The following is a 72089-nucleotide window of genomic DNA, read 5'->3' on the forward strand; positions in this document are numbered from 1 at the left end:
CCCGGAACAGTTGGATGCTTTTTTGAGCATCAGTACCCTGAAAATTTGAAACAATAATTATTAAAATAAAAATTTCCAATTACATGTTAACCCAGTTTGAAACAATAACCATATCAAATCAATATTAATTAACATATTAAGGTATCACAGAGGGTTAGTGAAATTAGTTAAGTATTTTGATAGTTCACCATATCTAATTCGAAACAAATTAAATTATGATATTAAATAATATAAGCCATATGACAAGCAACTTGTAACAAGAAATTGAAATGAAATATACATCTTGACTTTTCTGGAGCCAATAATACATGCCTCAGGTGCAGTTTTCTTAGATGCGACAGTCTGCATTATCCATTCCATATTTCTGGCAATTTCTTCCCTCGCTTCCTCTGGATCATCACTGCGTTGGCCAAAGAATTCATACACCAACTGAAACAGTATGTTAGAATGTATTTAATGATTAAGAGGCACAAAGACAAGCAACAGGGCTTGCCTGCTTGTTCAATATAAGATTAACACTAGCACAACAATGACCATAAATCAACTAATGTGATAACACTGTACAAGTACTTTTGTATACCTGTAACGTCCGTATATAATAAATAGGGTTTAAGGACACATGAAGATTTCCAAGGAAGCACTTTAGGGAAACTTAATTTGAAACAAACATTTGCTGTTTAATAAGCTCAAATGATTTATACTTACAAAGCATCCTTCCTCAAAACAAGGGAACTTTTCTAAAATGGGCTCAATCTTCCCGGTCTTCAAGGTGGTTTGCCACTCTTTGCGGAATTGTCTTGTCTGTTTTAGTAGGGTTCGCAGCTGAGTAATTGATTGCTTTCCTTCCCATTCCTTCTTTATTTCATCAAGATAGGATGCAAAATCTTTCTCTGATGTCACACCTGATGATTTATTAGCCATCTTGAACAACTTCTGAGGTTGTGCATCTTCAGAATCCTTAGGTGCAGGTCTCGTTTGCATTGTTTTGAAATCTATTGGTGCGCATCGCTGACTCAATTTGGACACAAAAAAAGCTCTGAAAAGACACAATAGGAGAGTTTGTTTTTAACCTTCGATTAGAAAGAAGGAGTGTGTTTCTTGGTTATAGCAAACAGATAATATTGACTTTACCTTTTTATGAATTCACAAATTGGGGGGTATTGAGTCTCATGCATTTATTTAAGAAAAGAACATTCAGACGAGTGTTTTTAAATCACAAGATCTTACTGAAATCTAACAGAAGAGTGCCTAATTCCAAATCATATGCAGTTCAACCAAAAACATTATCTGAAAATAATTACACTGTGATAAAACAAAAAGAATCACAGAATATCAAGTTCTGTAATACAAGAGCCATAAATAATGAAATTAGTAAAAGTCGAATACTTGGGATATGCGAACTATCAGTATGTATGCACCTTGACACTACATCACTGAATAAGAGATAAAAAACTGAAACCAACTCAAACTTACCCAAGGTGTCTTGCCATGTGCATAGGCAAATGAAGGATATTTTGCCACCATCCTCCTGCCGATTGATTGATAGTATGGTGAAGATGACATCGATGGATAAACAGTTGTGTGAAACGTTTCACTCGCTTCAATACAGAGTTAAAAATCTGGCTGCTCCTTTCACCTGCTTGAAGGGCTGCAATCGTAGTAGGTGCAAGATCAGGAAGGGGGATCCTGTCTGGTGTTGGCAGCGCAGACAGTAGACTGCGGCTTGAGAGATCTGCTGAAACAAAATGAAAGTATCATGTTAGTTAATGTGGAAGTAAGTGGGAACCTGAAGACCACATTTAGGTTAGGTCAGAACCATAATGGAAATGTAATGATGTTCGAATGTATTTATTTCTCTCATCTTATTGTTTGTAGATCATAATTCCAGAAAGTCAGACAGGTAAATTTCTCGGTTCCTGTCAAGAATATTGAATTACATTTTCCCAGTGAACAATATACCCGATTTAAATCTACAACGATACATAAAATATTAGAGTTGAAATAATCACCTGAAGTTCCAATGACCTGCAAATGTTCATGTCAGAAATAAGTGCACGTAAAGAATGTGGCAATAAAACAACAACTGGATGTGCTGAAAAAAGACTTAGAAAAATACTTAGTGACTTGATAACTTTAGCAAGACAGAAAAAAATTGTTAGTTTTAGCATCGATTCAGATGTTTTAGATAAACGTACACCACCCACTTGACTATGTGGTTGCCCAGTCTAGGTTATGAATCACTGTCTACACATGATGTTAGACTGCCACCATCAATACAACATGTAAACATTAATATGTGAACATTATCTTTGCAATATCATCAATGTAGGTACTATATGTTGGCATAGCGCTTACCTGGGGAGAATAATGACAACGTCAGCTTGTTCTGTCTTCTGAAAATGGCGAGGATCGTGCAGTGGAATGTGTAAACCCCGTAGATGACGGCACTTTTGGAAGATGACGGCACTGTTGCCGTAGAGTTACCTCCCTTGGTTCATTTGTCACAATGTCATGTTACACACAAACTTAATGTCCTGTCTGAATAAGTGATACCTATTTTTCATGGAAATAATGATATTAAATGAAATTAATATATCCCGTGTGTGGGTTACTACTTTTCCCTACCTTTTTAGCGAACTGGCACGCCACATTCTAAAAATAGCTTATTGCGCCATCAAAGCGTTTACGTCTTTAGGCTACGATCGCGCGAGTTGACAGACGATATTCGCATTGAAATCACTGCGTTTTGAAAATGCTGACATCCATTTGAAGATATCTAAAGAATGTCTAGTTATTATGTAATATGAGGCCGGTAGAGGTGCAGCGATTGCCTCGATCACCATTCATTGGCGCCAAAATGTATCGAGGCACGCTTGCGTTGACAGATTAACACTAATGTTAATAAAGAAGAGAGATATATTAACACTGGTGTAAATAAATGAACACTGATGTTAATAATATTACGTAAGTCGTACTTGTATGCAAATAATATTACGTGTATGTGTAAAACAAGGAGTACGACATCTTATTTCATTTAGCCCAATGTTATTTCAATTAGATTAGTTAGAGGGGCAATAACTTTAGACCAACTTTCCAGCTGTACAGCAAATTTAACCAAAATGTCTGAGGTAAGATTAGTTGAAACAGATTATTTTTTAATATTTCGAACACATTACCATATCTAATATGATACACATTTTCATTAACAACAAGATCTATCGTACTCATCGCTGTGCACTGACATTGTTTGAAGACGTACATAGGCTACCACACATTAACGCCTGTGTTATATGATTAACATCAAGGCGTTGGCAAATCAACACCTGAGGTTTCCGTATAAACGGAGATGTTAAATATTTAACATATTAACGCGTTAATGCCTAACACTATTTTTTACAGTGTATGGTATACTACAGGGCTAACAAAAAAACACGATTGGTACAGTCAAAGCAAGGTGTCCTACCTGACACAAGCTGCCATCTTGAGAGTATTCAGGGGCTGCCAAGAGTTGTGTCGGGGTGTTGTGTCAGCAGCTGCAGTGTCCCCTTGGTCAGGGTCTGCAGCATGGTTCAACACAATGAGCATGATGCGCACAACTAATTCTGAACCTATAATGATGACAGGTAAACCCCAATGGAGTTGTACAAACAGTGATGCTCTGATACCATGGAAACCCAAAACAATGATGCCATTTACCTGTATTTGGAAGTTTAGACATGAAGGTGTGATGTAAACGGGCATTTGACATTGCAAGATTGCATGATGATTTATGTACAAAACAGTTACCATGGTGATAATGCAAGAGTGACTACTATGAAGAGAATTACTTATTATAAAGATACATATTTACAAAACCGGAGGGGTTGAGGGGGGAATCCAGAGTGTGATGGGGGTCCGAGGATGTGCGACAGCTGTTGAGTTGTCCTGTTGAGCAGCAATGGAATAGAGACAAACAACCTGGTCAATGAAACGGGTACACTGTGATGGCAAGTCAGACACACAAATTGATTTGTAAATAATCATAGTGACACTGCATAGTACTAAGCATTAACATTCTGTAACAGAACTAGTTACCATGAACTATGCAGCATTTACTACTGAATAAACAGGCAAATTGTCAAAGGTGTGGAGGAAATATCTGATGAATGAGATGAATATGCACAAACTATACAATATGAAAAAGACAAACCTTAAGAAGTGCATCGAAAAGTGGTACATTCCAAATGTGTGTGCTACAGAGTCCACAGGTAGGCGACTCTCTGAGCAGCTGACAGTAAGGTCAAATGTGTGTGCCACAAAGTCCACAGGTAGGCGACTCTCTGAGCAGCTGACAGTAAGGTCAAATGTGTCTGCCACAAAGTCCACAGGTAGGCGACTCTCTGAGCAATTGACAGTAAGGTCAAATGTGCCATAATCTGTAATGAAACAGGGGGCAGATACAGCTGTTTGAGAAAGGGGGTTGCGCAGTTCAGAGCAGGGTGGGAATGCACGCACTGTTGCACCACCCCACCCCCTACAAAAAAATAAACACAAACAATAAAACCAACCCCACAAAAAATTAGAAATGAAATGAAATTCTTATACTTATACATACACTGCACTCAAGCCTTACAAAATGAGATTGTGATTGCATAATTCTGATTTCTTCAAGCAAAGAATTCTATAGTATAGACCATTCTTAGCCAATATGCATGACCTCGATGTCAAATCGAAAGCGAGGCTTAAATAGGTTGACCCAACCTTAAAAATGGCGACCTCAAAAAGGAAAGATTACTGCTGTGTGCCTTTGCGTTGGAGTGATGCCCGTAAGGATTTTACGGTATCTTTTCACCATATTCCCAAGAATAAGATCAGAAGAAGGCAGTGTTTGACGAAAATACGGAGAGATCCTGGAAAATTATTCATAGTAAGTACAAAATAATTACGGCACATGGCATAGTCTAGATCTGCCGTGTAATGTAATGTACAAACTGTTCACTATGCAAGGTTTTAATATTAGGGGCACATGTACAATGTGAATGTCACACACACACACACACACACACACACACACACACACACACACACACACACACACACACACACACACACACACACACACACACACACACACACACACACACACACATTGACATGTTCAAAATCAGTGATCACCCCCCTAGTTCATATGTACACAATTGGCCCCTCCCCCGCCTCCCAAAACAAACTGGGAGACACCCCAACCCCCACACCTAAAATCATCACCCCCCTAGTCATAAATTATGAACGGTCCGTTATATTAAAAACATTTAAGCATATGGACATACGGAGACACTTGTCATGATGGCAAGGGAATTTTATTTGCAAATATTCTGTATCAGTGAAATTAGATTGGCTGCAAATCAAAGTAACATTTCAAGTACATGCACATGCATATGCATATGAGTGATTGAAATAAATAGTTTCTAAATGATGATGTGGCGATTCGTTGTTCCTCTGCTATTGTAACATGTAGTTACGCGCACATCGCCATCACCAGTAGGTACAACTGGAAATAAGTGCGTGAATAAATACCCTAGCTATATCTATAAAACAGAGTCGATAGGACAAAACATTTTAAACAGAAAAAGTACCAAACAAATAATTTCATCACATGAGTAATACAATTTTGTTTGGTCCAGATCCACTCGAGGAGAGCTATCTTGATCTACATATTACTTATAATCTCGATTATCCAGCTCAAGAATTAACAACACTACTCCCATGTGGAAGTGGATGATTTGAACCCAGGTCAGGAAATACGTTGAGTCTTTTGCTCATATGTTGATAAAGTAAACGTAATTGACTTCCCTTGGTAATATTTCCACTATTGTGACTTTAGAGTAGCTTCCCTTCATAAATGCCGCGCATCATGGTAAACGTTAACCTAGATATCTAGGTCATATGACTTTTCGTGATGTGTCGTGAAGTACTGTAATTATTCACCCTTCAATCCGTGGGTATGCTACAGAAACATTTTTGTAGCCCCTTTCCCATTTCTCAGCGATTTCTCTGAACTACTGGACAGTTTCGTAATGTACCGTTCAAGAGAAATTTGAAACCAGGAAGTATACATTGAGATTTGTCGCCATTATGCGATTGTGTCCTTGCCCATTTTCAGCCTCGTTTTGGTACAGATATGAATATTCATGGGGCCTCATTAAGAATGGTCTATAAGTTCAATAGTTCTGAATATAATTCATTATAGCTTGTTCCCCTTGTAGCCCCACATATTGTGCACCAAAACTGTAATTTTTCAAGTATAGAAATTATCCCATATTCAACTACAATAATCAAATAATGGCAGAATAAAGGATTTATACAAAACGAAAAGTGTTTTACCTGATAATCTGTATTTGTAACTCCTTGAACATTTTAGCATAAGTCAAACTTTATCAAGCACAGAATTTATCTGTGCGGTCCAATTTGCATCTTTTTGAAACCAGAGGCCTAAATGTTTGTGCTTGAAATAATAAATATTTTTGCATAAATAATATCTAATAATCACTAATATGGCTAATTGAGCATTTCCTGAAATCCCCCAAGAGAGAATTCAAATAATACCATATCAATGTATCTCACTTTAACACAAATGTCACTAATGTCACCCAATGTGAGCATTTCCTCAAATACTCCAAAACATTGAAATAATACCATATCAATGTACATATATCTCACTTTAACACAACTTTCCCTAATCTCACTAATTGAACATTTTGTTCAAACAAACTATGGCTCATCTGGACGAAGTGTTATCAAAACACTAACCCTAGTCAGCCAAATGCCACTCTGGCTATGTGAGAGACCTGTTTTGACAGAATCTGGCTAAGTGAGAGGACACCGGGCTGTCACCATGGGAACACACAACCGAGGGAGTTGGTGTAACACATTTGTACAACAATATTGCAACTTGATAGTTAAGAGATGGGACGGAGTCGTGAAGTGAACAATGTTCTGAAAGAAAAGATACAAATATGATTTATTTCAAGTGCGCCTATTTGTTGAGGGATTGATTCTAACGGCAGAAAACGTTGCTCCTGTGACACGAGTTAACAGGGATACGCATAATCCAAACGAATCGCATTGTTTGAGGATGAAATACGGTAGTTAAAGTCAAACAACAACAACAACAACAAGACGGGGGAGTGGTCAGCGAGCGAAGCTAGACAATTTGTGCACATGCAATATTATACAAGGGGAATGCAGTCCGCTCCCATGGGCACCACGACACCAGCACACGCGCCTGCGATCGGCCAAGACGGATGACACTGTGCACAAAGGCCTGCAAAGACCAAGGGAGAGCTTGTTTGCTTCCCATCTGTCAGTGTCAGCGTGAGACAGAATGCGAGTGATCTACGAACGGTAAGCAAGGAATATGGGCTTACACAAAGATATGAATGAAGTTACCTTGAGGTGCACTTGCATAGGTGTGTGTTGCCAGCGATGTTGTTGCCAGCTGGAAAGCGCGTGTGCCGCCATGTCCAGCCGATGGATGTAAACTAGATTTTTGTTGTTGTTTTTTTCACATGTTTTTATTGGCTCCTTTTAATTCAGTTGAAAAGTGTACATATATTTGCATAGTGTTTCTATACACTACATTGATTCAGTCAAAAAAAGCTTCAAAGTGAGACTAGAAGTTGTTGGTAATGGTTGATGATTCTATATGTTCGTACAAAACGAACAGACATCATCATGAACAATTTTCATCTACAGCAACTGACGTCTGGTGTAAATTTTCAAAACATAACATCTTTAGTACATTTTATAAATTTTAGTGAATATAGATTATTCAACAAGTGATGATTCGCTCCTTTGTTGCTTAACAGATAGCATGGTGGTTAAAGCGTTTGCTCATCACGCTGAACACCCGGGTTCGAATCCCTACATGGGTACACTGTGTGAAGCCCATCTCTGGTGCTCCGCTCCGCTCCCCTCCCCTCCCCTCCCCCACTCACTCACTCACTCACTCACTTACTGACTCACTCTGTATAAAGGCTGGTGTGGAACTTATGCAGTGTGGGTGATAAGACATCGCTTCATTTGGCCTTGGTGTACGTAACCAGACCTGTGCACTAAATATACAGACAATTTTATCGGACGTGAATGCAACACTGAAACACCTTCATTTCTACTTTGTAATAATGGTAGGTGAATAAAACTCATATCATATACGACTGGAAGGTTGTGGCCCTTTGCGCCTGGATAATGTTGTACAGTGTTGGACATCATACACACAGTTTCATTGCTACTGAAGCTCTCATAACAATGATGCATGTGAAAATAGAGGTGATGTCTTGCTCGGGTGTCCAGGGTGGGACCGGTGGAGATACACACCCTTACTACACTACCCAGAGTGGCAGGGGTGCATTTACATCATTTGTACACGGTGCAGTTCGCCTTAAAGTAATCAGGTAGCCACAGCTAGTGAATAGTGCCGGCACATTAACAGAAGTAGGATGCAGCAACATTAACAAACGCTGTTCAAAGTCTTACAACATTGTATCAATGGAGGGGAGGAATCAATCTCATATCGTACCGGTAGGAAGGCAGTGTGGCCGCTTGCTTCGGTATAATGTTGCACAATGTTGAATAACGTCGGACATGGTATCATAGCCACAACGGCCACACTTACACATATATTACTTCATGAAAAGTACGAACGATGTCTCTTACTGTCTTGAAACCCGACGAAATCTTGTTTCTCTGTGTGTGTGTGTGTGTGTGTGTGTGTGTGTGTGTGTGTGTGTGTGTGTGTGTGTGTGTGTGTGTGTGTGTGTGTGTGTGTGTGTGTGTGTGTTTGTTTGTTTGTTTGTTCCGTGTGTGCTGTCAACTGATTAACCAACTGTTGTGAAAGTGGACATGCCACTTAAATGTGCATGCCATACCAAGGCGGGACTATTTGGTGTTACAGACGAAGTATCCACACTAACATAACCTCCAAGCATGAACACAAAAAGTTATAATAATTTGAACAGAAAAAACAGATGCCAAGTAACAGCAAAGAGCACAATGAAGAGTGATTTCATGTAATTATAACTACCATTCCTTCTCAAAACAAAACCGCAGCAAACACGGGTCATTGAGACACTGAGCTGACCTCCCTCCCTCCCTCCCCTACCGACCGACCGATCGATCAATCAACCGATCAATCAATCAATCAATCAATCAATCAACCGATCAAACAATAATCAATCCAACACCGATCTAGAAGAGGTTTACTGGTGTTGTACATGGCCAAGATATGCAGTGAGGGGATAAAGCCACCGGGTGTTTCATATTGCTTTGGGTTTGACATCTTCTCTACATTTGGCCCAGGTGAACGTCACGAAACGTTTGTCGTCTCTGCCCTAAAGTGGCAGGCAAGCATAACCTTCCTATTACCCACTATACATGTTCAGACACATTTCATCGGATGTGAATGCAACACTGAAACACCTTATTTCCTACACTGTAGTAATGGTAGGAGAATAAAACCCATATCATATAGGCTTGGAAGGCTCACTGGCCCTTTGCCTCTGGATAATGTTGTACAGTGTTGGACCTGATAAACATAGTGTCATAGCTCCTGAATCAACAATAAAAATAGTGTTGGCCCGGTATCGCAAACATTATTGATTAACATGCATGCGTGCGTGCGTGCATGCGTGCGTGCAACTATGAAGGGTCCCTGAGGAAACATTAAAGAGAAGTGCTACAGCTATTCCACACTGCCTCTCCTTTCGACGATAAAACATTAATGAAACACTGTTGAAATTCTTTCAAACATTGTATGAACGGAGGGGTTGAATAAAGCTCCTATCTCACGGGTGGTAAGTCACAATGGCCGCTAGAGTCCGGATAATGTTGGACAACGTCGGACATGCTATGTACACTGTGTCACTATAACAAACAGCTACACAGGTACGAATGCTTTATTACTGTATATGAAGATGATTGGAAGTTATAAGCTGTGGCTGTACTTGTTGTTGGTCGGTAAGGCTCTCTCTCACTTGGTTGACATGTCATCGTGTCCCATTTACATACATTCATGCTCATGATGTTGATCGCTGCAATGTCTGGTGCTGGCTCCTATTTTGACAGACCGCCGCAATACAGCAAGAATATTGCTGAGTGTGGCGTTAAACAACAACAACCAAACCAAACCATCAACCACAGGTGTTTTACGGACTCTTTAAGTGATGGAAGCGGCAGACAAATCACTGAAAAGTGGCCGTTCGCTTGAATCATTTACCAGAGGCAAATACTGAATTAACTGGTGTGCAGCAACCAGGAGCTACTGTTAGCTACTGTAGGGGATGCAGCCACATTAGAAAACGCTGTTCAAAGTTCTACAGTTTCTACATTGTATTAATGGAGGGGTGGAATGAAGTTCATATCTCACGGGCAGGATGGCAGTATAGCTGCTTGGCTCCGGACAATGTTGCACAATGTTGGCCAACAGACAAACATACACGAATATTGTATTAATGGAGGGGTGGAATGAAGCTCATATATCACGGGCAGGATGGCAGTATAGCTGCTTGGCTCGGGACAATGTTGCACAATGATGGCCAACAGACAAACACACACGAATATTGTATTACATTTACATTAATATTATTACATTGATCGACAGCCGACAAAATTTGTTAGTTGCATGGATGGATGGATGGATGGATGGATGGTGGTTTTTATACACGTGTGCTGTGCTGTGCTGTGCTGTGCTGTGCTCTGTTCTGCTCTGCTGTGCTCTGCTGTGCTCTGCTCTGCTCTGCTCTGCTCTGTCTTACTGATTTACAAACAAACTGTTGTGAAAGTGGACATGCCACTTAAATGTGCATGTGATGGTGAGTAAAAGATGTTGTGAAAAAATATTTATTGTATGACGCTGAGGTGTAGGTACTTATATGTCGGGTTTCATGAACCACAACTGCACAACAGATTACCACAACTGCACAATAGATGGCGTGGCGTGGCGTGGCGTGGCGTGGCGTGGCGTGGCTGGGTGGCTCCTGTGCATGGATTCTTTGCTCGTGCTATCGACCACTGGTTTGCTTGACCTTGACTCTCTATGGAGTATCGACAAGCTTACATCATCTGATTATCAACACCTTTGGAGAGCAGTTGACGAATATCATCTACCCGAGGAATTCCTAATCTATTTTTTTCCTGTTTACATGTTTTGGGTACATGTTTAACATTTGTCGTTGAGCATGTAGGAGGCTGACGTGTATACACCATCATTCAACAACAGCAGTTAATATTGCTGCTTGTAAGAATTTCCTAACATCGTGTGGCTGTGCTGTGCTGTGCTGTGCTGTGCTGTGCTGTGCTGTGCTGTGCATATTTGTACTTTGGTGGGCTCGTTTAACGGATAAGGTGTGGTGAGCAGGTTCAACCAGTCAACATCTAATGGGGCTCCGCAGTTTGGAGAACGGCTTTTCCAGATATTTTCTGGCGCTTCAGTCACTTTGCTTGGCTGGTAGATCGCAAAACTGACTGAAGCGCCAGAAAATATCTGAAATAGAGCCGTTCTCGAAACTACGGCGCCAAAGTTTGAGACGGTGGCCTAGGTCATGTTCCAAATTGTGAGGGCAAACAAACAAGTGGTTTTCACAGTAAAGGAGATCATGGTACTGAAGGGACGGTGGGGTAGCATGGTGGCTAAAATAAATAAAACATATGACATTAATTGATCTAAATAAGCTCCAGTCCTTTGTCCATGGCTATGAAAACGTGCAAAAGCTGTCAGCTGTCTGATCTGTGTGCACAGACCTGCTAGAGAGTAATGAGCTGTGCATTCTACATTCAAGTTTATATTCCACAAAGTTATTCCCTACTAAATATGTAGGGTTTGGGGGATAATTTTTTAATGCATCATCAGTACAAATGAAAGCATGTAGGTTGTCATATTTCAAAACATATGCCATTATATTTACTTACCAAGTCATTGAGCTTTTCTACTTTTCCTATTTCTTCTGGCACTGAGACAAGCTTGCTGTTATTGGCAAGTAAAACCTCCAGGGTATGAAGATGACATGATGTCGGTGGCAAGACAGACAACTGGTTCCAACATGAAATAGAAAATTGATGAAAATCGGTGAATGGAAACATAAAAAGAAACCCATTCCATCTCACAACATCTCATTTGTTCCTATATTGCAGGAAAAACATATCTGGAATATAATCTTATAAACAAGTGTCACAATACCTTGCTCTATGTTCTCACAAGTTTCCTGTGTGTAATTACGGTTGGTGGCAACCTACCCTGGCCCTGATATAACTAACCCTAAGGATCGGAAAGGGGATCCAAGGGCTAAGGATACAGTTAGGGGTTACCTGCCCTGATATAACTAACCCTAAGGATCGGAAAGGGGTGTTGGATCGGAAAGGGGATCCAAGGGCTAAGGATACAGTTGGGGGTGACCTGCCCTGATATACCTTACCCTAAGGATCGGAAAGGGGTGTTGGATCGGAAAGGGGATACAGTTGAGGGATAACCTACCCCATGCCTTTGTATGGCATTAATGAGTAATACATATAAAAGGTGAAATTATGGATGTCAATTGCTTACTATGAGAAACACTACATATATTCTTACTGATTCATCGGGTGAATGATTACTATGAAGAAAAAACCCAAACAAAACCATGCCAACACCTCATCATGAAAGAGAGATAACCATTACAGAAGCTGACCAAGGCATGTAGTCATGAACTCCCCAGGTTTCCTCCAGCTCGTCAACCACACCCTCTCTGACACCACCACCACCTACCTCACCATCCAGAAATACCCCACTGCCAAACTAGGAACTCAACACAAGAATACCTAGACTTACAACTAGTCTCTGAAATGAACATAACAGAAAAAAGGCTCATAGTGAAAAAAATCAAAATATAATGAAAAGGCGCCCAGAGACGTTCTTCATTTTCAGAGACTAAACAAATCTGCAGAGAGATAATTTACAATGGTTGTTATCACCCACTACTGCTGAAATGTTTGTGACAGGAATATTTATTGCCCCCACCACCTCCCAGTCCTACTGTCAGTGGTGTGGGCAGTTTTTGGGTAATGAGTGTCGCCAAATCTATTTTGAGAGCAAGCAGGGGTACCAGCTAAGAGGAGCATCTCCTGATTTCCTATGGCTGGACAACTGGATCTCACAAAAATTTCAAAATTACTTATATTCTCCAAAATCCAAAGGTTCTGTCTGCACTATATGTGGAAGTTTAATTCATGTTGCATCGAACAGGTGGAAATGTCTTTTTCATTGGAAGTACTAAGACAGAGCCATGTCTTCTGATCGAAAAATGTTCACAGGGAATGTTCTACACATACTGTGTATAGAAAATGCTTAGGTGAGGTCACTCGTGTGGACAATTCTTTGTGCCTTGAAAAGAAATCTGTAATTAATGTATACTATTACTACCAATCCTGTGGAACTGAAGTGAAAAAGATGTACTGTAGGATTCAAACAGTATTTCCTTAGACCTTAGAGACCTTAGATGTTGGTATGCAGTACATACTAATAAACAATGGTTTTCATCTTCAATATATCATTCTTTGCACACAAGACATAATCTATCAACTTAAGTTTCTTTAACACATCTGTCAGTTTCAATTCGTGAAGAACATCTGAATTGAGCAAACGCCGCCCTGAATTTTAAAATTGTGAGTTCTTTGATATACAATCCTAAGGCAAATTATGATTTAAACGAAATATAGATGGAATATATAGTGCTGCTATCGAAGGCTGCATGCCCATCTTGCTCATAAGATAAGTCTGTATACAAACACCGACATAACATTTTAAACACTAACTACACATTGTTCCTCTCAAAGATAGCAAAATCCATGCATGTAGATAATATGTTTGATTTTAGCTGCCCAGTTAGTTTTAACCTAGATACAATCTAGAACTAATAACTTATAACATTTTTTCACAAATCTCGTATCAGGCATATTGCATATTTTACACCAATAAGCAACGGCCCTTTATACATAAAACTATACACTGGATAACATCCACATTCTCCCAAGAATCGTTTACGTGCAAACATTTGTAAAATTTCAACTTCTTTAAAATTATGTAAGCCCCATATTTCCGATCCATAGAGGAGGATAGGGCTAATTTTAGAGTACAAAATATTAAAAAATAGATCAGATGGCAATTGATTAAGTATATGTAAAGATTTAAGTACACTATACAAAATGTGTTTTCACTAAAGTCATGGATAAAGTCACAAATGCCTACATAGTTGAGGTACACTGCTTTGAGCCTAATGATTTATATTTCTCTGTTTGTTTCTTCATCATGGTAATCAAGGGTGACACAACAATGACAGTAGCATGGCTTGTATTTTCTACTGACTTGTATAAATAGGGAGAATTACGAATGTCAGTGATTTTCCACTCCTGGTGGGAGAACAAAATAACACATCTTCACCACTAAAGTACAATGGCCAAATGCTATGTATATTTGCTTTCATCCTCATCAAAGTTCCAATTCATTTTTATCCTGAGATGGAAAACATTTCGAAATCATCCCCTCTCCCCAGTGTAAAGTGAAACAGTAAAAGAAAATACTCAGATTTTGTAAGTCATCAGGTCTCTAGTGTAATCACACATGTTGTTTGTCTGGAGTGAGAGGGCAGGGCAGAAGCAGGCGGCCTTGGCTCAGTGTGGTGTCTTGGGGAGTGGTGGGGGAGGCTCCCATGAGTTAATATTAATCCCCAGTGACAGCTAGATATCAACTGATAATTAAAGCCCTGTGCTGGCTTGTGAATTTAGCAGATTCGTACCGACCTTGAAGCTGTGGAAATCTACACTTGCCACATTTTCTAGACTTGCGCGGGATTTCTTGGATATATTTGCTTCAGGGTCTGTATAACAGACTAAAGAAGACCCTGAAAGATCTTCACCAGCGAAGAGGAATGATGGCACCTTCATCCAGCAACCTACGCTAAGATGCGGCCACAATCAAGATACACAAGCACCCACCCAAAACCAGAATACTTGTATGCTGCAGAGGATATATTTTCAATAAAACCACTCAGTTCCTTTCCCGCCTGTTAGCCCTTCAAGCAAAGATGGAAAGTCCCACATCAGCGAATCCTCCACATTGGATAACCTACTGAAAGAAGCAAATCTCACAGGTACCATGGTCATCGACCTGTTCACCAACATATTGCTGAATATTGCTGAGTGCGGCGTAAAACTAAACTCACTCACTCACTCACTCACTCACTCACATATTGCTACTAGAAGATTGTGCAACAAGCTATAAACCCGAACAGACTACCTAGACACCACACACACTACAGAAAGCATCATCAACATTGAGTCCAGCTGCTTTCACACCTCCTACAATAACTTCAATATGACCTGCACACAAATACATGCACTGTCTACGGGTTCCCCTATATCCACTCATCACTGAGATCAGCCCTCTCCCTCGCCCTCTCACAGCGCCATTAAAACCCCTCTGTTGGAACCTAAAGGCAGAGGACACCTTCACCACTACCACTACCACCACTACCACCACCCCACCCCACCCCACCTCCTCCAATACTGTACACCATCGGGCACAGTGAGATGAGGTATAAAATGACCTACCCTGCACAATCTTCCCTCTCAGGGGCTGGGAAGAGTTGTGTCCGGAGGTTGTGTAAGTGGCGGCACTGTCATCTCTGTCAGGGTCTACAACAACATCCAACACAATGAGCACAACTAACTAGCAGCCAAATAAACACATACCATGGTAACCAAAACCACTGATTAGGTTTTCTGGGAAATTTAGATATGAAGATGTACTGTCAATGAAAGTGATATTTTTCCCATGATGTTCACATAATTACAGAACTGTTACCAAGGTTACAATGTTCTGGCAACACAGAGTGACTGATACAAAGTACATAACTGGCTGTTAAGTTAAGCATTTATTAAAAATAGATGTCGAATGACGACACAGTGAACTTTGTCATGGTGGTAAGGAGCCAGTGGGGAGCCAGTGGAGAGCCAAGGGTACCAGGTTGTGTGGCATCCATTCAGCAGCGCTATGGAACAAAGACGAGTAACTTGATTAGTGAACAGAGCAATGAATAATGATCACAAACTGCAGAGTGTTTTTTCATTGACATAGTTGGCACATGGAACCCATAACAGGCAGTAGCGGCAATAACAGACAATAAATGGAAAGAATGCCATACACTTAACCATTACCAATATTCCGTATTTTAAGAAAAAAATTGTGTTGTACACTTCAGCATTAATTTGCTCACTAACATACATTTTACATCAATACATGAACAACATGTGAAATGTTTAGGTTAGGCAGGTTATTTTATATAATATATATATATATATACCTACAAATTATATGGGCCCTGATAAACACGAGAAAAGTAGACATTTGTCGTTGCTTTGTCGCATCAACTACTTCGGGAATATTAGCCGGAGCAATTAAGCAGTAGACTCCTGAAAAAAAACGAAGCAAACACGAAACTCAAAACAATGAAGCGCTCGTAAAATAACTTGGGCACTCATCATCTGAAAAGTAAGAAATACGTTGTTGGAATCTGAGACCACACATCCGTATATGGTTTCTGTTGGAATTCTTGGGTTACACTGTGAATGGCGCGAATGTTGCTTCAATTATTATACACAGCAGAATACAACAAAGTCCCCTGCCTTCCTGCTTCATCGCCATGAAAAACTTTGGCAGAGAGGCACGAAAACAGGTGACACTGTCTTCCGTGAAAGCGTGACTGCAAACGGCTGTCCGAAACATGACAATGCCATGTACATGCTTCGTCCCTGTTTGAGCGAATGTCAGTGAACTCCGCGCCAGAAATATAAAATGTCGAGTGAAAGACATTGATATACTTACCTCCACACTCATGTCACACTGACCAGGGATGGCGTTGCAGACTGACTACAAGCCCTGGGTTTTGAGATTGGTGTGAATGTCTATATAAACCTGAAGGCTGCTTCTCAATTTATATCAGACATGGCTTGTTTTCCCAGAATTACCGCATTTGAGGTGGTTTTTTTCTTCTTCCCAGTTTTACTTTTTCCTAACCCTATATTAACATCAACATTCAAATTCAGATGATATGCTAGTGTTTGAAATCAATTGAAAAATATCGCCAAAGATCAACTTAAATGTGAAAATATTTTCCATAGCAGGATTGGAACCGTATTCTTCAGAGTCATAAGCGGACGCTCTACCTCACAGCCACCGGACCGTCAAAGAAATAGGGGTTGAATTATCTATTTATAGTTAGGCGTACTGTCATTGAATTGATTTTACTAGCGCTTCAGTTACTGTTATGTAGCTTCATTACATGATCATCTAACTATCCATCATTGACGGTTTATATGTATAATAAAGCACGACTCCGAGGTTATGGTTGGGAAAGTAAGCCCTCGACCATCGGGTGGAGAGAAGTAAGACCTCGAGCGCTACACGCTCTCGGTTTACTTCTCCCCATCCGCCGGTCTCGGGTCTTACTTTCCCAAGCATAACCTCGGAGTCGTGCTTTATCCTACACGGAAAGCACCCTTTCTATAAATAGACATTTGGCAATTCCGTGTTTTTGAAAGAACTAATGGTGCCTACACGTAAACACAGTCGAATTGAGTTTTACCTTGTAGTTGTACTTATTTCGTTGGTTGGTTGGTATTGTAAATACACGTGATAGATGGCGTGGGTCTGCAAGAACAGCTGGCTAGGGATGGAGCGTATTTGAGAGGTGTGAATCGGGATGACTGGAGGTGATAGTACAACCTGACCATATATGAGAGATGAAAGAAGGCCATGCAGTGTCCCCGGAAATTAGGGTTGGGGTTTGCTTGCTTGCTTTTGTAACCTTTGGTAGCTTTGGGTAGCTTTGGAAGCCATTGTAGCCTTTGACTTGCCTTTATTTGGTGTGTGTATGTGCTGGTTGCGAAAGACCAAAGAATATGGTCCCGGCGCAAGATTCCGGCCTCTTGAGAATGGCGACGAATGCGATTGGTCGATGGTGGTGATGATGGTTGTACAACGGGGTGCGAAAGCGCCTTTAAGAAAACCAGAGTTGGCATGGAATTCTACCTCTTCTGGCGCCGGTGTAGATGGTTCCGATCGGGGATGCCGATTTGGTGCTCCGTCCAAGAATTTTGGCCACGACTTCGGGCTATGGAATTTTTCGAGCCTAACATGGTGCAGGAAAGCGCAGTCGCCCGATGGAATCGGTGGTAAACGCGACTGCTTCCGGGTCAGGTTCTGAAATTATGCATGCGACCCTAGAATTATTGTTGTAAATGAGACAATACTATTCCTTCATTCAATTTAAACAATATTTTTCATATTAAGAACTAGCTATGTGTCCAGTTCCAATTGTTTCCTCTGTTCGAGAAGCAAGACACCTGAAGCCCATGCTCTAAACGATGTAAAAACTGTTTGGGGACAGCTGGTTCTCCTATGCTGGAAATGAAGGGAACGCACAATGTAACTGAGCCCCTGGATGAGGTAATGCGTTCTTTTAATCAACCACAATAAAGAACCATTCATAAGAGTTCATTAAACTTTAAATATACGAAGGATATTGACTCAATGTAATTAAGAAGTGCCAAGGTGTGTATTAGTCAAATTAGACAAACTTTTATAATGTGAATCTTGTTTTTTATTTTGTTGTGAATGGGACCTACGTGGAAGTGATAAAAAACAATGACAACCGCAACCGAGTAGGCATGGCATAGGTGTAATGCACTCAGGTAGCAATGCCCAGGACTAGGATAACCTTACAGCAATAATAAGGGTCAAACAGAACTAGTCGAAAGCAAAACTAATCAACCATATACATTGGGACAAAAAAATGGCGTTGTTTCTTATGTACCCAGTAGTTGAAAAGATATGCTGCCGGTTGAAAGAGAACAGCATACGGCGTTCGAATCGCTCGTCGAAATAAATGTGTTTTGAATGTGTGTGTTTTTTTAAACACGTTGCCACTCTGGATTTGCTGGCAGCATTAATGACACAGTCATCGTACGAAAGAACCCTAAGAACCTAACCTAACCTAACCTAACCTAACCTAACCTAACCTAACCTAACCTAACCTAACCTAACCTAACCTAACCTAACCTAACCTAACCTAACCTAACCTAACCTAACCTAACCTAACCCTAACCTAACCCTAACCCTAACCCCCACCCCCTCACCATAACTGAACCTGAACCTAACCTTAACACTCAACTTCCCCCTTTTCCCCTCCCTCCCCCTTTTCGGTTCCCAATTGTGCAGATTGATGCTCATGCTGTTGATCACTAGATTGTCTGGTACACACTCGATTATTTACAGACCAGCGCCATATAGCTGGTATATTGCTGAGTGCGGCGTAAAAACTAAACCCACTCGCTCACTCACTTCACTCACGTGACCCAAGGAGATTGCAATCCGTATCCATCACTCAGTTTGATACAGGTGAGGTGAGGTGAGGTGAGGTGAAATTGGGTTTTACGTCGTGCTTGAGAATATTTCGCTCATATGACGACGTGCATGCGTGTGTATGTGTATGTGTATGTGTATGTGCGGCTGCTTGTACTAGCCCACACTTAAGCCGGTTTTAGAGTGCTAGCCCACTGAGATACCATGCCGCAGTGAAGCATGAATACCCCACTCAGACACATTATACTGACTCCGAACCAACCAGTCCTTGTTGTACCCAGTAATGCCGAGCGCCAGGCTGGGACCAACAAGTACCATATTTTAACGTCTTTTGCTATGACGTGGTCGGGGATCGAACCCGCGACCTTCCGCTCTCCGGGCGGACGCTCTAACCACTACACCACGGAGGCGGTCCAGTTTGATACAGAGTGTTACAGAATGTTACAGAGTGTTACACACAGTCATGACATAGCAGAACTTAAAGGTCACATAAACCCTAGGGGGTACAAATACATAAATCACTAACTGGCATCGTTATAAATGAAACCCCGTCATTAAAACTACTCATTTCGACATTTAATTTACTTAAATCGACCTTTTTGACAACAGTGCACAATTCTCACCCGCGAACGAAATTTCAACCAATCAGAGCGGCGTGCCTCTGTGACGTCATATGAGGAATAGCTTTGAGGGCCGATGCAGAATTCATCTACATTTTAGGGGTTAAATTATCTTGTTTACAGGCTTGTATAAACCTGAAATCGTGACAATTGTTGTGGAAAATAAAAGCTATATGTTCTCACAATCTACTGTCATTTAATTTTGTCTCCTGCTTTGCCTAGTTTCTGAGTTACAACTTGTTTTCATAGACGATTCTGTCAAAATCGATTGGTGTCTTTAGGCCCTATTTGTATAATGACTGATCCATAATCGATCCCATTTCTGTGTTTTTTTACAGGGTTATTTAATCATGTCATGTAAAAATCTGTTTGTATTCTCAAAACAGTGTCGGCCCATAAGTTTTCACATGCAATACAGCAATTAATACTCCCTTGTTGTAAGCCGTGTTAGGTGGTATAAACCTACACATGTTATTTGTCATCATTCACTTGATGGTCAGTTAATGAATTTATAACAGGTATAATTAGTGGTAACACACTTAGATTACCCGACAAAGGTTCCCATTTGGCACTTCTTGTGTCTGGAGTAAATATTCAACATTATAAACATCGATCAAAGGATTAACCGATAACACGTTGATTGGTTAATTACTTTTATCTTACACAGCGGAATTGTCAAAAGGTAGTGTTTATGTATGTAGATTTACTAATCTATACTGAATACACTCTGTCGTGTCGGTGTCTACGTAAAGACAACGTCCTTCTTTCAAAGGATTAACCGGCAATACATTGATTGATTGCCCATTATTGGCTAACTAAATTACTGTCTTTAAAGAAAGGCGGACATTATGCAATTAGTTGCCAGGTGTGCTATCTTGGGTGACCAATGAGACTATACACCAATACCTGAAAAGATTTATCACTTTTTCGTATATTAAACTGTTAAAAGACACATCATTTGGAACAGTTTGGTGGATATTGATGGATACATTCCTCGAACAAGGTAATGGCCTGATATTGTTCCTATAACTTTAATCTGTTTTAATTTTAATATTTGCATTTTGATTTTATTCATTTGTCGTAACATTCAACAGAATCATTGTTTTCGCCGTGAAGTGTAATGAGTCAGACAACATGCACTAGGGTTCGTGTGCGAATTATGATTCACATTGGCAAACTATAAAATGTCTAGCTATTACAGTTCTGTTATAAATTCACTATAAGTATCAGCAGATCGTCTGCTTTTTATTTAGTTTCAAAATGCATACAAGTATGATAATAAACTAATTAGGATTATAAGACCAAATATAAAGACGCACATTGACTGGTATCTACATACTGGTGAGTGGACATTAACCATGGGAATGTAGCAAGAAAATTATCGCGCAGTATTGTGACTTCGACCCCCACCTCGCTTCCGTGGAAGAAATCGTTATGTTATAAGTTGTGTCATGCAAAATCCGTTTGGTTATGATTCCAATACATATTTAACTACGAGTAGAAAGTAGTCTTGATTATCTAACTTGATGAAAACAAACTATAATCTCATTGATTCTAACAGATTTTTTTATTTTTAAAAATGGCGGCGCCCTGTCGGGAACATCCGCCAGTCTGAGGATAAATGGTATTTAGGTTTGTTTTCACCGAGTTACAAAATCAAAACTACTTTCTACTGGCAGTAAAATATGTATTTTATTGATGGCCAATAGGATTTTGCATGACATAGCGTATAACATAACAATTTCTCTCTGGCAGCGAGGTGGGTGTCAATATAATACTACTTACAATATTATTGTTACTTCGACCACAACCTCACTTCCGAGGAAGAAATCGTTATGTTACAAGTTGTGTCATAGAAAATCTTTATGGTCATCAATCATATGCATATTTTACAACAACTAGTAAGTAGTTTTGATACTTCAGTGAAGCAATCTGAACACAAGTAAGATATCGTTTCAGGCTTCCACAACGCTCGTTTCGCACTCACAAACATAACCGATTTAGCACGAACTGCGGGGTCCTGTGGAAATCTGTGCATGGGGACACCATCGCCCGACCCCTGTGCGCACCCCCTTCTCCCACCCCCTCCTTCTGGATCCGCCTATGTATATACCATGAAATCTGCATGAGATACTGGGTTGTTGTTGTTGTTGCGGTTGTTGTTGTTGTTGTTGTTGTTGTTGTTGTTGTTTAACGCTCACGCACAGCAGTATCCCAGCACCTCGACTCGTGTGACATTGTCAAGTAGATCGTTAATACAGCTTCCCGTAGATGTAGACCACAGGGATATATCAAACAGTTACCCGACATGTAAATCTTTTGAAGAAAAGAATATCCCGGTGTCGGGTACCATGACAGTTGTTCTTTCACAACGGCCCTTTGAGACAATGTGTTACTACTACTCTTCAACAAGCGAGACGCTCTATAGCTACAGTCACTAAGCTTCACATGCACCATGTCCGTAGAGATTCAGGGACACAGAGACACAATCTATGCTGGTAGGAAGTTGGCAACAAAATTAATATCGGGTTGACATTGGAGACCTCGGGGATAGTGTGATAGTGGGGCTGGACTGGTTCACAATTGTCCTGTGAAGCCCATTTGTGGTGTACCCCGCCGTGATGTTGCTAGAATATTGCTAAAAGCGGCGTACAACCCAACTCACTCACTCACTCACTCACTCACTCACTCACTCACTCACTCACTCACTCACTCACTCACTCACTCACTCACTCACTCACTCACTCACTCACTCACTCACTCACTCACTCACTCACAATTTTCTACCCGTGGGATCGATGGTATTGCTCCATGACAGGTGGTTGGGTTGCCTCACAAACTGACTGAAGCGCCATATAAATCTGTGGAAAATAGCCGTATATGGCATCTTGAAGCCCTCTCGTTTGGTTAAAGTGACTGAAGCGCCAGGTAAATGTCTGAAAAACTGCCGTTAACGGGACCAAATTGGAGTGTGCTTCAGGTGTTATACCCAGAATGAGGTGTGACAAAGGAATACTTTCCATTGCTCCTTCCGCCCACCGTAATACCCCACCCACACTTGAACAACACAAAAAGTGCATTTTCGCCACACAAGTTTATCAGCCACACAATACCTGCTTGAAACACGTTCTTTCTACATTTCATAAAATTAATGCTGTGTGGGGAAAAACGCTCATATCACATGGGCTTAAACTATTATCATTCTTATTGTTATTGCTATTGTTGTTGTTGTTGTTGTTGTTTTTTGGTTGTGGTGGTTGTTGTTTAACGCCGCACTCAGCAACATCCCGACTATATGGAGGCGGTGTGGACCAGAAAATCCAGTAATCAACTGCTTGGAAAGCTGACTGGCTGTGCGTGTGACCGTTTCTTCACAGTGTTGGACATGATACACACACTGTCATAGCTACTCAAGCCTTCAGTCAGATATATTACAGTGTTGAATGCATTACTGCCTGGGTCCAGTATCCAAGGAATCATGCACTGTTACTGTAACATCACTCGGGTATCTGGACGACGGATACGGCAACACGTTGCACAAATAGACAGACAAACTGACACGAATTCATTAAAATTAAGAAGCCTGTGGATATTTCCCCCTGGTGGTGTTTTTCTTATATATAGGGGGTAAAATATATAGGAAATTTACACAAATTTACGAAAATAGCCTTCACAAAATGACTAAGGTTTTCATGATAGAAACCCAAACCGCAAGACTCACACTCGGACTGTCAAACCTAAGCACACTGCCCACTCGACCACCACACTCTTCATCGTGAAAAGAATATATAGTGCTGCTCTCACGTCACCGATACGACGTGTGCATCGACGTTGATCCTTAGAGTTAGCTGTATTATTGACCAATGCCGACTTTCTCCTCCTCCCCCCCCCCCCCCGATCATTCAAAAAATGATGCATGATTAATCAACTGAAATTGCGATAGGTAGTTTTTCTTGACATTGGCGTGGCGTGGTGTGGCGTTTAAACAAACGTTTTTAAGAGGCATTTACAAGTTGGGACACGAAGGAAGGATAGCAATTTAACAAACGTTTCGGTCTAGGTTCTGACACTTGCTTGTGTTAGAACCTTCACTGAAACGTGGTTCCCACTGTAAAGAAGTTGTTTATCCATATATTGGTCTAGATAACGTGTGGTGAGCAGGTTCGAACCTGGTTGATTGCTTATTTCCTCCTCTGAAAACCTCCAGATGAAGAGAGGCAGAGCTAACTATCTGAAGCCGCCAACAAATACCTGAAAAACAGCCGTTTACGGAAACGTTCGCGTGCGAGATGATTTTTACGGCATTACTTTTACGTGAACTATACTCATCATCTTGTTTATATCAAGGTATAAGATTATTTTTTCTCTGTGGTTTAGTATGTGTATAATGCAATATTTCCAAGAAAGACCCCTCAAATACAGAATTTGAAGTTTTATTAAACATTTCTGACTCATTTTCTTTCTCACTTGGAGAATGTTGCTGCTGATAGTCGCTGCAGAGTGGCACTGGGGCGGGGAATGTGTTGAAAAAACCGGGGATTTTGTGAAGGAACAGCACGTGTGGTTAGCAATATTCCAGTAATATCACGACGGGGAACGCCAGAAATGGCTTTAACCATGTTGACAACCGAACCAGGGCATTCAGCGTGAAGAGCCACCAAGCTACTCCACCCCTCCTACAGGCCAGTGCAACATCATTTGCTTTGTGGATGTTTTGGTACTGTGTCACACATAACTGATCTGATCGCCTGATAGCGCCCAACCCTCACAAATTAGCTGTCTGCTAACATGAGCAATGCAACATGATGTGCTATGCTGCTGTAAAATGTTATCGTACATATATATATTCTTGGATTATTAGGTTTGTTTAATTCAAGCTTTCAGTAATAATTTAATCATGGACTGATTTCATATGAACTTATATATTGTATCACATACAATGAAAAATCGGACACTAGTGCTAAATGCTAGTGTCTCTCCAATTCTCTTTCGACTCTTTTCACCCTTCCTTCCTTCCTTCCTCCCTCCCTCCCTCCCTCAACACGAGAACCGAGAGAATATTTTAGTCATTTTAATTTTTCGAGAACCAAGCTTATGGTCAAGTACGTCTTCTTCTTGACAGCATGGGCGGACAGCAGACGTATGGAAACCTGTGACGTCAGAACGGGCGATGATGACGTCACTACCTCTGTACTTGAATTCACGGGCCTTGTAAGCTGGTTCCCGGCTCCCTTTGCGCGCGCTAACGTTCGACAAAGCTAGGAACCGGTATTGGCTGCCATTTAAAACGCTCTGCTCGTTTATTTGACGTCACATCCGGATTTGTCAATCTGGATACCGTCTCGATGAAAGATCTGGGAATCATAAGACTTGAAAAGTGAACGTTGTGCGAGAATTGCGCTTACGTGGTCCTGGATCTGCGTATGGCTATAAAATTACATAGAAATGTAGAATATTAAATTTCCTCTCCGTTGGTATTAAATATCATTGCACCTACCTCAGCGGTTTGAGAAATAGACACTGTTAAATGTTGTCCAAATCTTTGTTATGCGTTAAAAAGCAGTAAATATCTCCGCTTTTGATTGTGTAATGATGAAAGCACTGTGCTGCGAATTTTTTAATTTGGCATCGTTACGGAAAGTGTGAGCGAAGAAAATACAGCCTGATATCTGAACGACATAAGTATATATAAAATGTGTGTGTGTGCTTATGCATAAGGTTATACGCTCAATCTTAAAAATGACTCGCAATAAATGTCGAAAAAGGATTTTGTTCTATGACGTCAAACGACGACAGAGAGGCCATACGCGTATAAAGATGAGGGGCCATTACTCCCACATGCTGAACACTAGGTCAATGTAACTCAGATCACTTGGAGAGAATTTGTTGTGGATATGGACGCTATATTTTCGATTTGGTTTCTTCACCATGAACCAAACTATACTAGTACAAAGTTCCACAATGTGAGCGGATATGGTTTGATAGTTGCACAATTCATAAGAAAAGATGACAAAGTACTACATGAGAAAGCACGTAATAGCGATTTGGATGGCCCTATCTGATATATAATTTAGTTCTTAGATTCCCATATTCTCCTGTTAGTGTAGATGTATTTTGACTAATTTTGCATCATTATTAATAGAGAACTAGCCATATCTTCAAATGTAATGAAATTACTGAAAATAATACCACTGGATGCGGAAGTATTTTGTGACGCAGTTTCATAGGATCTGAAAAGTGAACGTTGCATTGGATCTACGGTTTTCCGACGATAACATTACGTTCAGATGTAGAATACATTTAGATCTGCTGGCACCTGTCTAAAGGTACGAGGTTTTGTATACAAAACCAACATTGTCAATTTCCTATTAAAAGTATGTTCAAACCAACTAATTAGCAAACGTTCATAAATCTATAAACTTCACAGTGTAAAGATCTGAATTGTGATGATTTGTTTACATTTTAAACAAGTAGAGTTTGCTCCGCCTTCGTTTTCACACCTTATCTATATTGCTCAATTTCATACAACCACTTTGTATTCATGACAAGACCGTATCGCTTAAAAAGCCTTCCCATGTTGATTTAATATTTGGTGAAAATTGATGAAGAAAGAGTTTGCCGCGGTGTTGATGCATCGCATCAAAAGTTTTCTTGCTGCTGTACTAAAGTGTCTTCAGGACACATTCAGCATTTTCTAAGTGAATAATTCAATACTTATAATCGCCACAAAATATTATAAGTTCATTTTCCGCCTTACTACTGATTTTGTGCCAGTGTTGGCACACCTACCCACTCTAAAACATGTATACCTTTCTAACGTCATCCGCGAGGAAAGTTTGGAATATTTGCAATACGAGATTTAATTTGTATGCGTGGCTCGACCGATGTCCACATGTATAAATTACCTGCATATTTGTGTCGTTCATACATCAGAGATGTTGTTATTCGCTCACAGTTTTCTGACAAGCTTATAATAAAAATCTTTGTCGCATAGGGAAATTAGGGTGTGCATTGAAAAAGCGACGGTCCTATCACGCAAATAAAACGAATATATACGTTTACTATTATTTTTCGTGAATATTGATATCAACTATGTACAAAAACAGAAAGTAAGAATTTTGAAAAAATAGTTTCCAGAAAATAAGAACAATATATATTTTCAAAGGTATTTCAAGCGCCTGCATGACCGATTTTTGAAAACGATACAAAATGTGTTTTGGACGTCTTCCGATGAAGGGCGGCCGTCCTAAAATAGCAACCAATGGAAAATGACATAACATTGTCAATATTGGCTTTTCGTAGGCCTTCTCAGCCATCGTCTCTTTGGCCTGTACCGGCTCGTATATAGAGAATACTACACGAGGTCTCATTACATACGAATTAGACGAAACGAGTGTCCTTCCTATGGTATCTGACCGAGCGAAAGCGAGGTCAGATAACATGGGAAGGTCACGAGTTTCGTATAATTCGTATTAGTATGCAACTACCCATACGTTGACCACGTGGGTAATAAATTGCGATATGCGAGACGGGGCCCAGCTTACGGGCCTTGGTGCTGAGACGGCAAACAGTGGCAATTTCAGTTAACCTGTGCAGAATCCTTGTCAACTTTTTAAGACGTTCGTCTGTCTCTTAAAATATTAACCATTCCTCCCGCACTTGGTAATTCAAAAGTACTCTGTGGCTGGGTATTTTTGTATAAACATTATATTCATTCAGTGGAGACCAGAGTAAGAAATGAATCTGCAAAAAGATTCATAACATAATTGTTGTCTTGTAAACTGGTGCCGACAAAAGCAACTATTACATTTATTCAAAATCTTTTCTATTTCAAAATGCATTCGAGTGCATAGCACCAGTACAAGTCAATGTGAAGTTGCTTAAATTGATTCACAGAGTATATACCGCTATAACAGGTAGAGCGGTGTCGGGCATTACCGCACAGCTGCGCCATATCTCGTCTAATTCCTGTTTTGTTTCACAGATGAAGCTATAAGTAGAATCTAATACTAACAAACAAACAACCATTCACTGGGAATCATATTCACGCACAGAAACACACGCAAAAATACGTTTTAAGATTCTTCTTACAAGAATAAATGATAAATATATTTTATTAGTAACTTTTAAATTACGGACGATTGTTCCATCGACTTCTCGTCATTTGTTTGAAGACAGAATATGTCAACTTTTCGAAAGATAAAAATATACTTTGGTGCCAAATTATTAATATTGTCAGTATCATTTATCGATTGTGGGTAAGGCCATCGTTTTTACGATTCGCTGATTTGGGTGTAAAAGATTTGCAACACTTTCCTATTGCAGCCCATGTTCTGTACAAATTGCAGATCGGCAGTACTTACTAAGGGGTGGATAACTGGCATGTATATTCCTTTAGGGGGCGAGGGGGTTATTAATGATGGAATTACTTATTTCACATGGTCAGTGGTGATAATAACTGAACTGTTAAAAACTAACAAACATTAGGCCTTTTTAGGCACTTTGAGTATTTTTTGTAACCGTAATTTGTGTAATTAAAAAACATTATGGTATCTGATACATGACGTGCTAGGTACGACGGCCAACAGTGCACATGGGATGGAAAGCATCCTCATCATAGTCGTGCGATTAATTGCCTTTGACCTCGAGATGAGTTCACGGTGGGACGATTCAAACGTTAATGGAAAAGGAAGCAGCCTTAGTATTGGAGATGTTGTATCTATTTTACACTAATTAGTAAAGGAGTATGACTATATTGGACAATGTGACGTATTCCTTGATGAAATAATGACCGTGTTTTAGAGCTTACAATGTTGACGATTCATGTTCATTGGATGCATTTCTTGCACGACGGGAAAAAGTGTGCTCCCTTCTTTGCACGTGCGGGAAAAGTGCGCTCCCTTCACTTGGGAGTATGTGTGAGAGGAGAGAGATGCATAAGAGATGTGAGAGAGAGCATAAGAGAGTGTGAGACATGAGGAGAGATGAGGAGATGAGGAGACAGACAGGGAATGTGAGGAGAATGTGTGAGGAGAGTATGGAGGAGTGAGCAAGAGAGAGAGCATAAGAGGTGTGAGAGAGTCCATAACAGAGAGAGTGAGAGAGTGAGCATAAGAGAGCAATCAGGAGAAAGAGAGAGAGTGAGTATGAGGGAGAGACAGATGAGAGAGAGAGTGTGAGAGAGAGCATACATAGAGATAACATCAGAGAAAGAGAGAGATGAGTGGTGAGAGAGAGAGGAGGAGTGAGCAGAGAGAGCACAAGAGAGTGAGAGGAGGACAAGAGGAGAGAGAGCAATCAGAGAGAGAAGAGAGAGAATCAGAGAGAGCATCAGAGAGAGAAAGAAGACGAGAGACGAGAGAGGAGATGCGTGAGATGAGCATGAGAGAGAGAGGTGAGAGAGAGAGAGAGAGAGAGAGAGAGAGAGAGAGAGAGAGGGAGGGAGAGAGGGAAAAAACGCTACCAGGGATCTTTAATCTAACAATAAAATTGCTCCGAAATACGATAGTACCGACACAAACTGACCAAAGGTAGATAAACGTGCAACTGAATATCATTGTTCTTAAAAACATCCACTTAAGACTTTCTCCAACATCAAAATGCTTGTGGAGTTTTCCTTTTTGATTCCAATACGATCTTTGCCTACCTGTTCATTTGAATGAGGTTAATAGTTACCTGTTTCAAGTATTTTCTTCTGTGTTTTTGTCATAATCGGAACCTGTAGACGTTCAGTAGACACAACACTGAGACTGAGGCCGTGATAAATTGTGAATCCGGCGTCATTACTGCTGGAAGCCTGAAGCTCCTATATGGACTAAAATGCCGACGCGGCTGTAGATACACACCATGTACACCGTCCTCATATGCGTGTCACCGCCACCCATGGCCCAGAAAATATCAAGAATGACAACGGTTTTTACCAACAAAGGGTAAAAAAGGATGCTTTAGCAATAACAGCAACAGATGTTTTTCCGAACGGATACATCGTTATCTGTACAATATTTTTGTTCTGGCCACAAAGACGACATAATTCAACATCAAAATCCGTAAACCAGAAGAATTAAATTATGTCAAAATATTGACAGTAGAAATATTGAGGATGTAATTACAAAGCTTCACAAAGTACAAAAGCGGCGCCGGACAGTACTTAGAATTGAATGTCAGTTTATTGTTTTGCACTGAAAAATGAACGATGTCAAAGCGGTGTCTTCAAACTCGTGTGAACGAGCGAGGAGCTTTACGAGCGAGTTCACGCGCGAGTTTGAACAACGTCTTGACATCGTTCACCTTCACTTCAAACACACAAACTGACATTCAATTCTGCACTAATTTCACCAATTTGAAGTATACACATACGTTTTCCACCCACTGTGTGGATGATCATTTGTTTTGAAGTGTGTTTTAATACCATAGCCAAAATGTTGTAATGCCATTCGGTTCCAGAACGTACGTATTGCAGCGATGTTTGTATACACAGCGATTTTTCTTTTACACATGTATCCCAACCCTTGAAGAAATAGTTCTCCAGAAGTATTCGATCTTTAAAATATAACAACAAATTCGTTATGAGGGTTTGAAACTGCTTTTAATAAGTATAATCAATAACAGTATCAAACAGAAACAAATATCAGGAAGCAATAACAATACCATTTTAATAAACTGGCATTGTACCTTTCACTTGTAAATACCTTGTTTGACCGCGTAATAATACACTGACCGACTTCGAAGTTGTGCGGCGTGGCGAATAGGAAACAGAAGATCTTGTTGTATTCTATTTATTTGTGATTGTTTATTGTGAAATTTATTGAGCAGTTGTTAAAACAGACCTCGGGGCAGAAAACCGCCGGATGAACCTGCAAACTGCGAGACATTTAAACTCCTGTGAAAAGGAACAATGTTCGGCAATCCGGTTTGGTAGTGACATTGCCAAACTTGGGGTGACTTGAAACAGGTTCGTTCGCGAAATTGGTATCACCAATTATTGGGGTCCTTGAAACCGAAGCGAAAAACGTTCACACACGTAAGGAACGGTGTTTACACAAGTATGAACGATTAGAGGGGTTCAAGAGTAATGAACCTTGAAATTTAGATCACATGACCGCTCTCTCAACCAACCAACGTTCGGGAATCTGTGTAAACTTGAAAGCACGACATTACTCAAGGATAAACGTCTTTCTTGATACAGCTGACACGCTGCAAGGTGATACAGCTGACACGTCGTCGAGGCGTGACGTCATAGCTGGCGTTGTGACGTCATATAGCTGGCGGTGATGACGACATAGCCTCTATACTCTAAACTCACCACTGTATATTTGTACCCAGTTGTTATGGCAAGGTACTGACATGCCCCTGAAGGTCTGCGTAACTGAAAACGAAAATGTGGGTGAAATGTTATAATTTCAGACACTAATATACTCAACACTGCCAACCGCCATTCACCAATTCAGTTGTGCTCACACCCGAACAGAAATACTACTGAATGATAGTTTGAGCTGAAGGAGTCGTTGTGGGTACAAGTACCCCAGATATATACCCCAGATATTATACTAGCCGAAGTCCGAAGTCAGAACACAGAACAGTGCCGGGTACGCTACCCTAAACGGCGGTGGAGTCCATAATATTTAACCCTTGTAGTTCCGATTCGCCTGATTCCGAGTGCATATGCTGCGCATGGCGGCAAATAAAAGTATTGTACGTACTACACTTTGTATTTTTTGCATGGTGTCAGTATGTTAGAACAGTTCCGATTTGGAAACTGAAGAAACATTCTATGTTCTCCAAAGGTCACCTCCAGGACCACAAGAGATAGCATGGCATGTTGAGCTCATCTTCAATGGCCCACAGGTGGCAAGGCACTGCACCTTAGCGGATAGAACTTGTAACCATAATCCTATAAGCTGGTCTATAGGCTACCTGTGAAGATCCGAGTTTCAATTGTTTTCGACCGCGTCCGTGGTGTAGTGGTTAGAGCGTCCGCCCAGAGAGCGGAAGGTCGCGGGTTCGATCCCCGACCGCGTCATACCAACAGACGTTAAAATATATGGTGCTTGTTGGTCCCTCGCCTGGCGCTCGGCATAATGGGTACAACAAGGACTGGTCGGCTCGGAGTCAGTATAATGTGTCTGAGTGGGGTATTCATGCTTCACTGCGGCATGGTATCTCAGTGGGCTAGCACTATAAGACCAGCTTAAGTCTGGGCTAGTACAAAAGCAGCCGCATATACACATACACACGCATGCACGTCGTCATATGAGCGAAATATTCTCAAGCACGACGTTAAACTCGATTTCACCTCACCTTCAATTGTTTTTCAGCAAACAAGTCGTAACAGACGACTAACGGATGGTGTGGTCAGGCTCGCTGACATGGTTGATGCAGGCCATTCATGTTATCCCAATTGCTCAACATGTCAACAATTAACTGGACTGCCACAGACCAGTCATATAGAATATTGCTGTATGTGGTCTTACAAAGCAAACACAGAATATCACACAGTCCTCCACAATGAACAAAATCTTGTACAGAGTTAAGAATGTATTTTATTCTTTTCATCTTTAAATACACACACGGATGCGGCTGTTCACTCAAGTCTGACGAATCGAGAAGCATTACCCGAGCTCTGGCAATATTTTCTCTTTCGTCAGCATCCCTCTCTGAAAACAAACAAAGTCCAATGATAACAAATGTATGTAATCTGGCTGTTACATAATGTTAAAACTGTAGGCTACAGCAAACCTCTATTTCGAACATCTGAATTGTTTATTTCTTTCTGGTAAAGATAGGTGTTAGATTTGCTAAAGATATACTCTCATATCCAGAACTGGATTTCGCCGTAAATAACGTTTCCTGTTTGCGAAAATAAATATGTAACAGCGTTGCATAACTTTATGGAACATTGTTACAACAAACAAGCTGGTGCACCGCGAGCAAGCCGCCAGCTACACGTATTGACCTCTGTCGACTTGCCGACTGTACATGGCCACCGATGGACCGATGACGTGGTGTGATGTGGACATATTTGAGATGGTCACAGTAATAATTAATAAACGTATCCGGAAATCTGCAAGATGGAAGGATTGTAAGAAGGTTGAAAGTCTTAGTCTGTTTCTTGGAAAGTGTATTGTGTCATTTGTAGGGTGTTTGTGTCATGCAGTATTACTTGCAAAGCAAATTTTAAACACATATATCATGGTAATTGTCATCGTATATAACACGTGGTATGGATTGTCTGGTCTACAACTGAATACTATCATTTACACTGACAGACTTCTTTATGTTAACCGTTGTTGAATCGGAGACAACAAATACGCAAGCAAACTATCACTTTGAAATATTGATACAACCAATGAATGAATTGATCGATTAAATTTGTTGTTGACTGGATGTAATTATTAAAATTTGAAACGCCAATCAATTTATCTTAGACACAGCCGGGGAGAGACATATGGCGACGGTCACATGACCTCGTAAATAATAATTGATGTGTGCGTAGTTCAATTAACTATGTGTTGTTGATGCATTCAGGGTATCTTTCTGGGAAATAAGGACACATGAATATAATAATTAGAGGAATACTTTGAGAATTGATTTGGGTATGGAAAAGGGCCGTACATGACTGTTTCAGCCAAAATCCGTTCGCAGCTGATGTTTGTAAACAAGTCACTGGATAGCCTTGTGTCAACAACTGGGTGCAAGTACATTAGCTGGTTCCCGGCTCCCTTTGCGATATGCGAGACGGGGCCCAGATTAGCAAGTACACAGCCCAAGGTAAGGACACAGCCATGACGTCAGTATCGCCAGATATGACGTCACGCCGCCAAGGTCGCAGGTCTGACAGACGTCCAGCTGTTCCCAGCCGATGTTTGTAAACAAGACCCTTTTCTTGTGTGAGCAGCAACTGGGTGCCGAGACCGGGGACAGTGTGTTGACGTCATCATCGCCAGATATGACGTCACGCCGCGAACACAACAGTTCTGGCGGCAGTTGTTCAGCTGAGAGATTGTTTTCATCTCGGAGAGAGATAACAGTTGGCGTGTGTGTCATGTCTAACTACTTGGTCTCTGTAAATTATTGTTCCTAAATTAACATCCATGAAACTTACACTCGGAGTAACACAAGAGCAACTAACCGTGAAGAAAAAAGGTGTAAAATTAAAAGATAATAACTGCAGTCAAATCCCGATGAGTCGAATGCCGATGTCTCGAATATTATGCATAACTCGAAGTAACTGTCTGTCCCGACCATTCCCTGTTATAGTTTGTCATCATTTGAATACCGGTTACACGAATTCGTCTCATTAATACAATACGATGACCTCGATCGATAAGGCAATTTGGTCCCATGAGATTCAAACAATAGCAATCTTGTATACATAAGCCGAGGTCAGTCAATGAAAAGTTGATTGGTGTAGCAAACTGATCTAATTAACAAACCAGCGCGGGTCACACCTTTTACCATTGACGGGTCACCGTGAGTTCAAAAGGCAGATTAGTGGATTTTACGGAAATCACTGTCTGTGCTAATCAGACTGGAACTGATAAGGTGCCCCTATTAGCATGATTAGTGATATGGAAATCATTAGATAAACAAATGCTTAGGCGGAGGAATTAGGACTGGATCATCTTTTTTCTACCCTCATAGACATACCTATGTCTCGAATACATCGATAAGTCGAATTTATTACTTGGTCCCCAGCGATCTGACTCATCGGGATTTGACTGTATATGCAACCATTTTACCCTTAAAATATACTCTTGTCTGTTGGCAATTCCGTTTGTGGTGTAGTTCATTTTACTATCTATTCAATAAAATGAAATAAAGGAAAATACAAGTACGCATGCACACAACGAGGTCATCATAGAAGGCATATTTAGAGTTTTTCCTGACATCTTCTTTCATATGGTAAAAAATATTTACAATTTTACAATCTAAGCTGTGTATTAATTTTACTTGATGTGTCAAATTATAAGCTGTGTTTGACAATTAAAGAACCTAGTGTTTCTTGGAAACGTGTTTGCTTGTATTGGGTATACTATTACTTGCACAGCTGACTGTTTGACAGATCTAAATACTCGGATGCTCACAAGCAGCTTGTTTTAAGGTTGTCTTCTTGTAAGAATTACTGTAGTGATCTTACCTACTTTCTAACTGCTTCAGGCAGGCAAATTCTTGACACTCAACCTTTTCATTATGTATTTCATTGTTGTTTGGAGTCAGAACATACACACGTTACGAGCTGTACAGTATGTACGGGTCATGTAGACTGTAAGTACCGGATGTACAGACTGTCAGTACCAGATGTACAGACTGTCAGTACCGGATGTACAGGCTGTCAGTACCAGATGTACAGACAGTCAGTATCAGAGGTACAGACTGTCAGTAGATGAGTCAGTACCAGATGTACAGACTGTCAGTATCAGATGTACAGGCTGTCAGTACCGGATGTACAGGCTGTCAGTACCGGATGTACAGACTGTCAGTACCGGATGTACAGGCTGTCAGTACCGGATGTACAGGCTGTCAGTACCAGATGTACAGGCTGTCAGTACCGGATGTACAGACTGTCAGTACCAGATGTACAGGCTGTCAGTACCAGATGTACAGACTGTCAGTACCGGATGTACAGGCTGTCAGTACCGGACCGGATGTACAGGCTGTCAGTACCAGATGTACAGACTGTCAGTACCAGATGTACAGACTGTCAGTACCATGATGTACAGACTGTCAGTACCGGATGTACAGGCTGTCAGTACCAGATGTACAGGCTGTCAGTACCAGATGTACAGGCTGGCTGTACAGGCTGTCAGTACCGGATGTACAGGCTGTCAGGCTGTACCACGGATGTACAGGCTGTCAGTACAGGATGTACAGGCTGTCAGTACTGGATGTACAGGCTGTCAGTACCGGATGTACAGACTGTCAGTACCGGATGTACAGGCTGTCAGTACCGGATGTACAGACTGTCAGTACCGGATGTACAGGCTGTCAGTACCGGATGTACAGGCTGTCAGTACCGGATGTACAGGCTGTCAGTACCGGATGTACAGGCTGTCAGTACCGGATGTACAGGCTGTCAGTACCGGATGTACAGGCTGTCAGTACCGGATGTACAGGCTGTCAGTACCGGATGTACAGGCTGTCAGTACTGGATGTACAGGCTGTAGGTACTGGATGTACAGGCTGTCAGTACCGGATGTACAGGCTGTCAGTACCGGATGTACAGGCTGTCAGTACCAGATGTACAGGCTGTCAGTACCGGATGTACAGGCTGTCAGTACCGGATGTACAGGCTGTCAGTTCAAACATGGTCTCTGCCATAGCCTCTGACATAATCTCAGCTTTATAGATACAGTAGGGCTTTGAGGTTCCAGGAGCTGATGCTTTTTGCTGTAATGTCAATAAAATACAGCCCACTCATTCAGTGACATGTTTTCAATGAGTGGTGTGATTCCACCTAGGAGGGTGGTAATCTTGAGTTCACTGTCATCACAATCCTCGAATTGTATATAACTTTCAATGGTCATATTGTCAAACAAACGTTCACTAAGTGCATTACGCTTAGAGAATAAACTGCAGCAGTATAAGAGCTGGTGTTTGACCATATCATCACACTCGGTGTCACAGAGTAGGCACATCCCACCTACAACAGGTAATACACCAAGTTTAACTAGACTGTACATAGGTCTGGTTGAGATTGGGTACAGTTCACATTCCCACAGTCTATGTGGGCTAGAGCACTGTGAATGTTGGCATAACGGCTCATTTCTGGTGTCTGAGGAGTGTAATTTGCCAGTTATAATATTCTGCCTCGTCTACTTTTCTATTTATAGTTCTACTCCATTCCAGTTTCTTGCACGGAAAGTTACCAGTCTTCATAAATTCACCTACATGCAACCAGAGATCGTACTTTTAGAACAATTTTCAGAAGATCATGGGTTAACCAGACATCACACGTGTTATCAGTAATAAACTGTCCTATTCTATACAGGAGTACCTCTTTGTGGGGTGCTTCCAGTATCAAGCGCCGACATAGCCTGCCTAACAGCATGAGTTTGAGTCTGTCGATGGTTCCATGCATTGACCAGAGACCCAAGCTTTGAACAGTTGCTGAAGTTGATGACCGTTTATGGAAGTTTTGAGCAATTACGAGCAAATAACCGCTGAACTCGCTTCCATGATGCTATATTCTGTTTCCGTGATGTTTGTCCATAATTCACAGGCATAGAATGCACAAGGAAGTATAACTCTACGCCAAATCTTGACACATCCTATGGGACTTATAAAACCAGCCTTGCCGACGTCCTTTGAGGGAATATAGCAGTTTTTGTACAGGAACGTTCTTGTCTGTTCGGCTTGTTGTTTATTACTTATAAGAGGATCCAGCATATATGGTGTTACTCTACCGTCGGAAGAACACTTTCACCAAGTCTAAACACAAGGTTTTGTCAACCGAATGACCGCCTTTGAATATAATCACGCAGCTTTTATCTGCATTGTAATGAAGGGGCCATTTAATAGCCGCATTTGATTGCAAAGTGGTCAGCATGGCCTGTAGTCCGCTTTGGCTGAGGACTGGTAATGTTGTGTCGTCTGCTAGTAGAATGCTTGGGATATGTTCATCTCCAATGATTTAGGCCTTTGAAATATGTACAGGCTGTAGGTACCGGATGCGGCAGACAGGCTGTCAGTACCAGATGTACAGACTGTCAGTACCGGATGTACAGACTGTAAGTACTCGGATGTACAGGCTGTCAGTACCAGATATACAGGCTGTCAGGTACTTGATATACAGGCTGTAGGTACCGGATGTACAGGCTGTAGGTACACGGATGTACAGGCTGTAGGTACTGGATATACAGGCTGTCAGTACCGGATGTACAGGCCAGATCGCCCCTGCCCACATTTAACACGGAAGTAGCATTTGTCAGCACCGAAGTACAAATTGTCAACACCGAAGTAGAATTTGACAGTACCTGAAGTGAAATTTGTCAATACCGAAAAACAATGTTTCAGCACCGGATGTAGAATTTGTCAGTACCGGAAGTAGACTTTGTCAGTACCGGAAGTGGAATTTGTCAGTACCGGAAGTACATTTTCAGAACCGGAAGTACCATTTTTCAGCACCGGAAGTAGAATTTGTCAGTACCGGAAGTAGAATTTGTCAGTACCGGAAGTAGAATCTGTCAGCACCGGAAGTGGAATTTGTCAGTACCGGAAGTACAATTTTTCAGCACCGGAAGTAGAATTTGTCAGCACCGGAAGTGCATTTTCAGAACCGGAAGTGGAATTTGTCAGCACCGGAAGTAGAATTCGTCAGTATCGGAAGTAGAATCTGTCAGTACCGGAAGTAGAATTTGTCAGTACCGGAAGTGCATTTTCAGAACCGGAAGTGGAATTTGTCAGCACCGGAAGTAGAATTTGTCAGCACCGGAAGTAGAATCTGTCAGCACCGGAAGTAGAATTTGTCAGCACCGGAAGTAGAATTTGTCAGCACCGGAAGTAGAATTTGTCAGCACCGGAAGTAGAATTTGTCAGTACCGGAAGTGAATTTTCAGTACCGGAAGTAGAATCTGTCAGCACCGGAAGTAGAATTTGTCAGCACCGGAAGTAGAATTTGTCAGCACCGGAAGTAGAATTTGTCAGTACCGGAAGTAGAATTTGTCAGCACCGGAAGTAGAATCTGTCAGCACCGGAAGTGGAATTTGTCAGTACCGGAAGTAGAATTTTCAGCACCGGAAGTAGAATTTGTCAGTACCGGAAGTAGAATTTGTCAGTACCGGAAGTGCATTTTCAGCACCGGAAGTAGAATTTATCAGTACCGGAAGTAGAATTTGTCAGTACCGGAAGTAGAATCTGTCAGTACCGGAAGTAGAATTTGTCAGTACCGGAAGTGAATTTTCAGCACCGGAAGTAGAATTTGTCAGCACCGGAAGTAGAATTTGTCAGCACCGGAAGTAGAATCTGTCAGCACCGGAAGTAGAATTTGTCAGCACCGGAAGTAGAATTTGTCAGCACCGGAAGTAGAATTTGTCAGTACCGGAAGTAGAATCTGTCAGCACCGGAAGTAGAATTTGTCAGTACCGGAAGTAGAATTTTCAGCACCGGAAGTAGAATTTTCAGCACCGGAAGTAGAATTTGTCAGCACCGGAAGTAGAATTTGTCAGCACCGGAAGTAGAATCTGTCAGCACCGGAAGTAGAATTTGTCAGTACCGAAGTGGAACCTGTCAGTACCGGAAATGCATTTTCAGAACCGGAAGTGGAATTTGTCAGCACCGGAAGTAGAATTTGTCAGCACCGGAAGTAGAATTTGTCAGTACCGGAAGTAGAATTTGTCAGCACCGGAAGTAGAATTTTCAGCACCGGAAGTAGAATTTGTCAGTACCGGAAGTAGAATCTGTCAGCACCGGAAGTGGAATTTGTCAGCACCGGAAGTGCATTTTCAGAACCGGAAGTAGAATTTGTCAGTACCGGAAGTAGAATTTGTCAGTACCGGAAGTAGAATCTGTCAGTACCGGAAGTAAAATTTGTCAGTACCGGAAGTGCATTTTCAGAACCGGAAGTGGAATTTGTCAGCACCGGAAGTAGAATCTGTCAGCACCGGAAGTAGAATTTGTCAGTACCGGAAGTAGAATTTGTCAGCACCGGAAGTAGAATTTTCAGCACCGGAAGTAGAATTTGTCAGCACCGGAAGTAGAATTTGTCAGTACCGGAAGTAGAATTTGTCAGTACCGGAAGTTGAATTTGTTCAGTACCGGTAGTACATTTTCAGAACCGGAAGAAGAATTTGTCAGCACCGGAAGTAGAATTTGTTAGTACCGGAAGTGGAATTTGTCAGTACCGGAAGTACAATTTGTCAGCACCGGAAGTTGAATTTGTCAGAACCGGAAGTACCAATTTTCAGCAACGGAAGTAGTATTTGTCGGCACCGAAAGTGGAACTTGTCAGCACCCGAAGGCAATACCGGAAGTAGAATTTGTCAGCACCGGAAGTAGAATTTGTCTGTCCCATTAGTAGAATTTGTCAGCACCGAAGTAGAATTTGTCGGCACCAGAAGGACAATTTGTATTTTCCGAAGTACAGTTTGTCAGAAGCGGAACTACAGTTTGTAGAACACCTGAAATGCAATTTGTCAGTACCTAAAAGTACAATCTGTAAATACCGTGAAGTACAATCTTTAAGAACTGAAAGTACAAACTGTAAGAACTGGAAGTACAATTTAGTCAGCACCGGAAGTACATATCTCTAAGACCAACAGTCCAACACTGACCAGTGTACTCTCAATCTCTTTAAGACTGACCATTTACAGTACAGGGATGGCTGGTGTCCAACACTGACCAGTGTAGTCTAAATCCTTAAATTAGAATGGTCAAGTGGTCAGTATATTTTGACCACTTGACCAGTTCATGACGTAAATGGTCACTATACTCAGTATGTTATGACCACTTGACCAGTTCAAGAGAAACATATTGACTTGGATCTACACAAACAACCCTGAAGACACCCTGTGATCTAAGTACACCCATGCTATATCATACCTTGTCACTATACTCTACTGGATCTACACAAAACAACCCTGAAGACACCCTGTGATCTAAGTACACCCATGCTATGTCATACCTTGTCACTATACTCTACTGGATCTACACAAACAACCCTGAAGACACCCTGTGATCTAAGTACACCAATGCTATATCATACCTTGTCAGTATACTCTACTGATCTACACAAACAACCCTGAAGACACCTGCAGATCTAAGTACACCCTGGCTATGTCATACCTTGTCACTATACTCTACTGAATCTACACAAACAACCCTGAAGACACCCTATGATCTAAGTACACCCTGGCTATGTCATACCTTGTCACTATACTCTACTGAATCTACACAAACAACCCTGAAGACACCCTGTGATCTAAGTATACCCTGGCTATGTCATACCTTGTCACTATACTCTACTGGATCTACACAAACAACCCTGAAGACACCCTGTGATCTAAGTATACCCTGGCTATGTCATACCTTGTCACTATACTCTACTGGATCTACACAAAAAAGTGTGAAGACACCCTGTGATCTAAGTACACCCATGCTATGTCATACCTTGTCACTATACTCTACTGGATCTACACAAACAACCCTGAAGACACCCTGTGATCTAAGTACACCCTGGCTATGTCATACCTTGTCACTATACTCTACTGGATCTACACAAACAACCCTGAAGACACCCTGTGATCTAAGTAGTACCTGTCACCCTAGCTATGTCATACCTTGTCACAATACTCTACTGGATCTACACAAACAAGTGTGAAGACACCCTGTGATCTAAGAACACCCTGGCTATGTCATACCTTGTGACTATACTCTACTGGATCTACACAAACAACCCTGAAGACACCCTGTGATCTAAGTATACCCTTGCTATGTCATACCTTGTCACTATACTCTACTGGATCTACACAAACAACCCTGAAGACACCCTGTGATCTAAGTACACCCTGGCTATGTCATACCTTGTCACTATACTCTACTGGATCTACACAAACAACCCTGAAGACACCCTGTGATCTAAGTACACCCTGGCTATGTCATACCTTGTCACTATACTTTAAGAGAAAACCTTGAACCCAAAGCTATACCAACCACCCTTAAGAAATATTGTACTCAACATCCATCCACCCTGTAATAAAAAACTCAATACAAGCTATTTGCTACTTGACCACTTCCAGAGAAAACATTTATCCTGAAGCTTTAAAAGCCACCCTAAATCTACCCATGCTATGATGTATCTGGTCACTAGTGTTGGGAATTGGTTGGAATCACACAATTGATGATTGCTTCATTACCAACGAACGATCATCGAAATAAATTGGTTAGCGTCATTTTTCTGATTTTCCTATCCAGGTTGTTATTGTAGATATGTATAACATGATGCAACTTGCTACTTTAAAGTGATGAGTAATATATATCATGATGTTGCTGGAATATTGCTAAAAGTGAAAACTAAACTCAGTCAGTCAGTCATGAACATAAACTTCCCGGAGTCTTCAAGAAATATTCAGTCATGATATATATTTCACTTAGTGAAGTGAGTTTTCGAAGAATTAAACAGGTTTTCAGGCCCTGACAACTTCGAAGATATGTTACATAGTCAAGTGTTTCAAAGACTAAGACAGTAGTTCCAAAATCCTTTGTGTTCGATTATGAGAAAATGTGATCGATTACTTGGTCGTTTGGTCACTGCGACCAATCTTCGATTATTTCAATTAATCGGAACACCACTACTGGTCACTATAAACAGTCTATTTGACCACTTGACCTTCTCCAGATCTCCTAACTGATCTGGTCTATCTGACCACTTGACCATGCCAAGAGACTGCCACCAACCCATGTTAAGATGGATAGTCAGCAGTCTAAATCTACCCAAGCTAGCATGTATCTGGCCTCTATGTGACTACTTGATGACTTCCAGAGAATACCTTTAACCTGAAGCTACACAAACCACCCTGAAGACACCCTGTAATTTACATCTACCCAAGCTAGCATGTATCTGGCCGTTATAGAGTCTACTTGATGACTTCCAGAGAATACCTTTAACCTGAAACTATACAAACCACCCTGAAGAAGACATCTACCCACGCTAGAATATATCTGGCCTGTATACAGTCTAAATCTGACCACTTGATGACTTCCAGAGAAACCTTTAACCTGCAACCCAACCCTCACAACACCCAGTTATCCAAATCTACCCAAGCTACAATCTATCTGGCCTGTATACAGTCTATTTGACCATCATTTCCAGAGAAAACCTTTAACCTGAAAGTGTACAACCCACCCTCACAACACCCAGTTATCCAAATCTACCCAAGCTACAATCTATCTGGCCTGTATACAGTCTATTTGACCAACACTTCCAGAGAATACCTTTAACCTGAAAGTGTACACAACCCACCCTCACAACACCCAGTAATCCAAATCTACCCAAGCTACAATCTATCTGGCCTCTGTATACAGTCTATTTGACTACCAACACTTCCAGAGAATACCTTTAACCTGAAAGTGTGCAACACCACCACTCACAACACCCAGTTATCCAAATCTACCCAAGCTACGATCTATCTGGCCTGTATACATTCAGTCTATTTGACCAACACTTCCAGAGAATACCTTTAACCTGAAAGTGTGCAACCCACCCTCACAACACCCAGTTATCCAAATCTACCCAAGCTACAATCTATCTGGCCTGTATATAGTCTATTTGACCAACACTTCCAGAGAATACCTTTAACCTGAAAGTGTGCAACCCACCCTCACAACACCCAGTTATCCAAATCTACCCAAGCTTCGATCTATCTGGCCTGTATACAGTCTATTTGACCAACACTTCCAGAGAATACCTTTAACCTGAAAGTGTGCAACCCACCCTCACACACACCCAGTTATCCAAATCTACCTACACTAAACCACCCTGAAGACTGTAAGCTACAATCTATCTGGCCTGTATATAGTCTATTTGACTAACACTTCCAGAGAATACCTTTAACCTGAAAGTGTGCAACCCACCCTCACAACACCCAGTTATCCAAATCTACCCAAGCTACAATCTATCTGGCCTGTATACAGTCTATTTGACCAACACTTCCAGAGAATACCTTTAACCTGAAAGTGTGCAACCCACCCTCACAACACCCAGTTATCCAAATCTACCCAAGCTACGATCTATCTGGCCTGTATACATACAGTCTATTTGACCAACACTTCCAGAGAATACCTTTAACCTGAAAGTGTGCAACCCACCCTCACAACACTCCAGTTATCCAAATCTACCCAAGCTACGATCTATCTGGCCTGTATACATACAGTCTATTTTGACCAACACTTCCAGAGAATACCTTTAACCTGAAGCTACACAAACCACCCTGAAGACACCCTGTAATCTAAATGTACCCAAGCTAGCATGTATCTGGCCTCTTATACAGTCTACTTGATGACTTCCAGTGGAGAACACCTTTAACCTGAAGCTACACAAACCACCCTGATGAGACACCCTGTAATCTAAATCTCCCTCTATCAATCTACACAAACCACCCCCTGAACACACTCTGTAAACTAAATCTACCCAAGCTATCATGTATCTGGCCTCTATGTCTAAACAGTCATTGTCACTACTTGATGACTACCCAGAAAACACCTTTAACCTGAAGATACACAAACCACCCTCAAGACACCCTGTAATCTAAATCTACCCAAACTAGAAGTATCTGGCCTCTATAAACAGTCAATGTCACTACTTGATGACTTCCAGAGAATACCTTTAACCTGAAGATACACAAACCACCCTCAAGACACCCTGTAATCTAAATCTACCCAAGCTAGAAGTATCTGGCCTCTATAAACAGTCAATAGTATGACCAGAAATTATTGAGAATTTTAGGAATATGTTTAATTGGATTTCTAGCATAAACAACCTTGACCAGCTATCAGTGCTTGGTTTCATCTAAGAGACAACCCGTTAACTTTTTCATTAGTTTCTGAAGAGTTATCCCCTTTGTTTACTCTTGCTAGCAGACGACATTTTCAGTGATCCTCAGTATGGATGATTTAGAGAAGAGGAAGTTGATTTTAGAGTATTATAACAAGGGACATCAGAGCAGCTAAAGTGATTTCAAGTAGAACAGGCATCTGGCCTTTCTCCACTGTTTATCGTGCTTTGGAAAAAATATTGCAAATAGATATGTCATTGAGCACCAGGAGGCGCAGGTAGGCCCAGAAATGGAACGTCAGTGACATGTGGCGGCTTGGTATTCTTGTTTCTAAAAAACAAACGAAGGAGTTTAGAAAAACTTAAGGCTGGATATGATTGATAGAGGAACTGTGGCTGTTTGTAAGGAGACAATTAGAACTGAGCTGCATGCAATGGGTTGGCAGAAAAGTTGAGGAATTCCATCACCGATCATGAAACCTGAACAAAAGGAGCCAAGGTTGAACTGGTGCTTACAGCATAGAAATTTTTAACTGGGATAATGTGATTTTCTCAGATGAAAGTTCTGTGTGGCTGTTTCTAATACACTGAAATTCTGGACCAAAACAAACTGAAAAACCTTTGTATGACGCCCAAAGTACAGTCCGAAATTTAACATGTGGGTGGCATATCTGTGTTAGGGCAACGCCCTTCTTTGTATTTGAAGGGGAATATGAACAGTGAGCGGTACACAGATATTTTCGAGAGACATTTACTGCCATCTGCTCACGTGTTCTATGGAAATTTTGGGATTTTCCAGCAGGACAACGACCCAAAACATCGTTCAAAGCATTCACAGGCCTGGTTTCGACTAAAAATTTGACATTATTAGATTGGCCAAGCTTATACCCCTGACCTAAATACAATAGAAAATATTTGGGGACTTATGAAGGAAAGTGTCAATAACAAGAATCTCACAAATATTGCTGAAATGAAAGAAGAGGTGGTCCGATATTGGGACAGCATGGACCACGACTTTCTAACTTCTTTGATCAGTAGTATGCCCCACCGCATTGAAGCCTGCATTGCTGCCCATGGGTACTTGACAAAATACTAACTGTTCACCTGTCTTTGATCTGGGGTTATGTTCTGCTAATATTCACATTTAATATGTGAGTAATGAGTGAAAAATAGAAATAAATTACAATCTTAAATTCTCAATAACTGTAACTATTTGATGACTTCCAGAGAATACCCCTCTATCTACCAGTCTATTTGACCACCACTTGACCATTTCCAGAAAAAACTCTATACTGAAGATGCACAAACAACCCCTGAAGACACCCTGTAATCTACCCATGTTAGTATCCATCGAGTGACTGTACACTGTCTATTTGACCACCACTTGACCATTTCCAGAAAAACCTCTATACTGAAGATACACAAACCACCCTGATGACACCCTGTAATCTACCCATGTTAGTATCCATCGGGTGACTGTACACAGTCTATTTGACCACCACTTGACCATTTCCAAAAAAAGCCTCTATACTGGAGATACACAAACCACCCTGAAGACACCCTGTAATCTACCCATGCGTGCATCTGTCTGGTGACTTTACACTGTCTATTTGACCACCACTTGACTATTTCCAGAAAAGTCTCTATACTGAAGATACACAAACCACCCTGAAGACACCCTGTAATCTACCCATGTTAGTATCCATCGGGTGACTGTACAGTCTATTTGACCACCGCTTGACCATTTCCAGAAAAAAAACCTCTATACTGAAGATGCACAAACCACCCTGAAGACACCCTGTAATCTACCCATGTTAGTATCCATCGGGTGACTGTACACTGTCTATTTGACCACCACTTGACTATTTCCAGAAAACTTCTATACTGAAGATACACAAACCACCCTGAAGACACCCTGTAATCAACCCATGTTAGTATCTATCGGGTGACTGTACACAGTCTATTTGACCATGACTTGACCATTTCCCAAAAAGCCTCTATACTGAAAATGCACAAACCACCCCTGAAGACAACCTGTAATCTCACCCATGTTAGTATCTATCTGGTGACTTTTACACAGTCTATTTGACCACCACTTGACTATTTCCAAAAGCCTCTATACTGAAGATACACAAACCACCCTGATGACACCCTGTAATCTACCAATGTTAGTATCTATCTGGTGACTTTACACAGTCTATTTGCCCACCACTTGACTATTTCCAGAAAAGTCTCTATACAGAAGATACACAAACCACCCTGATGACAACCTGTAATCTGCCAATGTTTGTATCTACCTGGTGACTATACACAGTCTATTTGACCACCATTTGACTATTTCCAGAAAAGTCCCTATACTGAGATACACAAACCACCCTGTTGACACCCTGTAATCTACCCATGTTAGTATCTATCTGGTGACTATACACAGTCTATTTGACCACCACTTGACTATTTCCAGAAAAGTCTCTATACTGAAGATACACAAACCACCCTGATGACAACCTGTAATCTACCCATGTTTGTATCTATCTGGTGACTGTACACTGTCTATTTGACCAACACTTGACCATTTCCAAAAAGCCCCTATACTGAAGATACACAAACCACCCTGAAGACACCCTGTAATCTACCCATGTTTGTATCTATCTGGTGACTATACACAGTCTATTTGACCACCACTTGACCATTTCCAGAAAAACCTATATACTGGAGATACACACAAACCATCCTGAAGACACCCTGTAATCTACCCATGCATGCATCTATCTGGTGACTATACACAGTCTATTTGACCACCACTTGACTATTTCCAGAAAGGCTCTATACTGAAGATACACAAACCAACCCTGATGACAACCTGTAATCTACCCATGTTAGTATCTATCTGGTGACTATACACAGTCTATTTGACCACCACTTGACTATTTCCAGAAAAGTCTCTATACTGAAGATACACAAACCACCCTGAAGACACCCTGTAATCTACCCATGTTAGTATCTATCTGGTGACTATACACAGTCTATTTGACCACCACTTGACTATTTCCAGAAAAGTCTCTATACTGGAGATACACAAACCACCCTGAAGACACCCTGTAATCTACCTATGCGTGCATCTGTCATCTGTCTGGTGACTTTACACAGTCTATTTGACCACCACTTGACTATTTCCAGAAAAGTCTCTAAACCTCTAAACTGAAGATAAACAAACCACCCTGATGACACCATGTAATGTACCCATGTTAGTATCCATCGGGTGACTGTACACAGTCTATTTGACCACCACTTGACTATTTCCAGAAAAGTCTCTATACTGAAGATACAAAACCACCCTGAAGACACCCTGTAATCTACCCATGTTAGTATCTATCTGGTGACTATACACAGTCTATTTGACCACTCAGCTATTTCCAGAAAACCTTTACTGAAGATACACAAACCACCCTGAAGACACCCTGTAATCTACCCATGTTAGTATCTATCTGGTGACTATACACAGTCTATTTGACCACCTCAGCTATTTCCAGAAAAAACCTCTATACTGAAGTTACACAAACCACCCTGAAGACAACCCTGTAATCTACCCATGTTAGTATCCATCGGGTGACTTTACACTGTCTATTTGACCACCACTTGACTATTTCCAGAAAAGTCTCTATACTGAAGATACACAAACCACCCTGAAGACACCCTGTAATCTACCCATGTTAGTATCTATCTGGTGACTATACACAGTCTATTTGACTACTCAGCTATTTCCAGAAAAAACCTCTTTACTGAAGATACACAAACCACCCTGAAGACACCCTGTAATCTACCCATGTTAGTATCTATCTGGTGACTATACACAGTCTATTTGACCACCACTTGACTATTTCCAGAAAAGTCTCTATACTGGAGATACACAAACCACCCTGAAGACACCCTGTAATCTACCCATGCGTGCATCTGTCTGGTGACTTTACACTGTCTATTTGACCACCACTTGACCATTTCCCAAAAAAGCCTCTATACTGGAGATACACAAACCACCCAGAAGACACCCTGTAATCTACCTATGCATGCATCTGTCATCTGTCTGGTGACTTTACACAGTCTATTTGACCACCACTTGACTATTTCCAGAAAAGTCTCTAAACCTCTAAACTGAAGATAAACAAACCACCCTGATGACACCCTGTAATCTACCCATGTTAGTATCCATCGGGTGACTGTACACAGTCTATTTGACCACCACTTGACCATTTCCAAAAAAACCCTCTATACTGAAGATACACAAACCACCCTGAAGACACCCTGTAATCTACCCATGTTAGTATCCATCGGGTGACTTTACACTGTCTATTTGACCACCACTTGACTATTTCCAGAAAAGTCTCTATACTGAAGATACACAAACCACCCTGAAGACACCCTGTAATCTACCCATGTTAGTATCTATCTGGTGACTATACACAGTCTATTTGACCACTCAGCTATTTCCAGAAAAAAACCTCTTTACTGAAGATACACAAACCACCCTGAAGACACCCTGTAATCTACCCATGTTAGTATCTATCTGGTGACTATACAGAGTCTCCTTTACGTTAGCCATTCCAAGAGATTGTCACAAATCTGAAGCTCTACAAATCATACTTGAGACACTCTGTTAGCCAAATCTATAAATACAGTAACACTTGACCATTCTTAGAGTGTCACAAACCAGAAGCAGAGTAGATTAAATTACAAGAAATACACTATGACTACACAATGCCATTGATGGGGCTCAACTCAAAAAGTACTAGAATATGTACTTTACTAAGAAAGTGCAATCCCAAATCTAACACATGTTACATTTGACCACTTTCTAAATGGCATTGTGTAGTCATAGCTTTCAGCCGTGGGAGCAGTGCCAATTAACACTTCTCAGAGGGGTACACAAAGCCCGCAGTCTAGACTACCAGTTGTCCGACTTCCATTTTTGTGGAAGTCGCGGTAGCTGAGTGGGTTAGGCGGCTGACTTTGTGTGCTGGCGATTGGGTGCCTGACTCTGAGGGTGTGAGTTCGAATCCCGGAAGGGGCTCAACTCAAAAAGTACTAGAATTTGTACTTTACTAAGAAAGTGTAATCCCAAATATAACACATGTTACAAGAAATACACTCTCTTCATCTACTTACTTCTTCAACTTACCGACCAAATTGGTGTCAAATCGTGCCAACTTTCAAAACGGTGCCATGTGTTAGAGTTCAAGACTCCAGTCATTGCATAAAAAATACAACACAAAACAAATGTTTTTACTGTGCATCATTCAGTGTCTCACTTAGGACAGGTGTATGCAAATTAGTATCGATCTTGGAGGCTTTTACAGTGGGGATCGTAATGGTCACCTTATGGGGGTCTGCCATCTGGGGGAGGGTGTGTCACCTGGAGGTATCTACATGGGTCACCTTATGGGGGTCTGTCATCTGGGGGAGGGTGTGTCACCTGGGTCAATCTACATGGGTCACCTTATGGGGTCTGTCATCTGGGGAGGGTGTGTCACCTAGGGATATCTACATGGGTCACCTTATGGGGTCTGTCATCTGGGGGGAGGGTGTGGGCATGGGGGATCTGTCATCTGTGGAAACTGTGTTACATGGGGATCTGTCATCTGGGGGAGGGTGTGTCACCTGGGTCAATCTACATGGGTCACCTTATGGTGGTCTGGTATCTGGGGGAGGGTGTGTGTCACCTAGGGGTATCTACATGGGTCACCTTATGGGGGTCTGTCATCTGGGGAGGTGGGATACATGGGCACGTGGGGGATCTGTCATCTGTGGAAACTGTGCTACATAGGGGATCTGTCATCTGGGGAGGGTGTGTCACCTGGGGGTATCTACATGGGTCACCTTATGGGGGTCTGTCATCTGGGGGAGGGTGTGTCACCTGGGTCAATCTACATGGGGTCACTCATGGGGGTCTGTCATCTGGGGGAGGGTGTGTCACCTGGGGGATCTTGTCATCTGTGGAAACTGTGTTACATAGGGATCTGTCATCTGGGGGAGGGTGTGCCACCTGGGGGTATCTACATGGGTCACCTTATGGTGGTCTGGTATCTGGCGGGACTGTTCACCTGGGGGATCTGTCATCTGGGGGGGACGGTGTGTCACCTCAAGGTATCTACATGGGTCACCCTTATGGGGGTCTGTCATCTGGGGGAGGGTGTGTCACCTGGGGGTATCTACAAGGGTCACCTTATGGGGGTCTGTCATCTGGGGAGGGTGTGTCACCTGGGTCAATCTACATGGGTCACCTTATGGGGGTCTGTCATCTGGGGGAGGGTGTGTCACCTAGGGGTATCTACATGGGTCACCTTATGGGGGTCTGTCATCTGGGGACGGTGTGTCACCTGCGGGTATCTACATGGGTCACCTTATGGGGGTCTGTCATCTGGGGGAGGGTGTGTCACCTAGGGGTATCTACATGGGTCACCTTATGGGGGTCTGTCATCTGGGGAGGGTGTGTCACCTGCGGGTATCTACATGGGTCACCTTATGGGGGTCTGTCATCTGGGGGAGGGTGTGTCACCTGGGTCAATCTACATGGGTCACCTTATGGGGGTCTGTCATCTGGGGGAGGGTGTGTCACCTAGGGGTATCTACATGGGTCACCTTATGGGGGTCTGTCATCTGGGGGGACGTGTGGCACGTGGGGATCTGTCATCTGTGGAAACTGTGTTACATAGGGATTTGTCATCTGGGGAGGTGTGTGCCACCTGGGGGTATCTACATGGGTCACCTTATGGTGGTCTGGTATCTGGCGGGACTGTCTTCACCTGGGGGATCTGTCATCTAGGGGGACGGTGTGTCACCTGCGTGGTATCTACATGGGTCACCTTATGGTGGTCTGGTATCTCATGGGACTGTTCACCTGGGGATCTGTCATCTGGGGGACGGTGTGTCACCCTGCTGGGTATCTACATGGGTCACCTTATGGGGGTCTGTCATCTGGGGAGGGTGTGTCACCTGGGGGTATCTACAAGGGTCACCTTATGGGGGTCTGTCATCTGGGGAGGGTGTGTCACCTGGGTCAATCTACATGGGTCACCTTATGGGGGTCTGTCATCTGTGGGGAGGGTGTGTCACCTAGGGGTATCTACATGGGTCACCTTATGGGGGTCTGGTATCTGGCGGGACTGTGTTCACCTGGGGGATCTGTCATCTGGGGACGGTGTGTCACCCTCTGAGGTATCTACATGGGTGACCTTATGGGGGTCTGGCATCTGGCAGGACTGTGTTCACGTGGGGGTTTGTCATCTGGGGACGGTGTGTCACCTCTGGGTATCTACATGGGTCACCTTATGGGGGTCTGTCATCTGGGGGAGGGTGTGTCACCTGCGTGGTATCTACAAGGGTCACCTTATGGGGGTTTGTCATCTGGGGGAGGGTGTGTCACCTGGGTCAATCTACATGGGTCACCTTATGGGGTCTGTCATCTGGGGAGGGTGTGTCACCTAGGGGTATCTACATGGGTCACCTTATGGGGGTCTGTCATCTGGGGACGGTGTGTGTCACCTGTGGGTATCTACATGGGTCACCTTATGGGGGTCTGTCATCTGGGGAGGGTGTGTCACCTAGGGGGTATCTACATGGGTCACCTTATGGGGGTCTGTCATCTGGGGGAGGGTGTGTCACCTGCGGTATCTACATGGGTCACCTTATGGGGGTCTGTCATCTGGGGAGGGTGTGTCACCTGGGTCAATCTACATGGGTCACCTTATGGGGTCTGTCATCTGGGGAGGGGTGTGTCACCTAGGGGTATCTACATGGGTCACCTTATGGGGTCTGTCATCTGGGGAGGGTGTGGCACGTGGGGGATCTGTCATCTGTGGAAACTGTGTTACATAGGGATTTGTCATCTGGGGGAGGTGTGCCACCTGGGGGTATCTACATGGGTCACCCTTATGGTGGTCTGGTATCTGGCATGGGACTGTTCACCTGGGGGATCTGTCATCTGGGGACGGTGTGTCACCCAAGTGGTATCTACATGGGTGACCTTATGGTGGTCTGGTATCTGGCAGGACTGTGTTCACCTGGGAGGATCTGTCATCTGGGGACGGTGTGTCACCCAAGTGGTATCTACATGGGTGACCTTATGGGGGTCTGGCATCTGGCAGGACTGTGTTCACGTGGGGGTTTGTCATCTGGGGAAGGGTGTGTCACCTGGGGGAGGGTGTGTCCACTGGGTCAACCTCAATATGGACAACAGGGGGCGAGTTTTCTCTTCCTCCCCCACACACACACATGCCCCCATACCCATAAATTATGAAGGGTCCCTTAGTGTTAACCAGAGGAATAGGACAGTGTTACGAGGTAGCCATCTAAATAAAAGACACAGCCAATACATTACAAGCAATTCAATTAGATTACTTTATTATCTGTGAATTTAACTTTTGCAAAGATTTTCGAAAAAGGAACAAGGAGGGAGGTGGTAATGAGTATGCTCCTCTGACAGCTTCAATTCAGTACAAGTACAGATACAGATAAATGCTATGTAGGGCACGATACTTACCAGATAACCAGTTTGATTCTTGATCCACGCCCGCCTGGAACAGAGTCATAGCAGCTCGCTGTGAAGCCAAGAGCACCTCCATATCAGCATTCATTTGCTGTAATGACTTGTACAGCACTGTCAGTTTTAGTCACTTGGTTTTACATTGCACATGATTGTTAATTGCTCAATTTGCAGGAGGTTCTGGTGCAGGAACGTATTCCGCACACTCACCTCGCATACACATGCAAGATCTTTGAAAATCATTGTGAGTTTCAAGTGTTGAATGGTGTTTGTTAAGCTTGTTTGTATTTCTAGAACTCCCGAAGGAAAATAACAAAAAATTGCGTTGTTTAATTATTCTTTTTTCGTATATCACTGATGTCTATAGAGGAGATTCGAATACCTTTTCATATTTGTACGTTATTAACACAGCCTTTCGTTGTTAGTTGATTCTTAGTTTTACAAAATTAACATTTTGGTACTAATTTCACCAACGGCGTATTTTCCATATATTGTATTCTATGTAGGAGATAGCTAAATTTTAATATTTTTCTTTATTGCATGTTTAATACATAGTGTTTAGTTGTTATAGTTTAAAGCATATGTCAAGCTTTGTGCCCAAAATTAGAAATTTGGAACAAAATACTCCAAAAGTGTATTTTCTATGTATTGTATTCTCTTGTAGATATAGAAAATTCTTCTTGTTGTATGTTATTAACACAGTGTTTAGTTGTTAGTTTCAATGCTTATTGAGTGTAATATCATCATAGAATAATATAAATAATCATGGTTATAACAATATACAATAATTCAACTAAAATAGGTATGTTTTAGAACTTATGGCATATGCGAAATAACAACCGTAAGCCTCTGGGGCAGTTATCTGACCAACTCTCGGTGCTATACCGGGAACAAGGCTCGGCTTTGCCTCACCTTATTCCTGGTATCGCACCTCAAGAAGAACTTTTTCCTTAGCATAATGGGTTTCACATCCCTATGCCTCTGCCTCATGATCAATGTTTGTATTGGAAACATCTTCAATACATAAATACAGAACCATTGAATTTTTTAGAAATTTTATTAGTACATCTGCACATTGCAGTTAATAATAATTCAACTAAAATAAGAATGTTTTTGACATATGAGAAATAACAACCTTAAGGTCGTGATTGGCTTCCATAACTACCTCTCTGTTCCCTCCAGGTGGTTATCACAGCGAACCACTCGCTTGGTGGTCATTATTTCACCTATAACCCAAGGAAACCTTATTGGAAAGTATAATTTATAATCAATTCAACCAAAATAATCACGTAATCAAAACATTCCTACAAGAATAAGTCCGATTAAATATATTAATATTACGGCAAAGTCCCTATAGGTTTAGGTATTTGCTAAAAGGAATTCAAAGTGCCTAGGCTACTTTTTAAAACCATTTTTCAAGAGATCATTTTTTGTATTCCACTAGATCAAGCAACAACAACTGTGAATTACAATGTGTTTATATCTATCACATAAAAGTTACTGATTGCTCTCTCATGTGATTTTTAAAGATAAGAATTTGTCATTTTTTGTAAATTTTACTGATGCAAAGATTGCTGTCAAAATATGCCACTTACTAACTAAGGCCTAAAAAAAAAAGCTTGTGGTTCCGATTTCCCGACCGACCCTAAATACTCACCACATAATAAATTAAATTTATTTTCTGACACATGAGTAATGTAAAAATATTTTGCAGAAATAAAAACCCTACCTACCTACCCTAGTTCTGAAATGTAGGAAATCGGAACCACAACATTTATTTTTTGGGGCCTAAGTCAAATTATCTTAAACGATGGGCAGTTCATGTATGCTTCGTCCATCCTACCAAGAGTTCCGAGTGGGATTTCGTCATGTAAAACAAAAAGATACCTCGGAAAGATGCCATTTGAACAAACTGCACACATTTTGGTCTGCGACACCATGTGAGTTTCAGCTTTGTGGAATTTCTTCCAGCGATATTGTTCAAGTTAAAAATAAATATAAACAAATACACATCGGATACACTTACCATGCATGAATGAATGACAGACTTTTGATCGTTCAGATTTAGCTGTTATAATAATTACAAACACTGCCTTTTTCGCGAGAGGAGTTGAGATCAATCGCCTGTTGACGCTTGCCTGTCCCTGCCGTGCTCAACACTGGCAACAGTGGCTGATGGTGCAGTTGCATGTATGCCTTGCTAAATCTTTGTCTACAACGTAATCAAAACAATATAAAAAATATATCTGAAAGGTAAAACCGTTAAGACACTACCTTATGTATCCCCACGCTGATAGGAAATCCCATGACACATCGCATTTTGTTCATAAACTGCAAAAATCCCGCATCATTTCCAGTACTCTCTTCTTGGCCGCCATTTTCTAGTTCAAGAAAGTTCAAGGTCGTCATAGACAGCAAGCGCATTACCACAGATAAAAAAATATTAATTTTGTTTCTGTCTCTGTTTTTCTATTAATATTCTAATTGGGCTTAATCGAGGGTCATTTATCGTTTAATTTGGCTCGAATATATCTATCTATATGTAATTTTAAAAATCCAAATGTTTATCAGCATGAAAAATGCATTAATTTTGAGTTTATTTACTTTCAGATGGTCTCTGCTTTCAGTGCCTGCCAGGGTTACATGGCATAATTAACATGATATTGTAAAACATATAAGCTGTTTATCATTTAAATATAGAATATATGGAATTGCCAAATGATATCCAGTAGATTCAATACTCTGTTATTATATCTGTAATGTTTATGACAATCATTAATACCCCTAGTATAGTCTGTCATGCGTACAGACCCTGAACTAGACCTACCCAATGTAGTCCACGAGGGGTAGAATATGTAGCAAGTCTAGATAAGGAAAGTCTCATATTGAATGAATAAAATGTTGGAACTCTATATTCTGTCACATATGCTCATTTCAGAGACTAGATGTTAGTCTAACCATGTTATAATATCACGACCTTTGCACAGGTAGTCAATAGTAAAAGCATCTTTTGTTCTCTGGCCAGTCCGACCAGTCATAAAAATATCTCTGACATAACCTTCGACAGGCGCCTGAAGCTGGTGACGCCAGATCTGTAAACATGACGCCATTACCTTTGTCCTCGCATCTTGTGAACTTGACAGTGACTCAGCTGACAGTGGCAGACGCCAAATCTCAGTTTGGCTTGAAACCGGGAAATTTTAGAAAACATGTTTTCAAAGGTTGACTGTTTCACCGACTGGTTTTGGATTTGCAGTAATACCACAGATTCCTTTTAAATGAAATTCTACGAAATTTTAAATTTACAAATGTGACTTTTAACACTCCAATGGATTCTGCACTATGTAGAAAAAAAAAATTACCTCGCGCTTGTCACTAAACTTAAAATGGCGGCCAGGTGAAGACAAACAGGAAAGGCATCAGAATGTCAACTGAAAATTTATTGACCCTAAACTTTAAATGAAACGTTATGCTTGCAACAATTAAGTGATTAAAATTCTTGTGGATTGTTGTATATATGAAGGAACTAAAACATTTAAACACATTATGTACACGAAATCATACAGCTTTTGTGAGGTGTATCGTAACTTTTTTGAAATAACGCTCATGGTTAGATATTTGTAGCATAGATAGAGCTAGCTGTTATTGACACTATCACTGGATTGTCTGGTCCGAAGTAAACATTCCTCAGAAATATACATACAGTGTCTCATGTCGACGTTACAGCTTTGTGCACCGATATTGTTTCAATGTTATAAAGAGAGTTAGGATCTTGAATATTAAAAAGAATAACAAAATGAAAATTAGAATTAAAATATAATTCCTAATATATTGATGATCCCTGACTTGATTGTTTCAGTAAATTTGATTTTGTGTTGGTATCTCTGCAGTATGGTGTTTTATCAATGACGATAAAATATGTCAAGGGGCCCCGCTGGACACGATGTGGGTCATGTGACTGCATGTGCATCTGAGGAAAACACAATGTTGTCAGCTTGCAAGATGCTAACTTCAAAGTTAATGCGAAAGCCCGGCTTCGACCCTTTGAGTGGTTTCTTACAACCGCATGGCTCACAGGTGGGAAATTCTTACCAGCGATCCCGCTGAGTGTCAGAATATATTACAACCTTCCTGAATGTGGAGAAGTGCAGCATGCTTATTGTCCAGATTTAGACACAAGGATAACACATATTTTCAAGCAATACAAAAACACGTTTGTCTGTATAGAGAAGTGAATACAAAATATTTTATAAATAGATGGTATGTATGGTTGCGATATATTTCAATAACCACATGACAATGTTTTGAAAAATATGTTTAAAATTTGATTGATGTGAGGTCGATACCTTAAAAAACATTGCTTCTGCATTGGCAACTGAACACTTGAACATTTGCTACAATCTGTCTTTGTTTCAAATATGAAAAGTAATAAATTGTGCGATTTTGTAAGAGTGAGTGAGTTTAGTTTTACGCCAGAGTCAGCAATATTCCAGCTATATGGCGGTCTGTAAATAATCGAGTCTGATCAACAACATGAACATCGACCTGCGCGAATTGAGATACGATAAGGTCAACCAAATCAGCGAGAGTCTGACCACCCGACGATTTTCTAATAGATATGAACATTTTTATCGTTGTCATCTATATTATTTAGAGACTATGTTTTGTACAAGTGAGTGAGTGAATACATTTAAAGTCACATCGGCAATATTTCAGACTATGAAACCTACAGATTAAGAAAACCCAATCTTTAACCATATGAAAACCTGTCAATAAAGGTCAGTAAAATAACTAGAATATCACAACTTTAGACATATTAGAACTTGCAACCAACGAAAATGAAATATTTACATCATGTTCTTCATACAGCTGCACTGGGTTTGGCTAATATATGTCCAAAGTTTATTATCCCGCACTATATATATCATGGAATGACCCCAAGATGGAAAAAGCATGTGATGACCAATGACACTAATATGCCCACTGTGTCAATAAGCTATTTCTGTTTGGAAGCAATGTGACGGGAGTGATAGACTAAACCTAAACTAAGTCACTCACACTCTCACTCAGCACTACAAAATTTCACCGCAAATTCCTTTGTTGATCTATTGTTATCTCTTTAGCGCTCTCAGCAATAATCTAGTTAAATGGCAGTGATCTGTGTAAATTACCAAGTCTGCACCAGACAAGCCCGGTGATTGACATTTGAACATGGGTCAACTCCATTGTTGGGATATGGTTACTACAAGTATGAGCTGTTCAAGATCAATTCTAACCCAAGTCTTGGACGGGCCAGTTAATCTGCATATGGCAATATATGTCTCCAGTGAAGGGAAACTGGCTCTGGCAGCTTACGACATAAAAGCAACGATCTTCTAATTTTGTTTAACGCACACCCAGCACTATTCCAGCTATATAGGGGGCGGTGGGGTAGCCTAGTGGTTAAAGCGCTATTCGTCAGCAAGACCCGGTTCGATTCCCCACATGGGCACAATGTGTTTAAGCCCATTTCTGGTGTCCCCTGGCCGCGGATATTGCTGGAATATTGCTAAGCGGCGTAAAACTAAACTCAGTCAGTCAGTCAGCCAGGTATATAGCGGCGGTCTGTAAAATAATCGAGTCTTGATCAGGCACTCCAGTGATCATATGCATCGGGCCTGACCACACGACCCCTTAATCACCTTTTATATTATGTTTATATTATTTACATTACTTATGTTTTTGCTACTCTCTGCAATATTCCTGTCATACCTGAGCCAAACAGCCTTTGATTAAAGTCAGTTCCAAATGTACCTATTTACATTGTTTACACACTCGCCTCAAGACATCTGTACATTTAAGTTCCCAGAAAAGAAGGCGGTGGGGTAGCCGTGTGGTTAAAGTGTTAAGCTTCGTCAATAAGAAAACCTGGGTTCAATTCCTATATGGGTACAATGTGTGAAGCCCATTCTTGTATCCCGTGGATATTGCTGGAATATTGCTACAAGAAGAAGTAAAACTATAAGCTCACTCACTCCCAGAAAAATGTCGTGCCCTCTGGCATACACAAACATCTGGTATCTGAAATTAACATAATTTACTGAATAAATAACAGTTGGTAAATTCACTTAATAAAACAAGAGCCAAGACACTCTCTTCATCTTCAGAGACTGCAGTAATCTTGAATTGCCACATTATTATAGAATTGCATAGGCTTTCTTGGATATATTTGGTTCCAGGTCTGGCGATTAAATTTTACGCGATTGCTTGTCAAAGTTTTCGATACCATATCATCATCACAACCAAACAGCTTGAGACGTGTATCTACAGTCTGTCCAAGTTTTATAACCTGGCTAAGGCCGCTTCAATATAGGCTTCTTGTCCCCACGAAAGTGGGAGCGACTGTGCTGCACCGAAATTCACGTGGTTGAAACTGACACTACACGCTGGGATATGCAGCATAGGAGAGCCGACGTGAACTTGTGTGTTGACATTACTGGCAGTTCACAGGTGAAATTATTTATTTTTTTATATTCAATAAGAACATTAATTTCAAAGAAGTGATTATTGTGACCATACACGTGACTTGGAAATGTGTCTGGAAACCAATATTCCAAAATATGGACAAAAATACACGAGGATTCGGTACTACAATGCAAGAAATCGGCTAAAAGCAGAGTCGAAGTTAAAATTCCTTCTAATGAGCTTTAGCTTTGTAAACGCTGTATCTGTCATTTTATTCATGTAAAGGTAGCGCTTACTATTGCGGACCGTCTCTCTGGAAAGCCGCCATGTCTGCTGAGGTCATTCTGCCCACATCTTGTATAAACAAACGACATTTATTGATTTATCAAGATAACAATGTTGGCATATCAGGACATTTGATAATCAGGATGGCTGTACTGGTATCACAACAGTCTGGATTAGTGAGGTCACATTATATATACTTACAGGAACGTTATGCTTGCGTTATTTCATTTTTATATATTAACGACACTGATACTCCTTACACAGTGATTTGTATTTACTCGGCGCTAGACAACTTGAGGCACACAATATTGGGTATACTAGGCCTTGTACAAAACGTGGTGCAGTACAGTCACGCGGGTACACAGGAAGGGATCGCGAATCAAATCAGCTTTTACAGGGTTTGACACTCACTGATTTCTCCCACTTATTAAGAGGGCAAGTAGAAAAGTTAAACTACTTGCCCATCACAGATACTACTTGCCCTATGTTACTTATGGTATAGAAAGAACTAGACAAACAAAACACAGCAAGTGAAGAGTTTTAATGAATGAATTGGGGTTAGAAGTTGAAAAATATGTACTTTGCCACTCGGGCAAGCCTTTTAGCAATTTTACTTGCCCTGATTAATTAGTACTTGCCACGGGCAAGCGGACAGGCATAAGTGTCGAAACCCTGCTTTTTACATGACGTTCTTCTGAGAAGACTGGGTGGTGGGTAGCCTTGTGGTTAAAGCGCTCATCGCCACGTCGAAGACCCGGTTCGATTCCCCACATGGGTACAATGTGTGAAGCCCATTTCTGGTGACCCCGCAGTGATATTGCTGGAATATTGCTAAAAGCGGCGTTAAACCATACTCACTACCTGAGAAGACTTCGCGTACATAGGCTATTTGTGTGTTACACACTTGCGTTTTAAGAGTCAAAAAGGGTTAAGAAAGTATGTAAATTACACACTATCGCCGCGGTCAATCAAAACAAACAATCGCTTTGGACAGGACAAGTCAGAAACGTATGTATTGACAGATTTCACATATATATAAGCATACACAACCACCTAGACATTGATCAGTGGAAGTCAGTGACGGAGCAGAGATTCACAGATATTCTTGTTTATGTTTTAGACATGCAAGACTGCTAGTTCTTGTCCTGGTTGTTTTGCTTCTACTTTGTCAGACTTTTGTTACCTCTTAAATTTCAACGTGAAGAACTAAATACAATTACTTAACGCCACTGGTTATTTCTTTATGACGAAATATATTTAATTAAATTAATCACCCCCTTCCGGATTAGTTACACTCTTGGGTATAGAGGTACTAGTTCTGTTACCGTGTGAGACACTGGGCAAACAGGCGGGTGATTGTAAAACAATGAACCTGACAATCCAGTGATTTGAACTGAATGTTAACACTTGTTAATCCAACTTATCGTGTTTGTATAACATAGGCACCCACTGTTTCATATTCTGTGTAAAAGTAAGAACTGATATTTGTATCTCCTTTGTATTTAAACATAACTCGACAATTTCTGCTTACCGACTAAAAAGCAAGACAGTACGCGCTACCAGCATCATTCACTGCACGCTACCGACATCCAGACTTTGACTTACCGACATCCCTAGCGGTATCAAGCATGCTTATTCTTCAACACATAGACATTAATAAGCAAATTCAGTGCATTCAATGTATTTCCACCATCAAAGTTTATCAGCGTGCTGAATAATGTTGATTGTATACACTGGAAGGCTGCTAATTTGAGGGGAATAATCGCTAAGCGATCTTACCTGCCGCCATGTTGGGATGCTGGTAACGTGCTAGGTACAGTGTATATGGCTGCGGTCTGTAAATAATCGAGTCTGGGCCAGACAATCCAGTGATCAACAGCATGAGCATCAATCTATGCAATTGGGAACCGATGACATGTGTCAACCACGCCAGCGAGCCTGATCACCCGATCCGTTCGCCACCCTCTCACGACAAGCATGGGTTACTGAAGATCAATTCTAACCCGGATCGCCACGGACGCGACCAGATGGAGGCCATGTGAATACGCGCAAAACCTAAACTTGGACAAAGTACTGTAACTATGTGTCCCAGTCCACTCAGCTTTGATTGGGTGCCTCAGACGGATGGGAAAGCCACAATAAACTCAGTGCTCTTAGAGGCTGCAAGAGTTGTATGATCCCCAGGGAGCTGAGATGGATAATACAATGTGCCATTTGGAGGAGGAGTGAGTGAGTTGAGTTTTACGCCGCGACTCAGCAATATTCCAGCTGTATGGCGGCGGTCTGTAAATAATCGAATCTGACCCGATAATCCAGTGATCAACAGCATGAGCATCGATCTGCGCAATTAATGGGAACCGATGACATGTGTCAACCAAGTCAGCGAGCCTGACCACCCTATCCCGGTAGTCGCCTTTACGACAAGCAGTCAGCCTTTATGACAAGAATGGGTTGCTGAAGACCTATTCTACCCCGGATCTTCACGGTCGTGCCATTTGAGATGGACATCCACTGATCGAGGGAAAAACAAAGCATCTTTGAGCAGCTGCTGAGCTGGATATACAAATATTTATAAATAATAGATAATAATAATTCCAAATGTACCTATTTCCATCGCTTACACTCACGCCTCAAGACATCTGTATATTTGATGGCGTTTTAGAAACTAAAATGGAGCAGTGCTGCGACTCTTTGGCATAGACTAACGTCTAGTCTCTGAAAATAACATATTTTATAATAAAATACAGTTCGTAAATTAACTTAACAAAAAAATGGAGACAAGAGCCTCTTCATTTTCAGAAACTGCAGTAATCTAGACTTGCCAATGCATTATAGACTTGTATGGGCTTTCTTGGATATATTTGGTTCCGGGTCTGGCGCATTAAATTCACACATTGCTTGTCAAAGTTTCGCTACCATATCGGTATCAGAACCAAACAGCTTGAGGCGTGATTCTACAGCCTGTCCAAGTTTTATAACCTGGCTAAGGCCGCTTCATCATAGGCTTCTTTGTCCCCCGTGAGTGGGAGCGACAGTTCTGTACCGAAATTCACGTGGTTGAAACTGACACTACACGCTGGGATATGCAGCATGGGAGAGCCACACTCTAAGTGCGACCTAGTTTATGTTGTCTGTCTAATTACACTTCAAAGCAAAAAAAATGATTCTGTTGAATGTCATAACAAATAAATAAAAACAAAATACAAATATTAAAATTAAACCAGACTAAAGTTATAGCAACAATATCAGGCTATTACCTTGTTTGGGGAATGTATCCATCAATATCCACATACATGAATGAGATGCCATTCATCTGCAGCTGACAAAGAATCCAGTTCCTTGTCATGTGTCTTTTAACTGTCAAATATGCGAAAAAGTGATCTATCGTTTCAGGTTTTTCACATTGGTGTATCCCATTGGTCACCCAAGATAGCACACCTGGCAACTAATTGCATGATGTCCGCTGTTCTTAAAAAAGTAATTTAGTTAGCCAGGAATGAGCAATCAATCAATCAATGTGAGGTGAGGTGAGGTGAAATTGGGTTTAACGCCGCGTTTGAGAGTATTTCGCCCATATGACGGCACGCATGCGTGTGTATGTGTATGCGTGCGGCTGCTTGTACTAGCCCAGTCTGAAGCTGGTTTCATAGTGCTAGCCCACTGAGATACCATACCGCAGTGAAGCATGAATACCCCACTCCAGACACATTATACTGACTCGAAGTCGACCAGTCCTTGTTGTACCCATTAATGCCAAGTGCCAGGCAGGGACCAACAAGTACCATATTTTAAAGTCTTTGGTATCACGCGAGTCGGAATCGAACCCGCCGACCTTCCGCTCTCCTAATCAATCCATATATTGGCACCTAATCCTTTGAAGGAAGGACGTTGTTTTCACAAAAAGAGACTTTTACGACAGGGTGTATTCAGTACAGATTAGTAAATCTACATAGATAAACACTACCTTTTGACAAACTGGCTGTGCAGGATAAAAAGCAATTAATCAATCAGCGTGTTATCGGTTAATTCTTTGATAGATGTTTGTTTTGTATCTCAGCTGATAATTCCTCTTGCTTCACTAACATGCGATATTACATAAGATGTAATACATTTGTCACATCAGACCTCAGTTTATAATGATGATTATTTACTCCAGACACAAGAAATGCCAAATGGGAACCTTTGTCGGGTAATCACTTATTATATCTGTTATAAATTCATTAACTGACCATCAAGTCAATGGTTTACCACCAAACAAGGGTTACAGCAAGAGAGTAGTAATCACTGTATTGCATTCAAGTTTGATTGTCTGAACAAATAATTTATGGGCCAACACTGTTTTGAGGATACTGAACGGATCGAACTTCATTGTTACATAAGAAACATATATAAGCATTTGCTGTGTAATTAATTAAAAACTGTATATACCTATGTACCTAAGTAAAAATTTCAGATTTTTTTATCAATGGCAAAGTGGGGTTGTTTAGTTTATGGATTCAAATATATCAAATGTGTGTTTCTGACATCATAGCATACGTAATAGACATCATATTTTTACATCATCAAATATTGAGGATCAAATTGGATCAGTCACTATACCATCCAAACATTTGAAAATCTGAAAAAGCCTACACTGCTGGGATACTTTATTACAATCAGAACTGGAGGGGATACTTTCAAATTGGCATCCACCCTTCCTAATGTCCCACTGATTAGGTTGAAGAAATTCTGCCAGTGTGGGACAGTAGCCCAGTCCCCGCGTCCGTCACGGTCGAGGGAGCAGGGGCTGACCAGTTTTCAGCTAGGTTTTGTAATTAGACTGTTGGCTGGTAACATTAATCGCTCTGGATCAGTGGCCCTTTAAAGGATGAGAACGAGCTTAAATTTTGAGGGAAAAAAAAGAATAAAAAGGAAACTGAAAAAGTAACCAACATATATGGTATATATATCCAGTGATTATGCAAGCTTCATAGTGCTTTAAGACATAATAAACTAAAACTATAATTCTAATTGGTCTTCTTTAATCAAACCATGCTGAAATGAATACATATCAATTACTTTCAAAACGCAGAACTGTGTTGTATGTAATGGATTTGTTACAGTGCTAAAGAGTGAGTGCGTAAAACATGTCTTCAGTTAAAACATTATCGTTTACACAAAAGTATACGGTACAAACAAAGTGATAGATGTATATACCTTTGCAATGTAGAAGAAAAGAAACAGCTCACGTGTCAACATCAAAACACAGCACGGCAAACCCAACCACAACATCCGGTTTTTCATAAATAGCGTCTCGCGGCGGGAAAGGCTAAAAATAGAAAAGCACGTGGTGTATGTTTGTAAACAATCACTGACATGTGTCGACACAGAAATCAGATTTCTCGTTAACACTGGTCAGATGTATCTGGGAGTTTTGTACTCTTGACTCAGCTTGTGCAAGTTTCAAAGTTGATGCTGATACAAATGTAAATATTTCAAAGCGACAACGCTTGTATTTTAAAGTCAGAAAACACTTTTATCGTTATATCTATTTTGCCCTTCTGGATATTCACACGGCTGGCTGTTCTGGTGTAAAAATTAACTAAAATTTCAGGACAAATGTATGAATGGACAGGGCTATCTTAATTTATGCATATCACATATTTTTAAATCATGTACGTTTTAGGAGTTTAAACAACAAAGGGCTCCTGTCTTAGATGGCTGCTTTGGACCACCACGTGTGCTCAGTGTTATTTTATTTTCGTGTATTATATTTTATTTAATAGGTCATAAAGTGAATACTAACGCCAAATAAATTGCAAAGAGACAAAAGTATATTACATGGGTCAAAATGTCTTTTTCATTTTCTAAATCTTCTACTTTTACTTCTTTTCTCGAGTGTGGCTGTCTTCTCTCCTTTCACAATTGTTATAGAGTTGGTTTCATCTACATTTGACTTAATATTCCACATAATATTCTAATGTCCTAAGGGGCGGTCGGGTAGCAAAATGGTTAAAGTGTTCGTTCGTCACACCGAAGGCCCGGGTTCGACTCCCAACATGGATACAATGTGTGAAGACCATTTCTGGTGCCCCCCACCGTGATATTGCTGGAATATTGCTAAAGCGGCGTAAAACTAAACTCACTCACTCACTCTAATGTCCTGAGTAGGTTACAGGTGTCTGAATTACCTGTGTAAACGCATATATCATTCATTCATAAAGTGTATTTGATGATGGCAGTTCGGATCTGGAAACATCATTCAGATAGAACTCTAAAAAAGTCGCATGCGTGCATGTGTAATGAATAATTTTAAGTTATTGGAAAGATAATGACATACTCTTCTCTACTTATCCCCAGATACAGACGTAAACGGCTGAGAGCTACCTTAAAGTTACCCAGCATATTTCTGTCATTTTGCGACTGCTACGGCTCACTGCTCTGTGTTAAACATTCAATTTCAAGACTTGTGTAGGCACGCAGCTAGTATGTTTCTCAAAATTAGAAGTTTATTTTAGGGGCCACAGCTCACCTTTACCTTATCCTGCATATTTCACATCCACCTCTCACCTTATTCATGAGTGAGTGAGTTGGGTTTAGTGCTACCTTGTACTTCATAGTGTCAGTTTAATGGGAATGGGCGAATGAGTGAGTGAGTGAGTTGGGTTTAGTGCTACCTTGTACTTCATAGTGTCAGTTTAATGGGAATGGGCGAATGAGTGAGTGAGTGAGTTGGGTTTAGTACTACCTTGTACTTCATAGTGTCAGTTTAATGGGAATGAGCGAATGAGTGAGTGAGTGAGTGAGTTGGGTTTAGTGCTACGTTGTACTCATAGTGTCAGTTTAATGGGAATGAGCGAATGAGGAGTGAGTGAGTGAGTTAGGTTTAGTGCTACCTTGTACTTCATAGTGTCAGTTTAATGGGAATGAGCGAATGAGTGAGGTAGTGAGTTGGGTTTAGTACTACCTTGTACTTCATAGTGTCAGTTTAACGGGAATGAGTGAATGAGTGAGTGAATGCGTTGGGTTTAGTGCCACCTTGTAGCTCATAGTGTCAGTTTAATGGGAATGAGCGAATGAGTGGACTGCAACTCTAGGTATGTGCAAACCCAACAATAGGAGATGTATGTATTGAACAATCTATGATGTGAATGACAAAATAAAGCATGATGTGATTCTGGTTCCACGTCCATCAGCAAATCCTGGTATGATCAAGGACTGCAACTCTAGGTATGTGCAAACCCAACAATAGGAGAGTTTAGTGCCACCTTGTACCTCATAGTGTCAGTTTAATGGGAATGAGCGAATGAGTGAGTGAGTGAGTGAGTGAGTTGGGTTTAGTGCTACCTTGTAATTCATAGTGTCAGTTTAATAGGAATGAGCGAATGAGTGAGTGAGTGAGTTGGGTTTAGTGCTACCTTGTACTTCATAGTGTCAGTATGTATTGAACAATCTATGATGTCAATTACAAAATAAAGCATGATGTGATTCTGGTTCCACGTCCATCAGCAAATCCTGGTATGATCAAGGACTGCAACTCTAGGTATGTGCAAACCCAACAATAGGAGATGTATGTATTGAACAATCTATGATGTGAATTACAAAATAAAGCATGATGTGATTCTGGTTCCACGTCCATCAGCAAATCCTGGTATGATCAAGGACTGCAACTCTAGGTATGTGCAAACCCAACAATAGATGTATGTATTGAACAATCTATGATGTGAATTACAAAATAAAGCATGATGTGATTCTGGTTCCACGTCCATCAGCAAATCCTGGTATGATCAAGGACTGCAACTCTAGGTATGTGCAAACCCAACAATAGGAGAGTTTAGTGCCACCTTGTACCTCATAGTGTCAGTTTAATGGGAATGAGCGAATGAGTGAGTGAGTGAGTTGGGTTTAGTACTACCTTGTACTTCATAGTGTCAGTTTAATGGGAATGAGCGAATGAGTGAGTGAGTGAGTTGGGTTTAGTGCTACCTTGTACTTCATAGTGTCAGTATGTATTGAACAATCTATGATGTGAATTACAAAATAAAGCATGATGTGATTCTGGTTCCACCTCCATCAGCAAATCCTGGTATGATCAAGGACTGCAACTCTAGGTATGTGCAAACCCAACAATAGGAGATGTATGTATTGAACAACCTATGGTGTAAAATGACAAAATAAAGCATGATGTGATTCTGGTTCCACGTCCATCAGCAGATCCTGGTATGATCAAGGGATGCAACTCTAGGCACGTGTAAACCCTACAGTAGATGTATTGAACAATCTATGGTGTGAAAGACAAAATAAAGCATGATGTGATTCTGGTTCCATGTCCATCAGCAGATCCTGGTATCATCAAGGGATGCAACTTTGTCATATCTGAATATGATGAGATATAAGTATTGAACAATACAAGCAAGATATAACTCAGAATTTTAATATATTTTATTCCCAAACTCATTCTATGATGGTATTCTACATTGATTATTATTTCAGTCAGCTGACTTTCTTACATTGTCAACATCAGATTAAAAAACTAGAACAGTATCTTTCATCTACATTGGGTGACAAACGTAAAGTGCTAGCAACAGTGTAACTCGGTATAAATGGTGCCACTCGGTATTTGGCAATGTGAAAAAGATCCCAAAGCAGAATGTGCGTGTACTCCAAACTGACTCAACCCCCATCAGTATCCCCCCAGTTTCATTCTGGTTTCCCACACCCCACCTCCAAACTGACTAACCCCCATCAGTATCCCCACCCAGTTTCATTCTGGTTTCCCACACCCCACCTCCAAACTGACCAACCCCCATCAGTATCCCCACCCAGTTTCATTCTGGTTTCCCCCACACCCCACCTCCAAACTGACCAACCCCTATCAGTATCCCACACCCAGTTTCATTCTGGTTTCCCACACCCCACGTCCAAACTGGACTAACCCCATCAGTATCCCCCCAACCAGTTTCATTCTGCTCGCCCCACACCCCACCTCCAAACTGACAAACCCCCATCAGCACCCCACCCAGTATCATTCTGTTCTCCCCCTCTACACTCACACCCCTGAACTGACCAACCCCCATCAGAACACCCCACACAGTATCAATCTTTTCGCTTCCACACACCATCACATCTTCAAACTAACTGCCAGCCATCAGAATAGTCTCCTAACCTGTGTATCATTCTGTTTCAGCTTAAACACTCTCAATCCCTAAAACTGATCAACCACCATCAGAACCCATCAAACCAGTGTCATTCTGTTCTCCCCACACCCCACCTCCAAGCTGAAAAGGCCCCATCAGTATCCCCACCAAGAATCATTCTGCTCTCCTGCCACCTCCACTCTCCAAAATGACCAACCCCCATCAGTATCCCCACCAAGTATCATTCTGCTCTCCTGCCACCCCACCTCCAAACTGACTCAACCCCCATGAGTATCCCACACCAAGTATCATTCTGCTCTCCCTACACCCCACCTCCAAACTGACCAACCCCCATCAGTATCCCCCACCAAGTATCATTCTGCTCTCCTGCCACTCCCACCTCCAAACTGACTCATCCCACAATCAGTATCCCCCACCAAGTATCATTCTGCTCTCCCTACATCCCACCTCCAAACAAACTGGACTCAACCCCCATCAGTATCCCACACCAAGTATCATTCTGTTCGCCCTTTTAATTCTCCCACCTCCAAACTGGACTACAACCCCCATCAGTATCCCACACCAAGTATCATTCTGCTCTCCCTACATCCCACCTCCAAACTGACCAACCCCTATCAGTATCCCACACCAAGTAACATTCTGCTCTCCCTACACCCCACCTCCAAACTGGACTCAACCTCCCCATCAGTATCCCACACCAAGTATCATTCTGTTTCTCCCTACATCCCACCTCCAAACTGACTCAACCCCCATCAGTATCCCACACCAAGTATCATTCTGCTCTCTCTACACCCCACCTCCAAACTGACCAACCCCCATCAGAACCCTCCACCTAGTAACATTCTGCTCTCCCTACACCCCACCTCCAAACTGACCAACCCCCATCAGTATCCCACACCAAGTATCATTCTGCTCTCCCTACACCCCCACCTCCAAACTGACCTCAACCCCCATCAGTATCCCACACCAAGTAACATTCTGCTCTCTCCTACACCCTCCAAACTGGACTCAACCCCTATCAGTATCCCACACCAAGTAACATTCTGTTTCTCCTACACACCCTCCTAACTGACCAACCCCCTATCAGTATCCCACACCAAGTAACATTCTGCTCCCTCCACCCCACCTCCAAACTGACCAACCCCCATCAGTATCCCACACCAAGTATCATTCTGCTCTCGCTACACCCCACCTCCAAACTGACCCACAGCCCCATCATCAGAACCCTCCACCAAGTATCATTCTGTTCGCCCCAATTCTCCCACCTCCAAACTGGACCTCAACCCCCATCAGTATCCCACACCAAGTATCATTCTGCTCTCCTACACCCCACCTCCAAACTGACCAGCAGCCCACATCAGAACCCTCCACCAAGTATCATTCTGTTCGCCCCACCTCCCACCTCCAAACTGGACTACAACCCCCATCAGTATCCCACACCCAGTTTCATTCTGGTTTCCCCACACCCCACCTCCAAACTGACCAACCCCATCAGTATCCCACACCCAGTTTCATTCTGGTTTCCCCACACACCCCACGTCCAAACTGACCAACCCCTATCAGTATCCCCAACCAGTTTCATTCTGCTCTCGCCCTACACCCCACCTCCAAACTGACAAACCCCATCAGCACCCCCCCACCCAGTATCATTCTGTTCTCCCCCCACACTCACACCCCTGAACTGGGACCAACCCCATCAGAACACCCCACACAGTATCAATCTTTTCTGCCCTACACACACCACCTTTCAAACCAACTGTCAGCTATCAGAACACCCTAACCTGTATCATTCTGCTCTGCCAAACACTCAATCTCCCAAAACTGATCAACCACCATCAGAACCCATCAAACCAGTGTCATTCTGTTCTCCCTCACACCCCACCTCCAAGCCGAAAAGGCCCCATCAGTATCCCCACCAAGAATCATTCTGCTCTCTCCTGCCACCCCACCTCCAAACTGACCTAACCCCTATCAGTATCCCACACCAAGTATCATTCTGTTCTCTCCCTACACACTCCACCTCCAAACTGACCTCAGCCCACATCAGAACCCTCTCCACTAAGTATCATTCTGTTTGTTGCCTCCCACTCTCCCACCTCCAAACTGACCAACCCCCATCAGTATCCCACACCAAGTATCATTCTGTTTCTCCCTACACCCCACTCCTCCAAACTGACTACAACCCCCATCAGTATCCCACACCAAGTATCATTCTGTCCTCTCTACACCCCACCTCCAAACTGACTCAACCCCCATCAGTATCCCACACCTCAAGTATCATTCTGCTCTCCCTACACCCCACCTCCAAACTGACCAACCCCCATCAGTATCCCACACCAAGTAACATTCTGTCTCCCTCCACCCCACCCTCCAAACTGGACTCAACCCCCATCAGTATCCCACACCAAGTATCATTCTGCTCTCCCTATACCCCACCTCCAAACTGACCCTCCCAACCCCCATCAGTATCCCACACCAAGTATCATTCTGCTCTCTCTACACCCCACCTCCAAACTGACACAACCCCCATCAGTATCCCACACCAAGTATCATTCTGCTCTCTCTACACCCCCCACCTCCAAACTGGACACCAACCCCCATCAGTATCCCACACCAAGTAACATTCTGCTCCCTCCCTCCACCCCACCTCCAAACTGACCAACCCCTATCATATCCCACACCAAGTATCATTCTGCTCTCCTACACCCCACCTCCAAACTGACTCAACCCCCATCAGTATCCCACACCAAGTATCATTCTGCTTCTCCCGCCACCCCCCAACTTCTAAACTGACCAACCCCCATCAGTATCCCACACCAAGTATCATTCTGCTTCTCCTACACCCCACCTCCAAACTGACCACAACCCCCATCAGTATCCCACACCAAGTAACATTCTGCTCCCTCCACCCCACCTCCAAACTGACTAACCCCCATCAGTGTATCCCCACCAAGTATCATTCTGCTCTCCCTACACCCCACCTCCAAACTGACCAACAACCCATCAGGACTCTCCACCCAGTACCATTCTGCTCTCCCCACACCCCACCTCCAAACTGGGACCAACCCCCATCAGTATCCCACACCAAGTATCATTTCTGCTCTCCCGCCACCCCAACTCTAAACTGACCAACCCCCCATCAGTATCCCACACCAAGTAT

The 72089-nt window shown here is 41.6% G+C and overlaps 1 protein-coding gene and 4 long non-coding RNA genes across 6 annotated transcripts in view; 1 reads left to right on the forward strand and 4 right to left on the reverse strand.

The window, feature by feature from the left end:
* LOC124267382 overlaps positions 1 to 3133 on the reverse strand; it is a 3692-nt gene extending 559 nt beyond the window's left edge. Inside the window, exons 1-5 of the mRNA XM_046702293.1 lie at positions 2356 to 3133; positions 1474 to 1735; positions 706 to 1036; positions 313 to 429; positions 1 to 37 (exon numbers count right to left, since the gene is read on the reverse strand). The exon at positions 1 to 37 is cut by the window's left edge and continues 71 nt beyond it. Coding sequence (XP_046558249.1) covers positions 1 to 37; positions 313 to 429; positions 706 to 1036; positions 1474 to 1496 — 508 coding nt within the window. The 5' untranslated portion in view covers positions 1497 to 1735; positions 2356 to 3133. The remainder of the gene's footprint in view (positions 38 to 312; positions 430 to 705; positions 1037 to 1473; positions 1736 to 2355) is intronic.
* Positions 3134 to 3452: 319 nt separating this feature from the next.
* LOC124267376 lies at positions 3453 to 7523 on the reverse strand. Its single transcript, XR_006896015.1, has 3 exons — positions 7426 to 7523; positions 3851 to 3924; positions 3453 to 3557 (listed from the first exon to the last, which is right to left on the reverse strand). It is a non-coding gene; the product is annotated as an uncharacterized LOC124267376 (long non-coding RNA).
* A 4425-nt stretch (positions 7524 to 11948) lies between these two features.
* Positions 11949 to 17231, reverse strand: LOC124267375. Its single transcript, XR_006896014.1, has 4 exons — positions 16886 to 17231; positions 16369 to 16545; positions 15613 to 15696; positions 11949 to 12060 (listed from the first exon to the last, which is right to left on the reverse strand). It is a non-coding gene; the product is annotated as an uncharacterized LOC124267375 (long non-coding RNA).
* A 9946-nt stretch (positions 17232 to 27177) lies between these two features.
* LOC124267377 lies at positions 27178 to 34917 on the forward strand. Its single transcript, XR_006896016.1, has 4 exons — positions 27178 to 27256; positions 29407 to 29413; positions 34441 to 34447; positions 34907 to 34917. It is a non-coding gene; the product is annotated as an uncharacterized LOC124267377 (long non-coding RNA).
* Positions 32565 to 56639, reverse strand: LOC124267374. Of its 2 annotated transcripts, none has more exons than XR_006896012.1 (4): positions 56177 to 56639; positions 55338 to 55444; positions 53061 to 53157; positions 32565 to 32696 (listed from the first exon to the last, which is right to left on the reverse strand). It is a non-coding gene; the product is annotated as an uncharacterized LOC124267374 (long non-coding RNA). The 2 variants fall into 2 exon arrangements; XR_006896013.1 differs by having other exon boundaries at positions 53061 to 53118; positions 56177 to 56635.
* Between the last annotated feature and the right edge of the window lie 15450 nt (positions 56640 to 72089).

Source organism: Haliotis rubra, unplaced genomic scaffold, assembly GCF_003918875.1.
Source record: "Haliotis rubra isolate DU_JTF1 unplaced genomic scaffold, ASM391887v1 Scf1308, whole genome shotgun sequence".
In the NCBI taxonomy this organism is placed as follows: Eukaryota; Metazoa; Mollusca; class Gastropoda; order Lepetellida; family Haliotidae; genus Haliotis; species Haliotis rubra.